Source organism: Xenopus laevis, chromosome 8L, assembly GCF_017654675.1.
Source record: "Xenopus laevis strain J_2021 chromosome 8L, Xenopus_laevis_v10.1, whole genome shotgun sequence".
Classification (NCBI taxonomy): domain Eukaryota; kingdom Metazoa; phylum Chordata; class Amphibia; order Anura; family Pipidae; genus Xenopus; species Xenopus laevis.
Window position 1 is genome coordinate 49,243,090 of NC_054385.1, and position 72,089 is coordinate 49,315,178.

The 72,089-nt window shown below is 38.0% G+C and overlaps 2 protein-coding genes across 5 annotated transcripts; one reads left to right on the forward strand and one right to left on the reverse strand.

Annotated features, from left to right (window-relative positions):
* Positions 1–10,574: 10,574 nt before the first annotated feature.
* ids.L (iduronate 2-sulfatase L homeolog) lies at positions 10,575–21,140 on the reverse strand. Its single transcript, XM_018229897.2, has 9 exons — positions 20,899–21,140; positions 18,515–18,651; positions 17,711–17,888; positions 14,211–14,299; positions 13,929–14,129; positions 13,284–13,454; positions 12,982–13,108; positions 12,012–12,176; positions 10,575–11,124 (listed from the first exon to the last, which is right to left on the reverse strand). The coding sequence occupies exons 1-9, from the start codon at positions 20,993–20,995 to the stop codon at positions 10,658–10,660; spliced, it is 1,632 nt and encodes a 543-aa protein (XP_018085386.1). The 5' UTR covers positions 20,996–21,140; the 3' UTR covers positions 10,575–10,657.
* tmem185a.L (transmembrane protein 185A L homeolog) lies at positions 20,958–32,880 on the forward strand. 4 transcript variants are annotated; one of them, XM_018229186.2, is made up of 7 exons: positions 20,958–20,977; positions 26,688–26,864; positions 27,825–28,035; positions 28,946–29,029; positions 29,165–29,341; positions 29,774–29,897; positions 31,553–32,880. In XM_018229186.2, exons 2-7 carry the CDS (start codon positions 26,806–26,808, stop codon positions 31,795–31,797), a joined length of 900 nt encoding a protein of 299 aa, XP_018084675.1. In that variant the 5' UTR covers positions 20,958–20,977; positions 26,688–26,805; the 3' UTR covers positions 31,798–32,880.
* Positions 32,881–72,089: the final 39,209 nt, after the last annotated feature.

Below are 72,089 nucleotides of genomic sequence, written 5' to 3' on the forward strand. Positions count from 1 at the left end.
ATCAGAATAGAAATGACCTGAAAACTCGATTTGAACTCGATTCAAGAAGGAATGCTGCAAACAACTCAGAATTGATCACTGGACCTCTCCCATTGACTTAAATAGCAATTTGGCACATTTTAGGTGGCAAATTGGAGTTCTTAAAGGGCCAGAGCATGATAAATCTCAAAAATCTAAATTTAATTTTTAAAAATCGAACTTGAATAACTGCCCAGTTTAATTTGATGGTTTTGACCATAAACAACTCAAAAATCCGAATTTTCAATTGGACCCTTGATAAATCTACACTAAAAGGTGTCAGTATAAGTACAGCTATAAAATCCATTATGTGGGAATCCGTTATCCAGAAAGCTCTGAATTATGGGTAGGTCATCTCCCATAGACTCCATTATAATCAAATATTAAACATTTTTAAAAATCCTATTGGGTTTATTTAATGTTTAAATGATTTTTTAGCAGATTTAAGGTATGGTGATCCAAATTATGGAAAGACCTCTAATCTGGAAACCCCCCAAAGTCCCAAGCATTCCAGACAACAGGTCCCATACCTGTATAATGCAAGCCAATATCCTTTTGTGTCAACTGTATCTCTAACAAACTGATGGAAATGTTCTGGGCCTGTTTATAGACACCCCCTACTCCTTTTATGTCCTCCAGATGCATAATTTAAAAAGTATTTACTTCTTCACAGGACTGAAGGCAGAACAGAAATTCAGCTGACAATCAATCATTTGCTGTGCTTCATAGAATGCAATCAGTACCACAGTGGGACTTAACCTCAGCATTTAAAGGAACATGTCCTGTTGCCCTGTGCTGGTAACACTGGTGAAATACAAATATAGCTTATATAAACAAGCGCCTGTGTAGCCGTGGGGGCAACCATTCAAGCATTACAAAGTAGATAACAGATACATTCTGAAGAATCCCATTGTATACTACAGAGCTTATCTGTTATCAGCTGTGTATCCTGTGCCTTTTCTCCTTTTTCAGCTTTGAATGGCTCCCCACATGGCTACAGAGCAACTGATTTATAGAAAAAATAGCAGAATTTCTGAAGCAAACGCACCAGTTGTACCAATGCAGTGCAACAGTACATTATATAATATTTTGATATGGCTCAAAATTAATTTCCTTTATAGTTGTCTCATTCTCAGAAACAGGAGAAATCAGTGGCTTTCTGGAACTTAAATGCGTTTAAATTTACAATATCAGATTGACTATAGCGTGAGAAGAATTACTAATACAATATCAAAATATAATCAAGAATATTCAGATAATTCTTCTGAATGCTCATAATATTGCTTCATGTTTATAACATAGAGTTCTATTTTTGTTTTTGTTTTTTTTTAACCACCAGTCATTAAAAGTTAACCAAGGTTGAAGACTGGCTGTTGAAATGCCCTCCAGCTATTCCGCTTTATCTAAAATTAGGGCCATTATATTAGTGCTCATTTGTTTTTCCATTTTAACAATGTGTAGGACCCTTAAGAAAAACAAAAAAAGATTACATTAAGAAAAGTAACTCCAATGCTTATTATTTTTTTGAAGAATATGAAGCAGTGCTAACAATAAAAATAATCATTGCTTCTATTCTTAACAATGGTATTTCAGCTCTGTTTAACTGAATATTATCCGCTAGCTTCTTTTCTACCAAACAGGCTGCACATACAATAAATATTTAATAAGCATTCCCTTGCAGGCTGAATCCAGGGCCCACATCATCTCATTACCTAGCCTTGGAAAAGCATCCTCATTGTCACTTGCTTAATTATGCTAAGAAAGAATTGAAATGTGTGGCTGTTGGGATCAAAAAGTAATTAAATTGGCTTGGCAAGAGTTGGGTACCTCATTATGTTTCTCGCTTAGCACTTTTAATGGATTTTGTTTTCAAGGAAAAAAACTGATTGCGAGCAAGATGCAGTATTCCTATAAGTAATCCTCAAAATGTCAGTATCAAGCAAACACAGATATGATAAAGGTAATGGAAAAAACATTCACAGCAATTTAAGGGCCTGTATTAAAGGCAAAATTTAGGATTTTGGAGTTTTTTTCCTCCTACAAATCTTCAGAAAACTATGGATTCCTCTTAATGTAGACATAGTCTTAATGAACCATATACAGTTACAGTATCTGTATTTACATCTACATATACATCTTGAAATATAGTAAGAAACATTTTTAACAAAACGACTCAGAAATGGAAGTATTGTTTAACAACTTAACTGTAATTGCAATGGAGAATATAAGAATCTAGGGAGGTCCATTTATTAAATTTTTGTATTTTAGTGGTTTTATGGGGGAAGGTAATATAGGTCGCTAACGGGAAAAATTGTTTGCAATGAAGAACAACAAATGTAACAAACATTTTGCAAACCCATTGCGCTTCACGCGACAGTAGTGATTTTGAATTTTATAGTTTGCAATGGTGCACAGTGTACAGATGTTACATTTGCTCCCAAAGGTTATGCCACCTTCAAGCATATCTTTAAAGTGTGCAATACTCAATTAAGCTTCGCAATGCAATAAAAGTCTCATGAAGAATATTACATTGCGACATGCAAATTTTTATTTATGTGCAAATTTGTTCTCTTTGCGAATTTTATTACATTTCCCATGGAGAGTTTTATAAAATTATGATTAATCTCTACTAGGGTAATGTAATAAAAGTCGGCAATGGAAAAACGAATCGCAATGTGAAAATGTAAGCCTTTGTGCAAACAAATTATCTTTTTTGCTCAAAATTAATTTAGCTTTTGCGGACCAGGAAACTGTTTAGCGACCACTTCCAACAGTGGAAGAAAGTGAATTTTATAGTTTGCTGCAGTGTGCGGTCTATGTAATAAAACACACCTTCAAGCACTTATTAAAAGTTCACAATGCGCAATTAAAATTAATTAACAGTGTAAGGAAGAATATTACATTGCAAAATATGAATTTGTGCAAATTGTTTTTCTCTTTGTGACTTTTATTACATTCTCCCCTATTTCTCTAAAATCAGGTATGCCTTGTAATTTATTAAAAGATCCGTATATAAAAAAGCACAAATGAAAAGAGCTGAAAATTCAAGTTTTTCTGACAATCACTAGAGAAAGAAAAATCAGAAAACCTCTAAAAGTCTGATGAATAAAAAAACATGACTATCTAGAGAAAAAAATTGATTTTTGGGAAAAAAATTTAAATTTAAATGTTAATAAACAGGATCCATAGCATAGGCTTGTAAGTGCTTTCCATTGCTTGCTATAGGAAATGTGTGGTGCCTGCCACAAACAGCAGTAATAAGGTTAAACCAGAAAGAATAAAAGCCCATGTTTTCAGCATTATTAGAGTTTCTCACACAAGCTCCACCCCAACAGTTTTCCTACCATGGGTATATTTGTGTCAGGATCAGCCCGGGATTCAAACTCCTTGAACTCTTGTTATGAGGTTCTGGACACTTGCGGCATTTACCTCGTGAGCCACTAGGGGCTCTTGGGGCTGATCCTGAACTCTTGTGTTTAATGTTTCTGTAAATCTGCCTGTTCACAGTATGTTTCCTCCCTGTTTTCTACCACCCTCGTTTACCCTCATGTGTCCCCCATTCCTAATCACCTTCCCTTTATAAACCCAGCCCTGAGATTTGCTCAGGGCTGAGTCATTGAATGTAATTTGTTTGTTCCTGACCTGCCGACCTGAAAACCTTGTTACCTGAAAACCTTGTTACCTGAAAACCTTGTTACCTGAATCTTGTTACCTGAAAACCTTGTTACCTTGATACCTGGAAACCTCGATACCTGGAAACCTTAATTCTTGAAAACCTTGTCTTTGAATACCTTGTTCCTGAAATCCTTGTACTTTGTTCCTGAGTGAGTACCTCAAGTTCCTGTGTTCCCCATTTTTTCCTCACCTTGTGGATACCCTGATTATCCTTTGTGCCTGTTCCTACCTTTTGTTTTCTGTGTTCTGGCTGCCATTAAATCTTCAATCTACTATCATCATGTCTTTGCCTTCAATCACCTATGGCTACACCCCTGGGCTTCCGTCATATCTACTCCCCATGGAGTGGCTATCCTCAGCTACAGCGGCTCCCCGTTGTAAACCTTACAATTTGCTATGCCTTGATACACAATTAGGGGGTTATTTATCCAATGTCAAGCTGTTTATTTTTCCATGAAAAATTCTTTTCGAATGGGAATTTTTAGTCAAATATCTATTTTTCAGGTTAAACAAAAATCACTTTTTTGAGATTTATTATACCCCAAACCAGGAAATAGCTGGAATCTGAAAATACACCATCTAAAACCTGTTGAGGTCATGTAGAACTCAATGGCAGAGATCCATTAAAGGGATACTGTCATGGGAAAAAAATTTTTTTTCAAAATGAATCAGTTAATAGTGCTGCTCCAGCAGAATTCTGCATTGAAATCCATTTCTCATAAGAGCAAACAGATTTTTTTTATATTCAATTTTGAAATCTGACATGGGGCTAGACATATTGTCAATTTCCCAGCTGCCCCAAGTCATGTGACTTGTGCTCTGAAACTTCAATCACTCTTTACTGCTGTACTGCAAGTTGGAGTGATATCACCCCCTCCCTCCCCCCCCCCAGCAGCCAAACAAAAGAACAATGAGAAGGTAACCAGATAGCAGCTCCCTAACACAAGATAACAGCTGCCTGGTAGATCTAAGAACAGCACTCGATAGTAAAAACCCATGTCCCACTGAGACACATTCAGTTACATTGAGAAGGAAAAACAGCAGCCTGACAGAAAGCATTTCTCTCCTAAAGTGCAGGCACAAGTCACATGACCAGGGGCAGCTGGGAAATTGACAAAATGTCAAGCCCCATGTCAGATTTCAAAATTGAATATAAAAAAATCTGTTTGCTCTTTTGAGAAATGGATTTCAGTGCAGAATTTTGCTGGAGTAGCACTATTAACTGGTGCGTTTTGAAAAAAAACATGTTTTCCGATGACAGGATCCCTTTAAACCATTTGAAGATGTTACATGGTCTTCATGATGTTCGAGTTTGAAAACTCAATGAATTTATGTGATTCAAGTTATTCCCGATGAATTCTCGATTCATTTGAGTTTTTCATCCCAACTACACTGATTAGAGTTTTTGTACATTAAATTACATATTTTTCTTAAATTAGAAAGCATTCGAGTTGTGAGTTAATTCCGGTTCTTTACTGATCTAAAAAAGCTCACAAAGCTCTAAAATTCGACTTTTGATAAATAACCCCCTTACTGTACTATATAGTATATCCCTGTTCTTGCTTAACACAGACTCTAAGAAACACTTGATCATGGAGTAGGCTCCAGGGAAACAGTGGTACATACCAGTTTCAGATTTGAACTCTGTTGCTTCATTCTCAACAAACTGGACACTGGTGATACACCGGAAAGTCATGACTATAAGCAAACTGCATGGTACACTAGAAACATGGCAGTATTCCTAATTTTATCACTGCTTTGACTGTTACATTGTACTGCTGTGCAGCATATTCACATTATTGAGAATGCCAGAGCGTTTTTGAGGGCATTGGCTTTGTTGCCAATTTGGTGCCAAAAGTGATGTTTTCTATCAGATTGTTATCACAGTGCTATGTGGCAGAATATTCTCTGAGAACAGGGTTAATATGCAATGCATATTGGGAGGACTGACAAAGTAGATCAATCCCATGGTGTTCTCTACCAGCTTTCAATTGTAAATAGTATATTCCTCATATAAGAAGTCCGTTGTGCCTCCTTATTATTATGATAATTGATTTTCAAAGCAATTAAATATAGGAAATTATGATTACAAAAAAAAGTTATAGTTATTGTGCATTAAACTCATCAGGTTTAAATAGCTTATAATTCATATAATATTGTTCGTGCCCCTGCAGAAAATGTGCAGTACGCATAATCTTTTAATTCAAATATCTCACATTTTGTATGTACAAATTATTGGGACAATATTCAGGCACACACTTTTGAATAAAGCAGATATTAAACAAATAGCTGCAAAGCCCTGGTAATCTTGTTTAAGCACATCATCAAACACTCTCATATTATACAACTTATGTTAATTTTAACACTTTTTATAAACAGTATAATGACTAAAAAAAATCTACAAAGATAAGTAGATCTGAAAAGTCTTTAGATTGTACAAGTATTATTCATGTTTGCTTAACTAGTCTGTTTTGTTTGTTATATATCTAAGTACAAAGTAATTTTCCAATTATTATCATTTAATAAAACTGATTGTTAAGGTTACTTTCCACAAATTTATATAATTCAGACAAGCACAAAACAAAAATATGCAGTATCTGCATAAATGAATGCATGAGTAAAAAATATAGCATGTTTATAGCCTACAGACAGTACTTAGATATCCCCTGAAATACACATTGTACATAAATCTAAGTGGGGATCAGGAGAATAAATTCAGTAAAAGGGATCATTACCGTTGCATTGTGCTTCCATTTTGAAGTGCAAAGACCTACACCTTTGGATGCTCAAAGAAAGGACAATTAGTAAGATTCAATACACTCATGGTTCATAAAAACACTTTCTAAAGTTCCTTGTTAGTGCTTTCCTCTTCCAGTCATGTGACCTGATATGAAAAATTTAAAGGGAAACTAAAGGTTCTCAAAAAACTAATCGCATATAGTACAGTATTTACAAGTATGGGACCTGTTATCCAGAATGCGCAGACCTGGAGTTGTCTGGGTAATGGATCTTTCCGTAATTTGGATCTTCATACCTTATGTCTACTAGAAAATCATGTAAACTTTAAATAATCTCAATAGGGTGGTTTTGCTTCCAATAAGGATTAATTATATCTTAGTTTGGATCAAGTACAAGGTACTGTTTTATTACTACAGAGAAAAGGGAAATCGTTTTTAAAAATCTGGATTATTTGATTATAATGAAGTCTATGGAGGCAGCCTTTCTGTAATTTGGAGCTTTCTGGATAACGGGTTTTCGGATAACGGATCCTATACCTGTAGTAAGTGCCTCCCGGGATTTCCTTGATATAACTTCAACTTAAATAAGCCATTAAAAAAAAAAAACTTTCAAAACATATTTTTCTATGTCAACTCCTGTAGGCGGAAAGCTAATCCAGTCAGAACCCCATGCACAGGATCCCCATAACGCCACCGCCCCCACACATTATGTAAATACATTGGGCTCCTGAGGGAAGGAGCAGTGAATCATTGCAAGAACTGGTACTGAGAAAGAAGCTTTCAACTCCTCTTTTCTTAAAAATTGGGCATTTACAAAAACAAAGTAATTTGCAAAAGCACTCAAGGTAACACCTTCAGCATATTTAATATTTTAGGATCTTTCGAAGGAGTTTCGAAGTAAGTTATAGCCTGTCTATTGGAGTCAGCCTTCAAGTGCATGCTCATTACTCCATTGGAAAACTACAACAATAATGGCATTTGCCTGTGCATTATTATAGGAAACAAACATTGCTAACACAGATAGAATATATATTGCTGCATAAGACAGATAACTATAACCTGGAGTGCAATTCCATTACAGTTCAGTTCTTCTTACCAGCTGCACAAATGTCAACCACCAATAAGAGCTGAGATCTTACGCTAAATGCCTGCTGAGCAGCCTTAGGACGTGTTCTACCACATAAATTATAAACAGCATGCCTTCTACCCTTCATGTGATGCCAGTTTCCAAATCACGCTGGAGAGCAGGATCCAAATAACCTCTGGTATTCTGTAAAGCTAGGTTATTATCAGAAGTTGAAAGTTTTACACTGTCCTCATCACACACATATTACTAAAACAAAGTTTTCAGGAAAATTAAACTGACTCTATACTGGTTGATTATTTCAGGCTCTGCCAAGTTTTTTTCGTAAATTATACTGGCCTAGCTATCTCCGTCTTCGCTATAAATAGAATTGACATGATTCACACTGTTATTCACACTGTTATCCGTGATGCTTGGAGTTTTCTGGATAAGGGATGTTTCCATAATCTGGATTACCATACCCTAAATCTGCTAAAAAACGTTAAATACGCCCAATAGAATTGCTATGCCACCAATATGGATTCATTCAGCCTAGTTACCATCAAGTACAATGTATTGTTTCATTATTACAGAGAAAAAGGAAGTCATTTAAAAAAAAAATGTAATTATTTGCTTAAAATGGAGTCTATGGGAAGTGGAACTCGGGTAATTCACAGCTTTCTTTAAAAGGGATCCTGTACTTGATTCTAACAAAGCTGTGTGAATCCATATTGGTGGTAAAACAATCCTTAGGAAAACTCACCGCTGTCTAACTCCATTGGGAGGACTAAAATCATGCATGCGCAGAAGGGATTGATATAAGCAAATGATACAAGCAAGATGGCACCCAGACAGTGGCGGAACTACCGGGGGAGCAGGGGGTGCGCAGGGGCCCGCACCCCCTCAGGGCCCCCCCCGGCAACTCACGCTCCACTGAAAATAACGGCCAAATGCGGCCGAAAGGAGGGGGCGAGGCCCGGCTGCGCGTCATGCACCAGGGCCCGCCCCCCTCAAGTGACGCTACTGCACCCAGAATAGTGATTGTTTTGGTATATTTTTAACATCTAAGGACTTGAAAATACAAATGCTTTTGAAAATATTCTGTCAGTTTGGAAGAACATAAGCAGCTGATCAGTGAGAAACTATGTATTTTATTACATTGCATTTTTTTTTTAAAAAAAAATCAATTAACCATTTAAAAAATATCAGTTTTGTAACAGTGGCCCCAGTTACACACACACACCTGGACCATGTTCTTATACACCAGAATATTGACTAAATCAGACCTATTTGATTAAACTAAGTAAAAATAAAAAATGGTAAAACAGGATTTAAAAAAAAAAAAAAAGATTCCTCAAAACTTAACAAACAGAATGAAATAACCTTTTGCTTTTGAAATTTTTCACATTATTGCGGACGTATGGATATAAATATACTGCTGGATATGAAGCATTATGTCATATAACTTACTGAAAATGTCATTTCTTACAGTGATATTGTCCAGATTTCTACATTGCCAAGAAACAAGCATTTCTTAATAAAATGTATATTCTTTTTGTATATTTTCCCCCTTTTAAAAGTAATCCCCTTTCAATCTCTCAGAATTTAAAAGTTATTATATAATGATCATTTTCAACATCTATCTAGGTTCATCATGGTTCATTCCTTGTTAGAAAATGATTCTTTGTTCTACAATTGGGACAGAATGAAGTGGCTTAGAATGAAGACTTTTTCTCACTTTCCATCTATTTATTCATCACTACCTTTTCCAAGCATTAAAACTTTATACAAGGTAAGGCTTTGCTTTTAAAGTTCAAATACTAGTTATGGTGTTTAATGATTTACAAAACATCTTTGTATAGTGAAACAGAAGGTTTTAATACACAGTAAATTTCTCTTCAAAAATATTAAAAAAATAAATAATTAAAAACATATATAAAATTACTATAACAGTGATCTGCATTCCATGACAGCCTGTTCCTGTGTTAATACAACAGTTTTTTGTGCGATCTCTAGATTCACTTCCGGGCGAAGGACATTATATTTCAATGCATGATTAGAAAGGAGCACATTATTAAATGCATTAAAATCATATTATTAAATTGCAAATTTCATTCTACACACGGGGGCAAATTGACTAAAGGGGCGAAGTGACTAACGCGGGCGAAAATTCGCCCAATGTGACATTATTTCAGTACTTTGCCGATTTACTAACAGTCGCCAGCTTAACTTTGCTAGTGAAGGATAGACTCTAGCGGTACTTCGCTCCCTAACGCCTGGCGAATTTGCTCTCTGGTGAATGGACGTAACTACGCAAATTCACTAAGATGCGGATTTTACTGAACGTTTCCTCTTGCACCAGACTTGCCTTCACCACCTCAGACCAGACGAAGTGCAATAGAGTAGATAGGACTTCCTCAAAAAATAGTTGAAAATTTTTTTAAGTCCCAAAAAACGCTAGCGTCTTTTCCTTTTTCGGGGTCATAGGCTGAAAAAGAGCGTAATATTTGTTTGGGGGTAACCGGCTTCCCAGCTACATTTCCTAGCATATGGCAACTATACACTGGGCACATGTCTAGGGCAATATAAAATCTATTTTATTTTATTAAAGTTTCCTGGGCTTGTGTAGTGTAATGTATTTGCTGCAACATATATGTTCATTCAACTTTAAACTTCCTGCTGTATGCAAATTAGGCAACGCTAGTATAAATTCGCCAGTGTTCAGCACCCTGAACACAACTTTGGATTTTAGTGAATTAGCGTTGTCCTGCCGAATTTACGCCTCGCAAAGTGTTACGCTGTGAGCGAAGCCGTCGCTGGCAAATTTTTGGAGGTTAGTAAATTTGCCTCATGGGTATTATCATAAACCCAGGTATTTTACTGGAATCCTTTTCCATTGGGTCATTCAAACCAGCCATAGTCGGGTACCATATAATGGTTGGAGAGAATGCAGTTGTGACCCAATAATTGTCCAAAAAGTTGACAGTTAAGTCAGCAGGCAATGTCAGCCCGTGTATAGCAAGCAGAAGGTAACTAGTCATAAATTATATGTAAGAAAAACAAAACCAGTAACACCAATAAGAAATTGTACTGTTTTAATAATAAAAAATCAATGTTTATATTCATTATTAATACTCTACAGATATATATACAAGTAATTTTTTTAATTATTTATGTATTCCAAATGCTTATCGAAATCAAGATGCAAAGACTGATTGTATAGGTTATTATCTTGGTTTGGGTCATTCTCGACAAGATACAGTTCCCGCCCATGAATCTCTTTGAAATTTGCTTGAAAAGTTGTAGAATTATAGCCAACCCACACAGTATATCTGTAGTCCATTGTGCGCATGGAATATCCCATGATTTTTATATCTTTTAAATCCGGAAGATCCGAATTCCACTGTGGAACATCAGAAGGTCGTGGATAACTGCTGTAAGCCACAGCTAATACTGCATCATCCTGTGTGTTATGAGGTGAAAGCAAGAGGGGCACAATGCTTCGGCCTTCGGTACACAGTTCCACATGGAATGAAGGTTGTGGACAAGCAGGGGGTGCAGGAAGTTTGGCCAGGTCAGCAATGGTTGAAAACAGTGAAACTAGTTCAACAGGATGTTCCACTGACTTGCCTGTGTAGATAACACATTACAATTTTATCCAAACATAATTCTGTAAGGACATCAACTACCACATGTACTGTTAAAACAGTTATCACAGTTAAAGGGAAACTATTGTGAAAATTAAAATGTACACGCTCTGTCTCTTTCTAAATATAACCAGTTAAAATTCTGTTGAATTTCTGAAATAATCAAGTCGCTCTTCCCTGTCCCTTTAATTAGCTAGATACACTGAAAATTGGCAACTGTCACTGAATATAACTCCCAAAATAGTAAATAAAGAAACAATATTTGTCATGAAGCATTTTCATATGCAGTAGACCTGACTCTGCAGCTTCCATTACTTAGAGGGTGTGCCCCAAGTTCAGAAAAAAAGTATAGACGGAAAAAGTACAGAAAAAATACACATTTTTCTAAAGATTCAAATTTTTGGGATATTTACTAAAGTCTTTACTTTAAGTCTTGCTCTTTCCCTTTTTATACAGGAATGAATGCATCCCCTCCTACTTACATTATTGTATTATTAGGGGTCTCCACAGACATAAAGCCTCAGACTAAATGGCTTTTTTGAGGGTAGTCTTCAGCCAAATCCTTGGATTTTCAGGTAAAAAAACTAAAAATTTTCAGGGTTTACAAAAAACCTCACATTTTTTTAGGTATACCCGAAGCTGGAAATAGCTCAAATCCACAAATATTCCAACTAAAACATGTCAAGGTCATGTAGAAGTCAATGGCAGAGGTCCCTTGAACCATTTGAAGATGTTAATAGCACAGAAAACTCAATTAACTTGGGTTTTTAACCCCGAATTCACTGATTCGAGTTTTTTCTTAAATTAGAAAACTAATTTAACTAAAGTAACATCCTTTTATGTATAGCACGAAAGAAAAACTTTGTTTACCTGGGAATTTTCTTTGAGGGTTAGCACTAAAAGGATCTATGTACTTAAAAATAGGTTGCTGCGGCATATTAGTCATTCCAGGAACATAAAACATCAAGGGGACACGGGTGGTCACATCAAAATTGCTGTACTTTGCCCATTCGCCATGTTCTCCTAATGACCATCCTATAGAAACCAAGAAATAAAAGTGTTTATTTTGAATTGCAGACATTGTTAAATGGCCATGCACATTGTTTTAAGATTCCTCCTACATATTGCTCTCTTATTGATTAGTAACAAAACAAATACTGGCCACATGCATCTTAAACTTTAATCAACTGCCTAGAAGCTATATACTCCCATGTGTGATTTGCCAAAGTAACCTCTGAGTCCTCTAGCTGCCCATTTCCACAATCCCCATGCAGTGCTAAATTATAGTTCTATCAGTCTCCAGCAACAGGTAAACCACCCTTAATTAATCCTCTACAACAGAGGTCCCCAACCTTTTTTACCCACAAGCCATATTTGAATGTAAAATGAGTTGAGGAGCAACACAATCATGACAAATGTTCCTGGGGGTACCAAATAAGGACTGTGATTGGCTATTTGATAACCTCATTGAAACTGGTAGTCTAGAGGAAGCTCTGTTTTGCAGAACACCTGTTTTTTATGCAACCAAAACTTGCCTCCAAGCCTGGAATTCAAAAAAAGCACCTGATTTGAGGACACTAGAACAACATCCAAGGGTTTGGTGAGCAACATGTTGCTCCTGAGCCACTGGCTGGGGACCACTGCTCTACAGGATAACTCCTTATTTGTCCCACCACTACCACAATTAACCAATATACCAATTACCTTGCAGCAGATCTCTTCTTTTATTCACAAAACCATCCCAGTTTGTTTCAGTAAAAAACTATTTCAATTCTTATGAGACATATACTGAATAACACATGGAGTAATTTTAATAAGAGTAAAAATGTTGACACAATACCGTGATCCGAAGAGAACATAATAATGGTATCATTAGACAATCCTAGACCTTCCACTGCACTTAGCAATTGTCCAATCTGATCATCGAGGTAGGAGACAGAAGCGTAGTAACTCTGACGAATCAGAAGCTGCAAGATGAACCAAATAAAACTTAACTATGGGAACAATAATAACAGTTTTGATCACAAATAAAGTTTTTGTTATATTGTATGCTGTTATAAAGTCAGTGTACCACTTTGGTGCACCCATGCACAATCATTCAGTAAAAAACAAAATGAGAGCCATTAAGCAAAGAAGACATACCTGGAAATGTTCTGGAATAGGACCATAAGGAAAACTGATATTTAATGCTTGCACATCCTCTCTTTTACGGATATCTGTCCATGGGTTGTAAGCCACAAGAGGAAGTTTCTTGGGTATGTCTGGGTCTGGTGCCAATGAAATGTTTTCAATAGGATATAACTTCAGGAATTCCTTTAAAAAAAGTAAATGTCAAAAAAAACAATGTTTAAAAAAAAAAAGTAAATGTCTACATTTACTGTGTGTCCCTTAAGTGAAATTCACTTAGGGTGGGTCAGGAAAGGCTTTCATCTGGACAAAAAGCAGAGCACTTGCCAGTCAGGCAATTGTTGTATGGACAGTCCAGGTACACTATTCAGTAGTAAGGGGGCAATATACACTTATTTTTAGAATGAACCAAATGGCTAGGCTTTAAAGATTCACACAGGTGGGATGAATTGTAAAATTACATTTAGTTTTATAGAGCTACACTTTTTAATGCAGGACTGGTTAAAATGTTTTCAGAAACCCTTCAGCCTAGCAAAGGAGCGTTTTTTATTGTCTTAAACCCTTAAATACCCAAGGTTAACAAACGGTTACTTAAACACGTAAAAGCCACAGATGTCATTTTCTTTTCGGGTTTAACAAGCAAACCTTTAAATGTCTTACTTTTGGAAACCTAAATGGGATATGTGGTTTATGATATCCAACAGCTAAGAAAAAGGATGAATTCTGTTCTTGTACGGCCTTTAAAAGTCGGATAGCTTCTTCTGTGCTCTGTATATCTGGTAATGTTCCCTCAGGGACTTCAGAAACATCAACTGGACACACCAAGTTGGCATGAAACTTGCCATCTTTACCCTTACAAGTCTGTACACAAACAAAACAAAAAATAAGATGGAGCTGGTAAAAGTTAAACAAGCACAGATAATGTAAATACTTCAAATGTACCTGTGAATTCTCATACTTTTCTGAAGAAGGGTGGTATGGATAAATTGACCAGCTATAAAGATAGTCATCACTGTGGTTAGAAGAAATACCTAGGAAAGGGAAAAAAGCAAAACCAGAACTTAATTGTAACCCACCTGCATACAACTTGTAAATAGACTGTTATATACCTGACTTTAAACTGATCTGAACATACCAGTGGAATTGCAGAAGCAGGTGCACATAGTGACCAGGACTCACCCAGCACAGTTAAGATTTATTTGCCACCCAAATTAGCGTGACCCAATTGCAATGCCAGCTCTCATATTAGTAACATAAAGCTATCACTATAAGGCAGATTTATTAAGGGTTGAATTTTCGAAAAAATTTTAGTGTCAAAATTCACGCATTCAAATTTTAATCCCCCTATTCGAATGTAAATTTGAGATGTGAGATTTATAACATCTTGACCATGGAAACATTCTTAATTCGAATATTCGCCACCTAAACTATTCATGGCAAGTGCATTTTTTTCTATAGCAAAGAAGAGCTGGACCGAGGTTAGCAATTAAAATCACTGGGGTGTCTAACAAACTGGTGTCCACTAGTTATTATGGATTTTGTTGTCGTAACAGTTAGTTCCAAAGACGTATACTTTCACACTATAAATCTACTTAAATGATAGGCCCATTTATACATTGTTATTATTTACAAAGCATCAATATATCCACAAATGGAGGAAACATGAGCAATAAAATGAATGAGCAACAAAATGAATAATACTTTTTATAATCGCCGTTAAGGTTGCACCAGTGTAAGGCCAACAGAGCAGACCAAGGAACATTCAAACAGTTATTGAAGCTGTGCCCATCCTATATTTAAGTCAGGCCCTTCACAGTAAGAGCAATAATTATTTGAAGCCGCTGAAAGTTCCACTTATATGCCCAGCAAAATAATGAAAACTAATTTAAGAGGGTATAAAGAGGGCGTGGATATCATTCATGATTCTCTGCACAACTATTATACAATACAGGCCCACTTCTTTACGATTTATTTGCAAATGCTGGACAGAAATATCTTTATTAAGGTTGTATAATGTTTTCATTGTTTGTTGTTGTAGGCCTTGCTGTGGGCATATGTTGACACCTTGTGGCCTCAACAGAACAATAGGCTTTCATTTTTTATACATACCATCTGCATGTACTGTGTGTACAAATGCTAAAACTGATGTCTGACGCATGAAGCACAAGAGCCCAGTTGCCCCCGCTCTGCATAAACCATTTATTACAAGCTGGGTATTAGGAAAACTTTTTTTTGAAAGCCTGGTGCTAAATTCTGTTGCAGTGGTGCAATAATTGTTTGTTCATTCTCAAGAGATACAGTCATGACAGATGAAGTATTTTACAACAAAAAAATATTTTGAATAGAATTGACTGTTTGCAAAATATGACCAATCTATAAGTGGAGCATCAATATAAATTGGCTAAGAGTAAACTCAACTGGTCAAAATCAGTACAACAATGCAAAAGAATGCATTGTGAAATCTGAAAACTATGATTAGACTGTAAAATCTAAAACTATGTTACTATAGAGTTTTCAGATAGCCAAAGCGCAGGCAACCTTTTCAGAATTTAAATTTCAACCACATGCCGATGTGTATAGATGTGAATACACACACTACACTTTCCATTTGTGCAAAACGAGTCCCATCAATCTCAGAAGAGAAAATAACAATAGAATCTGAACCATTGTTTACCTATAGCTCATAAGAAGTATATTTGCTCAGGAGGATGGTGCACACACTTTCTCATCTCAGTTTTACATATTTTGTGCAGTAAGCGTCCCTGGTTTCTCATGTAATGAAAGAATAAGCTGAGTTTGTGAAGTCACATTTATTACTTATTACCTGCTGCCCTCTAGAGGCTACAATAAGGTATAATAGTTACAATATAACAATAATAATACAGGATTAGGATCTATTTTCCAGAATACTTGGGACCTGAGACTCAAAGGATAAGGACAATTTCCAAAATTTGGATCACCATACTTTAAAGGATAAGGAAAGGCTAACAAAGAATTACATCACTGAAGAGGCATACCTCATGTGTGATGTACAGTGCTAATGATTCTCCTCTATTTCAATCTATTCACCAGTTTACATAGTACAATTTAGAAAAAAAAAAATTGAGTTAATGAGAAAAAAACATCCCAGAATACTGTATTCATGCACTCAGACCAAGACCACTAGCATTTGTATTAGGCAGAATTATTAAACAGTGCATTTGCATAAAGTAAGATTGCTAACTAGCTCGCTTAAACATTGAACCCTGCAATGTCCGTCCTGTCTACAGCTCGCACCAAAGGCAAATGAGTTGCGATGTGGCTATGGTGACGCGTACCAAAACAAGAAATACATACATCAATTAGCAAACATTTTGAATCTATTCTCCTTCAGCTCTGATTGGTGCGTATATCTATGGGGCAGATTCACAAGGGCAAAATAGCTAACGCTAGCGACATTTTGCCAGAAATCCCATCCGCAGGGACATTGCCAATTTACTAACAATTCACCATTGAACGGGACCATCACTAGCGTTCGTTCGCATTCTATCGCCAGGCGACTTTTCGGCAGTTTCCTTAGCCACCTTAGACCAGGCGAACTGCTAAAATGAAGCTACATCTTCCTCAATCTTATGTCAGTTACATCATATCCTGTCTGCCGGAAATGCACTGGCGACTTGTCCTTTTTTTAAGCGGGATTGCCTGTAAAAGTCCTAAATATTAAACCTTTTTGGCTCAACATTTTTTCCCAGACATTTGAGGGGCATGGAACATTAGTTTTAGGGTGGGCTCATGTTTAGGGATATATTTTGTCTTTATTCAGGTTCCTTGGACATTTGTAATAAAAAGTGGGCACTTCAAGCATTTGCACCAACATCTCTAATAAAGACGTCCATACAACTTTAATGTACCCGCCCTATTCAAATTGACCTAAGCGTAAGAGGACTAACAAAGTTTCGCGATTACACTTTGAAACGCTCGCACTGCCGCATTAACACTAGTGAAAAGTCACCAGCGTTCAGAGCCCACGACGCAACTTCACATTTTAGTGAATTAGAGTAGTGGTAACAAATTTTCGCCTGGCCAAGTGGCGCGAAATGTGGCCAAGCATTCGTTGGTGACAATTTGCCCGTTTAGTGAATTTGCCCCTTTGCATTTTTCCTGCCTCCTGTCCCTACTTGCCTGCGGTATATTGTACCCGACTCTGCACAAGAATTTTTGGTTTCAGAGGTATTTAACTTTGTATTAACTGCCAAAATAATACATTTTGAAACAGCACCACCTGTTGGTCAGTTTCTATAACTGTATGGTCAGAGACACGTTCGGAAGAAAACAGAGAATTGTTTTGATGTTGCTTTATTCAGGAAAGAAACTGGAAAGGTATTCTGATCTCCTTTCTGATGTTCTGGCTTCTCTGCTTTTGGAAGTTTCTAAATAAAGCACATACTGTATACCAGTCTCACCTGGGTGGAAGATTTTCCCAACTGACATTGTCACATAGCCATGTTCTTTAAAGTACTGGGGAAGGGTTGTGTAGTTTCCAGCATGTGTTCTCCAGTAGGAATTGAAGTCGAAAAGCCTGGTTGTGTCTGGGCGCCTTCCTGTTAAGAAGGACACCCTGCTTGGAGCACACACTGCTTGCTGCAATACAGAATGAAAGTCTCTTACTGAGCAAAAATCAGTAGTATACTAGCTTGTTTTACAAAATATCTAGATGAATACACCAATAACAATAGGGAACAGCTGCACCACTGGCTGAAAATTTAAGGGCAAGTCAACTCCAATATAAAAATCTGCATGATAAAAGAAAACTTACAAAATAATTGTAATCAACGTTCCAATGTACATTATTTCAAAATTGTCAATGCTTTTAAAGTTATTTGTACGAACAATTGTTATTGAACTAGTTGCTTAACTTCTAGTTGTTACTTTTTAAACAATGTTGCAAAAGTCTTAATTCCTCAGCAAAGAAAGGTCTGGATAATCAGCTTGCTTGTCTTACTTTGTTTAAAAACTTAAAAAGCCATCAAGGCAGAGAATAGAAAGGGACAGACAAACAACTGCTTATTAGCAATACATTTACAAATAACTTAAAAAACATAGAAAATGTGTAATGAATGTATATTGTAAAATTATTGTAGAATTATAGTTTATTTTATTAGGCAAAAAAAATATTTTTTGGGTTGACATTCCCTAATTGCTTTTATTCATATTACTAGAGGAAGCTCGTGCATATTATTCTATATCAGAAGCGTGTCAACACTCACCTGTGCATATGCATTTGTAAAAATTATACTTTGGGATGCCAGGTGATCGATGTTCGGGGATTTCACAGTACTATCACCATAACAGCCAAGACTTGTACGAAGATCATCAGCAATTATGAATAAAATATTCTTCCTTCCTGAATACAGAAATAATCAGAGATGATCATTAGATTACAGATGGCAACTGGTATACCATTGCAGCTTGCAGCATATTCTCTCCTTATGAAGGTATGGAATCTATTATTAAGAATCTCACTATCCAGAAAGCTCCAAAAAAGGGGAATGCCATTTTCTAAAAAGTTGAATCTAAGCTAAAATGTTTTATGTATTATTATTTTTAAATAGTATTGTTGTGTTTCCACCGCACACCCGGAACTTTACTCACTTTTGCTGCTCTAGTGGTGCTGGTTATCCGCCGACCCGACAAGGCCCCTCAGCAACAGCAATTCAACAATTATGGATCCGCACACACCAGTTTTTCTGCAGTGGGGAAACCCCCTTTCTTTTATTTTTATACACCACCAATATCAACGTTTCGGGGGGTACAACCTCCCTTCGTCAGGATATCCTGACGAAGGGAGGTTGTACCCCCCGAAACGTTGATATTGGTGGTGTATAAAAATAAAAGAAAGGGGGTTTCCCCACTGCAGAAAAACTGGTGTGTGCGGATCCATAATTGTTGAATTGTTATTATTTTTAAAGGCGTTTTTGTCTGTAATAAAACAATATTTGATGGTAACTAAGCTGCATAATTCCATGTTGGATGGCAAAACAATCCTGAAGGGTTTACATTTTGAAAAATCAGGAAAACACCTTGTCCAAAGCATTCAAGAAAACCGATCCATACCTGCATTACAGACCCCCAACGACCAAGCTTTAACATGTCATTGTGCTTCTGTGACATGTTCTGTGCTTCTGTAGCCTCACAATCATTACTCTCATACTCTCATTTGTCAACGTCTCCTTACATTTCCTGTATTTCACAGGTAAGACTAGGTAAGACTACAGATGTCCAATTCTAGGTAGGACAGAGAAGGGAGAAGTAAAGGGAAGGAGACAGCAAGAGCACAGATATGAGGGAAAGAGAGGAAATGAGGCACAGGGGACAAGGTATTCCAAATTTGGTAATCATGTGTAATGTGCCAGTTATCATAAAGGATAATGACACTTATACTGAAAATTTGCGGGATTTATACAATTTATTTAACCGGGCACAGTCACCTCAGACTTGGAAACAAGAACTCAGGGGCCGCTGACATTTATGCAAACTTTACCCAGAATCCATTTTTTAACCTCAGTCTGAGGTTATGTTGACAAATTGCTTTAAAGCAATTCTAAATACCTACCCTCACCTAGCAGTCTCCTATTACTGAACAGGTTTGCTCTTAATATGAAAAGCCCCTAGGATATTCATGCTCATTGGTTACGCCATACATGTTGATCTATGATCACGTTTATTGCAAGTATTGTGTCGTAATGGAAATCTGTAACTTTTGACAAATGAATCCCCAGAAGGGCTGCTGTAAGATCTATAGACGATCATTATGTTTGGGCCTCTATGTACCTGCAATAGCAGGGTCTGTTTAGAATCTCATGCTGGACCTGCAGCTTTTAAACAGTCAGAGATTTGTTATAAATGTATTTGAAACGACTAAACGCTTCCTGCTCATTAGGACAGGGGCACATGAAGCTACTGGGGGAGATTAGTCTCCAGCGACAAATCACTTCTTCCTCGGGCGACTAAGCTCTCCAAACTGCCTCCCCGCCAGCTAGAATCTAAATTGCTGGCAGGATGGCACTTGGAGCACTTCGTATTACAAGGCCTGAAATGGCCTCATGAGGAAACTTCGGGCAACTTCGGAAAATGAAGAGCTCCGAGTGCCATCCCGCACTGACTCCCCGTCGGCGATTTAGATTCTAGTCGGCGGGGGAGGCAGTTTGGGGAGATTAGCCGCCAGAAGAAGAAGCGGTTTGTCGCTGGGTGACTAATCTCCTTCAGTAACTTTGTGTGCCCCTACTACATTTTACGGCACAAAGGGCAAACACTGTCCCAACAACTAGGGTTGCCATCTGGCCGGTAAAAATGATGGTTAAGCCCAATGTTATTAATAGGCAAATAAAGATAAATATATAGGAAGGCCGGTATTATTTTCCGGAAAAGCTGGCTACCCTACCAACAACACAGCACAAAAATAGCAATGTTTATCCTATAGCAGCCAATAAGATGTTTGCTTTTAAACAGGTGACCAGATACCTGTTGATTGGCTGCTATGGAAGTTTATCAAACTTTGCACCTTTTACGGAAAACCCCCCAACCGATTTTCTTTTAATCTTGACCCCAACCACTCGCCGTCACAGAAAACACGTCACAACAAGTCCCTGACCTGTAGCAGTATCTCGCGGTAAACAATGCTTTCGGCAGACAGCCAATACGCCCGCCGTCGCGCATATCAGAAAACGGAGGTATCCAAACAAGTTCATTGCGTACAGTAGAACACTAATGTGAGGATACTGATAGAGTCATCGCTCAGCTGACGGGACACATCACTAAAACTCAGTTCTCCCATTAGTTCCTGAAAACATGTTTATCCTTGAGGGACTACAATTCCCTACATCCCTTTCGGCGTGGGCGTAGCAACACATGCAAGCTTTAATTTGATTGGTTTAAAGTAACGACGCTACATGGATTTGATTGGCGAGACTGCCATTGGATTTTTGATCGGTTTCCGTCCCAGTAATGGAGAGGAATTTTATAGTTGTGTAGCGAGGGTTCTGACAGCAAAACTGTGGGGGAATTAGTGTATCGAATATACGTACATGTTTTCATCAAACCGAAAAGACTGTAGCGTTAGTATGTATGGGTATTTATAGGGACGCAGTTTCTCAAATAGTTTTTCATCAAAACTACTAATATAATAAGAGTCCCAGCTATGAACTTGCGCCCGTAATTAAACCGGATGTTATCCGCTCATTTGCTTCCGAACTCTCCGCCTCTTTCGTTACCGTATTGACGTTTGTAGCTGCGCACAGGGAAGTCCCTAGTCTATGCAGTTACTGAGCGGGTGATGCGCTCTAGTGGAGGTGCGACGCTGTAGGTTGGAGTGGAAGCTCTGCTGGAGCAATGTCCGCCTAGTAAAGCTCGGAGAGGGTCTCGCACCATGAATCTTAGGGGCCTCTTCCAGGATTTTAACCCCAGGTGAGTCTAAAAGAAGGGCAGATCGGAAAGGCGAGAAGGAAGGGGCGGAAATGAGGCCTACATGGGAGAGGGGAAGTGGTGGGTCGGAACGATTGGATGTAGGGAGGCCTCTGTTGCGCCCGATCCTGTACAAGTATCTCTTCCTGGACTCGCGTTAGTGGATACCGAAGGCTTTCATTTAAGCAAAGTATGTGCCCCTGGGATTCAGTGTATAGCCCGGAATGGCCGCAGCCTTGTTCCCAGTAATGTAAAGCAATGGCTGATACAATGTTTGGCTTCAAGCGGACGTACTGAGGTTATACATGCCATATAGGTCTCGACTGGGATTCAAAATAGGCCCTGGCATTCCTAGTACGTAGAGGCGCAAACAGCCCCCACCAGCCCACTTAATAGTGACTGTCTATGGCATTTTACAGCAGCCCCTCTGGCAAGTGCACAGGTTGCCAGTCCGGGTCTTCATATAGCCACTCAACATGTTCTACTTCCTGGGGGGGCTCAAAAGCTAAGGGCAGATTTTTTACTTCCAAATGACCGATTCTAAAAAGTTCTGATAATATCGATAACCTATCCAGATGGTTGATGGTGTACAAACGATTGTCGGACGAACGATCGTCTCGACATTATCGTTCGCAAAAGTTTAAGAATTTTAGTCGTTCAGGGATAAAATCCCTCTTTGCGCATGTCAGGATTGTAGCACAAGCCAACGAACATATATGGAAGGACTCGAACGTTTTTTTTGCTGAAAGCTTTATTTGTAACTATATGAACTATGCAAAGAAATAAATTGGTGCTGACTGCAGGAATATCACCCTATCACAAATGTGAAAGAAGTTTATTATGCCATAGCAAGACATAAATCCATATGTCTGCATGGAGCAGGGAAGGAGAAACTGACTATATACTACAGACAGTGACACAATGCTAGCACCACTCCTCGATTGTTGAACAACGCTCGTCTGTACACGAAGCAAACGATACGGTTATATATATCTATTTATATAATCGTTCTCCGTGGATGGCATATCGTATGGTAAAATAATTGTCAGACGACCGTTTAACGATACAATAGTTTATCGCAGAACGATAAAAGTATGCCCATGTATGGCCACCTTTACACATAAGCACCCTCCCCAAATCACACCCTAACTGCTCTTTTTGCTGGGTTCCCTTTGCTCATAACAAGGTTACACATACACTAGGACTCAGGCGTTACGTTCGCTGGGGGACCACTGCAGAACGGTCCATTTTCTAGGAAAATGTAAAATCTGTGAATGAAAACAATTCAGTTTGCCTGTTTGGGACCACAAACTTAATCTGCATCAATCCTGGGAAAATGTAAGTTCAGGGTTCTACTGTGTATAGAAATGCTGGTGTAACAGGCACACTTCTATAGTAGTAGGGGGACAACTCTCACCCTGAATTACACCATTCTAGGGCTTCAGACTGGGCTCCCTTAACTCTTAAGGTTACAGATATATAAAAACAATGTAAGTCGCTGTACTGTTGTTCCAGGGCTACCCAGGACAACTGTCATCTGAATTTCACCCTAATTGGGCTTTAGGCTGGGACACCACACCTCATATTAACGTTACAGATATACAGAAACATCGGTGTAACAGTCACCCTGCTAGTTCCAGGGGAACTGTCGCCCTATATTTCTCTATAATAGCCTTTCTGGCAGGGGTTCCTTTGGTTCACACATAACAAGGTTAAAGATATATATACATTCATACAACTATTTGTGTTAAAGTCACTATTCTATAATCCTAAAGGTAACCAAGACGGCTTTAGGCTGGATTATTTTTGCTTGTAAGGTTACAGACTTGTAGGAACATTGGTTTAACAGTTACCTTGCTATAGTTTAAGGGGTAGCCAGCACAGCAAATAAGCACTCATGTATTTCCAGTATATAAGGCATCTTTCAGGATATATATGCAAAGAAAATAAATATAAGATGTTTTAAGATGATTAGTTCAAAGATGCAGTAGACCGTTAGTGTGACCGCTCTGTGTGCTACAGCTTTTACCTCTTAGCAATTATAATTTGATCCAGTTTTTGTACATTAATAATTTGGCAAACCAACATCTAGATTCTAAACAACACCTAAGTGTTCATATCCATAAGTGTTTGAAATCTTAGCTGGGACTGTTTTCAATGCAAGGATGAATGCAGAAAAGACCTAGCTTTCAGCATCTGTCTGTCTTTATATGTACAAGGCCTTAGGGATGATTGTACCAATTACTAAATGCACACATATGCCATCGGCATGAGCTTACGGCTAATAAAATAAACACAATATTTTCACTAGAAATGCTTTCAATCACTTCCTACAGCTCCCTTAAGGTGGTCATAAATGTAATAATTATGATTTTTTTTTCTGTGATCATTGGTTTCATGGACAAATAATCAAACAAATATACACAGTAGCTCACTTCAGACATTTATTAGTGCAAAATCACAACAGCAATTAATTACAAAATTGTAAAAAATAAACTCATAGCACATGGCATCGTCTTCCCCCTGTCTGCATACCTTATGTCAGCCACTCCCTCCTGACGCGTTTTGCAGCATTGGACTCTTCATGTATGGAGGAGGATATTTAGAGCTGAATTTTCATATATACAGGTAGAAATAACACTGGCCGATGTTGGGGCGCCTCTGACCTTGCCCGATCGATGAGCGCACTGATATCTAAGGTTAATAGGAACAAAGCAGAACTGCAAATGCAAGAACTTTTCTATCCAAAACCTATTACCAGCGCATTTCCAAATGGAAAAGTGCTTACCTTTGTATTGTAAGGTTCCATCAAATATCCCATTGAAGTTAGAAATGGGGGGGTCTTCACTGGAGAGTAGCTCCATAAAGTAAATGTTTTATATATTCAAGGTTTGTTTGTTCCGTTATATCAGAAACATGTTTTCATTCTGTAGAGAGCTATGAATGGCATTTGATTCCAGTTTATCTTCAGAGCTGCATATGAAATCATTTGCTTTATGCACTGCTTATCTGTTATCTGCTGTGGGAAATTGTGTCTTATAGCCTTGTTGAACTTGATTGCTTTTCCCCATGGCTACACAGCAGGCTGTGTATACTAACTTATATAAGTTTCTGAATAAAACACACAGGATAACAGTACATCAATTTAAAATGCATAGAAAACCCTTTTATTTAGGGCAGAGACACATGGTCAGATTTGGGAGATTAGTCGCCCAGTGACAAATCTCCTCTTCTTCAGGGCAACTAATCTCCCCAAACTGCCTTCCCGCTGGCTAAAATCTAAATTGCTCGAAGCTCTTTGTTTTCCAAAGTCGCCCGAAGTTTCCTCGTGAGGCAACTTCGGGTGACTTCAGAAGACAAAGCGCTCAGAGTGCCATCCTGCTGACGATTTTCATACTAGCCACGGGAAGGCAGTTCGGGGAGATTAGAAAATAACCTAGTTAAATCGTGACATTGTTTTATAAATTCCCTGCTTTCTGATTCTTTGACTGTTTTGGCAAATGTTTTCCCTCCATTTCTTTCTCTCCTCATATCTACTTTCCCCTTTGACCCCACCACAATCTGCAAATTCCCTCACAAATGTTATGTTCCTAGTGGGAACCCATCTCTGTCTGCTCGTTCAAACAACTTTATAACAGAGCTGTATAAGAGACCAGATTCCCATGTGCACATCACTATTTCAGGATTCACCCAGGTTTTGTCTCATGGGCACCACTCGGCTTCTTCTGTACCCAAAGTAGGGTGTGAGACAGCAGAGCCTGAGGTGCAGGCCCAGGCTAAAAAAGTATTTATATTCATCGGGGGATTTCAAAATTGCAATTGGTACCCCCTGTGAATGTCATTGTTGTGTCAATTGTTGGTAACTAAGCATGTGTATTGCATTGATCGGGTTTACTTAAACTACACTTCTGTGTTTACTATTTAAGGTAGGCACAGCTCAGTAGTGGTGAAAATTACCTTAAAGGAACAGAAACACTGGAAAATGAAGTAATTGAAATATTATATAATGTTGCTCTGGATTGGTACAGCTGGGGTATTTGCTTTAGAAACACTACTATACTTTATATAAATATGCTGTGTAGTCACCGGGGCAGCCATTTAAAGGACAAGTTACATAACCGTAGGGTTGCCAACATTTCCAGAAAAAAATACCGGCCTTCCTATATATTTATCTTTTTTCCCTATTAATAACATTGGGCTCAACCATCATTTTTACTGGTCAGGCCAGTAAAATACCGGCCAGGTGGCAACCCTACATAACGGATAATAGATGCAGTCTATAAAATCCCATTGGATTCTATTATAGGGCTTATCTGTTATCCATTAAATAGCCTGTGCCTTTTCTCCTTTTTCAGGTGGCAACCCTACATAACGGATAATAGATGCAGTCTATAAAATCCCATTGGATTCTATTATAGGGCTTATCTGTTATCCATTAAATAGCCTGTGCCTTTTCTCCTTTTTCAGGTGGCAACCCTACATAACGGATAACAGATGCAGTCTATAAAATCCCATTGGATTCTATTATAGGGCTTATCTGTTATCCATTAAATAGCCTGTGCCTTTTCTCCTTTTTCATCTTGAATGGCTGCCCCCATGTATTCATTGCAGCTTATTAATATAAACTAAAGTAGTCTTTATAAAGCAAACACCTCAGTTTTGCAAGTGCAGGGCAAAAGTACATTAATAAATGTACATATAATTAAATTACTTTAAATTGCTTTTATTTGTTTGATGTTACTGTTCCTTTAACACAGGGGGGCCTGCACAGATTGGAAGGGTGAGGCCTGTTTATGCTTTTAACCTTGTTCTCCAAGTCCATCCATTTGCTACAAGCCAGTTTGCTGCTTAGAAAAGAATATGGTTAGTGACTTTATAGTGTTCCTGATTACTTTTTTTGTTTTTTCCCTTTAATACATTTATTTTTTTTTTCTTTACAAAATGTATTTATAAATACTACAATTTTATTCTGTTTTTCAGTAAATTTCTCATCTACGCATGTTTGTTGCTCTTCTCTGTTCTCCTTTCCCTGCGACTGGATAATATTATTCAGTGGAGTTACTGGGCAGTGTTTGTACCAATATGGCTGTGGAAGCTAATGGTTATAGTGGGAGCCGCGGTTGGTACAGGTGTATGGGCACGTAACCCTCAATACAGGTAAATACTTGCTTGTGTGCACTACCCCTATACAAGACATTTGTATGTAATTTGCTGTTATTTTTGGGTCCTCTAAATAGTCTTTGTTTTTGCTGCATACAGTAGATCCTCTACTTTGATCTACTTTGATCTAATTTGCCCATATAGGCACCTCTTTCGTCGGTGACTATTTAGCTAATGATTGATACATCCTCAATCTTAAAGGAACAGTAACACCAAAAAAAAATGTTTTAAAGTAATGAAAATATCATGCAGTGTTGCCCTGAACTGGTAAAACTGATGTGTTTGCTTCAGAAACACTACTATAGTTCATATAAAGAAGCTGTTTGTGTAGCAATGGAAGAAATTAAAAAATGCTATATGGCACAGGTTAAATAGTGGATAACAGATAACACCATTAATTAACACCATGATAACACCATTAAGTAACCTGAGCCTTTTCTCTTTTCAATGGCTGCTCCCATTGCTACACAGCAGCTTGTTTATATGAACTATAGTAGTGTTTCTGAAGCAAACACAGCAGTTTTTCCAGTGCAGGGCACCACTGCATTATATTTTTATTACTTTAAAACACTTTCATTATTTCATGTTACTGTTCCTTTTACGACAAAAAGATTCATAGACACTTATGTGAGCAGCAGTAAGGTGTCCATGTAAAGTTTGGGGTCTCCCCATTTCAGTTCCCCTGTCCTTAGACTTTGTGTATGAAGTGAAGCCAGATGCTGCTGACAACTTGAGAACCTTTCGAGATCATTTTGAGCAATAATTTCCCAGAGGGTATAGCTGGTCTCGACAAGTTTTTGCCCACCACATTATGAATTCCAGGCAAAACTATATTATTTAATACTTTTTAATTAGTGGTTGTTTTTGCACAAACAACCCCCTATGTCCCTTGCAGGATTGGTGATTTCTGATTTAATCGATTAATTATGTTGTTATGATTTTTCTCTATTTCTACAGGGCAGAAGGTGAAACATGTGTGGAGTTTAAGGCCATGCTAATTGCAGTGGGAATTCATTTGCTGCTTCTTATGTTTGAAGTTCTTGTCTGCGATCGTATTGAAAGAGGAAACCACTACTTCTGGTTGCTTGTCTTTATGCCTTTATTCTTTGTGTCCCCAGTATCGGTAGCAGCTTGCGTTTGGGGCTTTCGGCACGATCGGTCTTTGGAAGTAAGTAAGCTAACCAGTGTTTTTTTTGGTTTATTCAACCATATTTGTCTATCAAATACTCAGATCCATGTTAGCAAGTTGGGGCTTTGACATGTGTGCTGGACTGGAAGGATGTCGTTCTTCCCTCTGGTTCTAGATTCTTAAGAAAGGAGGGCTCAATATGTATCACTGGAACAGCTACACATTAGACAACCATCTATTAGACCTCCAGCCCAGCAGCCATTTGTGTGGGTCCAAAGTACCAAATATAAAACTGCTAATATATTTTTTAAATAGAAAATGTAAGTATTCATAAGGGGTTGTAGTGGACTCATACAGTCTGACTGGCTTTAGCACTATGATGGTACCTACAGATGTCATGGAGTCGCCCCCTGCATTATCAAAATACAATGAATCCCGTAATAGGGTACATGAACGCAACATACTTCTGACCCAACAGAAGAGCTTCAGCGTATATCCAATTGAGCAAAATGCTTTGGGAGGCTTGGGGGAGGCTAATATGGAAGCTATGGAAGGATTACTGGGTCATAAAACTGGGTGACTTTATTTTTATATTAGGGCTGATTAGCTGCATGACCATTTATTTCTGGCCATACCAGCTGGATGGCTAGGCATTGCTTTCTTTTGGCTATATTACATTATAATAGGTTAAACAAGGCTAAATGTATTTGTTTATCATGTACTTATTTACATTAGATAAATGCAAGTATAAAAATTAAATGTTACAGATCACATACAGTATTCAGGCTAACTTAAAATTGGTTGTGTACATGTCTCATAGTCATGTATCTTACTGCATATTACAGCAGACATTTGAAGTGATTGGATATGGTTCCACAACGTATTTGCATGCATGCTTTAGTATTCTTTTGCAAAAATGACAAAACTATTTGTTTTCTCTGTTTTACAGTTGGAAATCTTGTGCTCCGTCAATATTCTTCAGTTTATATTCATTGCCCTAAAACTTGACGGCATCATCAATTGGCCTTGGCTTGTATGTTTTCCATTTGTATTCTCACAAGGTTTATTATCATTTATAGATTACTGGCATACCTTGCAGGTCTCAACTATTTCTGCATGCTATGATATACTACAGGAATGTGCTAAATCAAATGTGTTCATGCCTTAGGTGGTATGTGTCCCGCTGTGGATCCTGATGTCCTTCCTGTGCCTGGTAGTTCTATATTATATTGTGTGGTCGGTTCTGTTCCTGCGTTCAATGGATGTTATTGCAGAACAAAGGAGAACTCATATCACTATGGCAGTCAGCTGGATGGCTATAGTTGTACCGCTTTTGACGTTTGAGGTAAATCTGAAGTTGTATTGAAGTTTTTTATTATTAAAAGAAAATCCCTTGCAGGTGAATGTGAAATAGCCCTCTCCTACACTTCAACTGACAATGTTAAATAGTAAGAGGGTTATTTATTAAAGTCTGAATGCCAAAAACTCAAAAAAATAATTTTTTTAGTGGCAAAAAAACCCTAGAATTTTTATATTTATATTATACCCTGAGACTGCTAAAAGTCTGAATCTAATGGTTTTTGGGCGCTCCTCTGCCTGCTGAAATACACCACTTGGGAAGGTGCCCATGTGCCATCAGTCTGAAACTGAAATCGTTTTTAATTTCTCATTTATTTAAAGAAAAACCTAGCACAAACATGCCCAATTTATCTGAACTAAATCAAATGTGTATCAAATGTGTATTTTCGTTTATTTTGAAGTTTTTTTTTTCTCTTAGATATTACTTGTTCATCGACTTGATTTGCACAATGATTTATCGAATATTCCTATATTTGTTCCGCTTTGGCTTTCCTTAATAACGTTGATGGCAACAACCTTTGGACAGAAAGGAGGGAATCACTGTAAGTAATAGGTTTCTGACTTTATAGACTGCTGAAAAAAATGTATTTATACTGTTTGGTGTTAATCCATGAGGGAGGTCACATTTAGTGAGTGAAAGATTACATTTCTTTTGTGCAAATCCTTAAAATGCAGTGCTCACAGGAACCATGGGGTAAAACTCTTTCCCTTCATGTGACAGGACAGGACAATGCAAGTAGTGGCAAATTTACCCATTCCTTTCAAGCCTGTTATCTGTCTCCAAGATCTTCAGTTATAATCAGGGCTGTTTAGTTGGTACATAAACCCTTCAACTGCGACACCTCTGTTTAAAGGAACAGTAACACCAAAAACTGAAAGTGCATCAAAGTCATTAAAATATAATGTACTGTTGCACTGCACTGGTAAAAATGACATGTTTCAGAAAGACTACTATAGTTTATATAAATAAGCTGCTGTGTAGCCATGGGAGCAGCCATGGCCTTTTTTTCCTGGAAAAAAAGGATAAAAGGCACAGGTTACATAACAGATAAAACACCATTGTACTGGACAGAGCTTATCTGTTATGTGCCTTTTTTAAATCTGATTTGATTATTTTCAGTCCTTTAAAGTTATTACGATTCGGAGTTGGTACAGTTTGGGAGACTCCGACTTCAGATACCCAAATTGCTTCTGACTCCTCCAATTCCACAGCTCTGGATATAATTGTTCAGAGGGTTTGGCCTTTAGAGAAGAATTTCTTGGTCAATGGCACACCTTGGCACCCTGAGTTACATTTGAGTTTATCTTGGTGGGTCAACTCTGGGTTCTGTGACAGAGGGCTCTATGTTTGGATTTATTTATTGAAAAAGGATACCCCAGCATCTTGTTTAGTGTTGACCTCCCTCTCAACCTTGAAAGGAGCATTTGCTTTTGTCATTCTTTTACCAATGTAAGTACCTTTCTGCAAGTGCCAGCTGTCTCTCTGGCATTGTGCTACTTTTCCCAACTCCTCTATCTTGGCCTTGTCATTTGGGCCTTCATCCAGCATAATCTTTGAACCACGTAATTGTGGATGCATGACACTTCCTTGTCTCTCCTCCATCAATCATAATTTCTGAGTTGGTTCAGGAGGTTCCAAGCTTCACTAGTTCTGCATAAGCCTTACAGCTAAAGCTAAAAAGGATTATGTGGTCGCCAATAGAAGGAAACCGTTGTTTAAAGTCACTTTGTTTCATGCTTCAACCAAAAGCAAAAATACCCTGTGCTGTGCAGAGCACATTTTCTCCCATAGCTGATCTCTCCCTTGGGCTCACTCCATAAACTTCTTGCAGCAATGTCTATGTGGACCATCTTTGAGGTTCCCTCTTATGATCCAGCATCTTAAAAGGTCTAACAGGGAAATTGAAATTATTCTAAGTTTGCTTCTTGCAAGATGGATGATTTTAGATTCCTATCCACAGATAAGCAGCAGAGTCTTTCTTAAGTACAGCTGACTTTAGATTCTTGAATAACTTTTGTGCGATGTGACACAAGTGTTGCAGAATTATCAAAATCTGAGAAATGTTCCCGTTTTTTTTTCTAACCCAGTGAGAAATCTTGAGTACCCCACTAATAAGGGGATTGAGACAACATTTTGCTAAATGTGCTTCCAAGTATCTGCGGTATGTAATATCCGTATATGTTTAAACCAATGCAGGGTGGTTTGGAATCCGCAAAGACTTCTGCCAATTCCTGCTAGAGATTTTCCCTTTTCTTCGAGAATATGGCAATATCTCGTATGATATTCATCATGAAGACAGTGAAGATGCTGAAGAAACGCCTGTACCAGAGCCTGCCAAAATCGCACCGATGTTTCGGAAGAAGACTGGCGTTGTCATTACCCAGAGCCCAGGGAAATATGTTGTTCCTCCTCCTAAACTAAACATCGACGTGCCAGATTAAGGTGAAATCTGGTGGCATGAGGGCACTTTTTTTTTCTTTTTTTAACTAATCCTGTTAGAAGTATACTTTCAGGTGCCGTGGACTGAAGGGAAGAAAAGACTTTAAAAGCTACTGACCTCATTCCTTTTGTATTCCTTTGTAAATGACCTTGTTTTTGTTACTGCAATGGTCTCTTTGCTTTTATCCCTTTCCTGATCCATGTCATTTTCTTGAGATCAAGGATGCTGAAGCTTCCAAGTACAGTTCTTGTTGGCAAAGAATTCTGACATTTGTAGTTTATAATCTGCGGATGGCTTTCACATCTATGGTCTTGGTTAATGATTGCAGTCTTTGGATTCTAGTTAATGTTGTCTAGAGATAGACCAGCTCCGGTCCTCCAGATACTGAACTAACAATAAACTCTGGTAATCTTAATCCAGAAGCTCTTGGGTCGCAGGTTGGACATCTCTGTAGTAAAATTAAGTATAGTGTATCTTCAGGATATGTCTTGTGTGAGTTATTAAGCAATGCAGCTATTGGCTGTTTTTCTTTTACAACAGAACATGTGCAAAGACTTGGATCAAACTCAAGTTTTGTGTTGTTTTATACCACTATTATTATTTTTTTTAACAAAAAAATCATGTTTAAGGGTCATGCATTACCTTGCAGAAGTGATATTTGAGCAGAGGGCATATGGCCTATATCTAATATACAACTTCCCTTGTATAGTATTTATAAGAACATTTTATCAATGTAATATATTATGTTCAAAGTTATTCTTATGTACAGTATAAATGGATAAATACAAAGTATTTTTTTAAATAAAAGGTGTAAAATACATATACGTTGTCAAAATTTCATTTGTAATTTACATTTTAAAATGATCTATGTGAATTCTTCAAGGAAACCATACATCTATACCGTTTTCAAAAGCCAGTAAGTCATTTTGTTTTCTTACACTGATAATATAAAATGTGCATTTTACATGACACGAATGCTAAGTTATTAGACTATGAAGAAAACATTGGTATTATTATACATTGTAACTTGGATGGCCGTGAGATTATTATGTATGTTCAATAAATTCTTTTCATGCGTATGAAACTGTTGTTGCCTGTGACATTTTCATTTACTGATCACTCTGGAAAAACACATTTATCCCAACGTTTTCAGTAGAAGTATTAATCAGTCTATTGACAAGTCTTTTCTAGGACCTTTAATCCTTTAATAGATTTGATTGGCTCTAGAGCTCAAAAATTGGAAGATACCATACTCTAAGATCTAACTTGCCTTTTTTATGAAAAAAAAAAAAGCAGATGGGTTCTAGTTGAAAGCACTTAAGCTCAGCCGAGGGTTTGATGAACACAATCCAAAGCCAACTTTTTCAGAATAATACCACCAAAACCATGCACAATCCAGACTTAGTCCCAAAAATTTCTACATGATGACCCCCTGTTTCCACCTTGTTTTGCAAGTTGGTGAAAAGTCAATCACTTTACACTACACCTCCTGGGGTTATTTCGTTTCAACATGTGCAATCTACTCAAGACCCTAGAGAGTCAATATAAATGTGATCCCTCCTTTCCCACAACATGCTTTTGAGGCTGCACTGTGAAGGAAATTGACACAATGTCGGTCAAAGGGGACAGGTATACAGGCATGGGACCTGTTATCCAGAATGCTCGGGACCTGGAGTTTTCTGGATAATAGATCTTTCCATAATTTGGATCATAATACCTTGTCTACTGGAAAATCATGTTAACATTAAATAAACCCAATAGGCTGGTTTTGCCTCCAATACGGATTAATTATATCTGAATTTGGATCAAGTACAAGTATCATTTTTAAAAATTTGTATTATTTGGATGTAGTGGAGTCTATGGGAGAAATCTTTTTCGTAATTCAGAGCTTTCTGGATAACAGATTTCTGGTTAACGGATCCCATACCTGTATATTGTTTCATTTTTGAGCTTCTGGACTACAACCATGACCAGCGACCTAGCTGATGCAAGAAGATTCCTCATAAAACATTCTCCCTGTTCTCTAATACAGTCCTTGACCAAGTGACAGTAACATTATTACTTTTTTGGCATTTGGGTACATAAAATGCACTGTTCCTCCTTCACAAGTACAATTATGCAGCATAATAATGGCAAACAGAAATGGCACAGTGTTGAATAACAATATATTGATGATACTTATTGGAGAATCCCCTTATTTAAGTTACAGATGCCTACTTTGGATAGCTAGAAGACACAATATTTATGGAAGATATTCCCAAGCTCTTGATGGACACTTTTTTTTTTTTGTTACAATGTAATATTTATAAGCTAAAACTTTATTGAAGTTGCCATAGCAGGAGCTTTAGAGCAGCCCAGGCTTTGGATATGAGGATATTTATTCCATTGGTACGATACTACTGTTTCAATTGTATCTGTAAAATTATTGACCGGTAGTAGATTGAATAAATAACTCATTCTCCAAAAAGACTACTTATCAACATTGCAGGGGGAAAAAAGTTTACAGTGCTTGCCCACGTCATACCCTTGGCTACTGTAGGCCTTTGATTTACCACTAAATGGCTTTTGTACAAATGTATCTGCAGCTAGATCATTACCAGTCAATCTGAGCATGAGCACAGTCACTGAATAATGTGTGGCATGACCAAATAAATGACCAAATAAAACAAAATCCCTTTCGAGCTGCTCCAACAAAAAAATGCATATAACACACAGCTGAATAAGTTAATAACAGGTATTTATTTTTTTTATGAGCTTAAGTTAGCCGTTAAAGCGGCCCTGTGCCCACTAATCTCTCTATGATAATTTACAGATTGAAGGATAAACTCCTTACTGACAGTAGCGTATCTTTTATATTTGAGATACCTACTTTATACAATGCAGTGCGGATACTTTACTTCGGGGCATAGAGTATAATAATTACTTTACTCCACCCCCACCCTTTAATCAAATCACTTGAAATTGTTTACAAGCGCAAACAAAACATTTTTATTTTGATGACAAACGCAGTTTAAATTGTGCTGTGATACGAAAAGAGGGGCCGTTATTATCTGAGTAATTACTGTACATTACTGAATAAATTAGATAAATTGTTTTGTATACATGCTTAATTAACATGCATTTCACAGTGAATGAAGTTTGTGGCAATCTGATTATGAGTTATAGCTCCCTGAACTACCTTTTTTTTTTTTTTCTTCTTCCTGGAAGAGCAGAATGAACAGTGTTTATATCTGCCGTTCAGCTAATAGTTTTTTCACCTGCAAACAGAATTGTGCAGCCAAGATAAGCAATGTTGCAGTTTGTAGCCCGAAACTAAATGTGAGCAAGTTTCAGTATTGAATACTTATTTACAAATGGAAAAAAATGAGCAAAAGCTTTAATATAAAAACGGAGTGCTCATTGACACTGTTCACAAAGGTTCTTGTGCCCATATGTACTCGTAGTATCTTGCTGATGCTCTTGGACATGTTGGTATTATTAATTGCATGGATGAATGCAAAGGAATCCTGAAACTGCTGCCAGACTGGACCTGGTAGTAAATACATGTTTCCTCTAGCAGGTTTTGTCTATAGATACAATTGACTTTTAAATCAGTTGGACCCTAATGCCAGGTCAAAGTTGATGATATCCCAAATATGATACTGTAAGCAGGACAGTGGGCAATTCACAAAAAAGCAGGTGCTAATTTGCATCCATGTATGGTGGTTTATCTCATGCAAGTTACAATGGAGGCTACTTAGCAGGCATTAGCAATAACTCTTTCGACATGGAAATGTTGTCAATGATCTCTAAAGTCTTGAGAGCAAAAGAATCACCAGACACTCGACAGCAGGTGAAGGGGGGCAGACCCCTGCGTGTTTATTCAAGTCTTATGATGTACTCAAGTCTTGAGCCATCCCCAGTTCCAGGCATTGTGCTATGCTATAATCACAGATTATTGATAAAATGCCTTGTAATCTGTTATTAAATTGGGGCCAAATATTAGGCATGGGGCATAGGGGCAGATTTACTAAAGGGTGAAATGGCCGTCGCTAGCGAAAAATGTGCCAGAAATCTAATCCGCAGGGACATCACCAATCTAACAGGTGTAGATGACAATTCACTAGTGAAAGAGACCAGCGCTAATGCAGTTTCGTGTCCTATCGTCAGGCAAATTTTCGCTCAGGCGTACGGTCGTTACTCCACAAATTCACTAAAGTGCCAATTTTACTGAACTTTACCTCTTTCGCCAGAGTTTCCTTCGCCACCTTAGACCTGGTGAACTGATAATAAAGAAAGTCGTAAACGTTCTAAAAAACGCTGGTGTTTTTTCATATTTTAAAGCAGAATTGCCTTTAAAAGTTCTAACTATTAAAGATTTTTGTGTTAACATTTTTTTTTCCCAACTATTTGAGGTGCATGCCACGTTTGTTTTAGGGAGGGCTCATGTGTAGGGCATTATAGGATCTCTTCTGTCTTTATAATGTTTCCTCAGACATTTGTAAAAATACGTTTTTACAGAGACGCAACTTTGCATTTTAGTGAATTAGCGTAGTGGGAACAAATTTACACCTGGTGAAGTGGTGCGAATTGTCGCATAACTTTCGCTGGTAACAATTCGTCCTTTAGCAATTTGCCCCATAGTGTGACAGTTTTAATGAGGATTTATCTGTGCACATTTGGCTTCCTGATATATTGTAATAAAACAAGGAGAGGGAGGATATACTTTTTGGTGCTAGAAAAACAGTTTAATGCTTCTTGCTCCAGTTGCAGGAACAGAGGGGCAAATTCACTAAAGCGCGAAGCGCCGAATGCTAGCGTTAATTCGCTAGCGTTTGGCATTTTCGCTACTGCGCAAATTCACTAACGACGCTGGCGTAGTTTCGCTAGTGTTACTTCGCAACCTTACGCCAGGCGAATCTTCGCTAGCGACGATACTACGCAAATTCACTAACTTGCGCAGTGTACTGAACGCTACCTTTTACGCTAGACTTCCTTCGCCACCTCAGACCTGGCAAAGCGCAATAGAGTAGATAGGGATTGTTTAAAAAAAAGTCAATTTTTTTTCTAAGTCCCAAAAAACGCTGGCGTGTTTTCTACATGATGGGTGATAGGCTGAAAAAGATCGAAGATTTTTTGGGGCTCCCCTTCCTCCCCCCTACATTTCCTGACTCATGGCAACTTACCTAGACAGTGGGCACATGTGTAGGGCAAAATAAAAATTTTATTCGCTGATTTGAAGGTTTTCTAGGCATTTGTAGTGCAGATACATGTTCCTCCATTGAAATTTGAATTTCGCGCCGTATGCAAATTAGCCTTCGCTAGCGCAACTTCGCTTTATATAGCGAATCAACGCTAGCGCAACTTCGCAACCTTACGCTACCCCCGTGCGCAACGGATTTTAGTGAATTTGCGGAGCCCTGGCGAAACTACGCCTGGCGAAGTGTTGCGAAGTGCGGCGAAGTTGCGCCTGGCGCAACTTCGCATCTTAGTGAATTTGCCCCAAAGAGCTTGGAGTCCAATTTACATAGGTCAGGTGGGATCCTCATTGGAGGATTAGTTGGGTTGCTGATACTGGAGACCAAGAGGAAAGTTTTATTGAGCGATGATGGTGCTTTTCAGAATACAACCTGATGCCGATACTTCATGGTTGGCCATCAGCTCTTACACCCACTTATAGGAAACAGACAGAGATGGTGTTTTTTTTTTTTTTTTTTGCCCAGACAAGCAAAATTCAGCAATATTGCTTTAAGAGTGCAACTTTAATGTTAATGGACTAAAGCTGGTATTTGTAGTCCAGTAACAAGCGAGTTAAGTGTGGTTGAACAGATGTTTTAGCTACCTTTTAAACTCTAAAAGTATGCCGGAAGTTGTAGTCAAGGATGGGTAGAGCAAACTATGCTCAAGTCTCATTTTGAATGTGATCTAAACCCCCTTTAAATCTGTCCCACTGCTGCTGAGCTATCTAAAGTAGAAACGTAATTACAAGTTAAAGAATTTTCCCCAATGAGAATCTTGCTAACCAGCTCATTGTCAGTTGCTCTGCTGTTACCTTACAGAGTTAACTGTGCAACGTTTGACTTACAGATATTACACTACAATGAACCAAGAGCTGTTCATGTGCTCAGTTTTTGTGTTTAATGCTTCCAGGTCCAGTTGCAGGGACAAAGAACATTGAGTTACCCAAAGCAGGTGCAAGACTCATTTAAGGAGGGTCAGTGACCCTGGAGACCTGGGTAAAAGTTTGTTGAGTGATGTTGCTTAAAGCAACCCTGATCTATTACTTATAAGGTGTACCACAAACAAAATATAAGGACAAAGTAAAGCAGTGAGAATGTAACTATACAAAACTGAACTTGACACATGTAACTGATATCCTGCTTTTGCACTGGTCAGGGCAACGCTCCAAGAGAGAAGCCACTACTTCAAACAGATTCTTTTTCATACCATATATAGTCATTTCAATTGTCCCTAAACTCAGTAAACATTAATGCAAGTGCCTTAAATTTTCAGTTTCTTCTGCAAGAAGCATGCCATGACTGTGTCTTTAAAACCTGTATCTCCAAATTTAGCACTATCATCCTACATTTATGTCTTTACTGTAAAGGTTAACTACTAATATGGAAGCAAACTGTGTGTCACATTCCTGCACATCAGCTACGCAGCAGATTGTGTGGGTAACAGCCAGAGAACAGAGAAAGGAAATGCCTCTAATACTTTTTAAATACAGTAATCGTGTTTGGTTTGGCAGCATCCGCTGCAATCCAAAATAAACTGTCCCCTCTGTTTGAGAAGTGATTGTCTGATTACTCCGTGGGGGAGAATTGAGGGATCCTGCTCTCTAATATGATCATCAAAATAGCCTTTTAGTCATATGAAGTGGGATTTCTGGCAGACCGCGGTAGGATTACACTGTTCCCCGTGTATGCATGCACTTGGCAAGAGAGAGAAAAAAAAGGGCAACCTACCCAGTCCCATGACATTAATGCCTGGCATTTCTTATGAGAACCACTATTTAGAGATGTTCAAAGACATGTTAAATAAGGTTACTAGTCTAGGAATATGCAACCTCATTTTGAACTTGTCTGCTTTATAAGGAGCTTTACTAACATGGCACAGTGACTTAATGGTCAGCACTTCTGCCTTAGACTTTAGACCATAAGCTCCACTGGGGCAGGCGCTGATGTGAATATTTTATAATCTCTGTAAAGTGCTGTGGAATATGTCAGCAATATATATTGGATAACATGCCCCCTGTTGTAAAATATAGGGATATTATAAGTCACTGAGGAGCTCCATGACAATACAAAGGTACAATGTTGAGCACTTATATACAGGAAATGAAACTCCAAGGTGACTCTAATATCCCTGGGGTAATTTATTACAATACACGAGTCATGTGACAGAAATGACATCACTTAACACCGTTACAAGGGTATATATTACAGGATATCCATTGCGCTTGTGTGTTATATACATTTAAGTCATAATGAAAAAAAAAACATCAAGTTCAATCACTGTTTACACATTTTCACAGAATTCTTTCCAATCTGCAAAGCACTGTAGTGCACTCTTGGAATATCTTATATATTATCCTACTGTTGTTCTTACTGCCATCATCGAAGACATTGTATTAGCTGCGATCTGTAAAATGCTTTTATATTTGATCACATAATGAGCTGGCTATATTCTGTATAGCTATGTTCTTACCGCCTTTTACTTATCCCTCTACCATTTTTTTTTACCACCCACCCTTGCAACATTAAAAAATAAACATAGATTTGAAAAAGAAAAAGAAATTCCAGACTTTAATGCAACAGCCACACACTACTAAAAATAAGGCATCATTAACATAATTGGCTATCATTATCACCCTTTATAAACCAACAGCATATCACATAAGGCCTAGAACATCACCAAAGGGAAAATGTTTTTATGTTGCTAAATTATAAGCAAAATACTTCTTTCTTATGCCTCTGACTATTGCAATATTAAAGTATAAGTAAAGCTTACATCACTGAGGGATGCCAATTGGTTACCCCAGATGGGCATTCTGAACTGGGGTAGATTCTTTAGGGAAAATAGTCACAATTTCTCTCTTCCCAGGCTTGCCTTGTGCTAAATCAGCCTAAAAGTGGAAGTTAGGGAACTAAAAATGTAAAGAGCAGAAATGCTTTTGCTAATAAATATATAGATACAAACATTGCAGTAGAGTTAGACAGTAAAGTGATTTATGATTGATAGAATATTTTAGAGCAAAACGGCAGCAGTTGAGCAGCATTTTATCTCTGTCTTGCTGGCACTTTGGTCAATCAAAGTCATAAATCTGATAAAGCTCGAGTTCGCAGAGAGACTTTCTAAGGGCAGAACCTTGGCTTTTGCAGAAACGCTGACCCAAAAATTGAACCTGTGGTTTTTATATTGGAAATGCTATTTTTATGTGCTGGATAGAAAGCACTGTGTCATGTCTGGGTGATTAATGCCACGTGCATTTGCTCAAATGTTACAAATGCAGATCTCTTCCCCAGTATTTATAAAACCAAGCCTTTGCATTATTGACCTGCTTGTTCAGAGCATTGTTTCAAAAGGGTCAGTAGTGTAACGATATTGCCCCACGTAGAAAATTGCGTCCTCAGCTGACTGCCTACTTCTCCCCCTCCTTCACTCATGACATATAGCTAGAGAGGTAAAACCAAACAGCAGTCCAACCCCCCCTCCCCGTGTGAACCTTTTCTTATACTGAAAGAAAATTAATGGTTGCTTTGGGTTACTAGATGTGTCAAAATTAAAACTTTTTGTTACATTACCCTTTTAATATATTGAAGTGATTTTCTATTCTTAAGGTATATGATACATGGTTGGGATTATCTGTTATTGATTAATATAGTGAGGAGAACATATTTGGATCCGTGTACACCGCATTGTCTACTACAAAATCATTTAATCATTAATTAAACCCAATAGGATTGTTCTGCTCCCAATAAGGATTAATTATACCTTAGTTTGGATCAAGTACAAGGAACTGATTTATTATTACAGAGAAAATGGAAATCATTTTTAAAAATTAGAATTATTTGCTTAAAATGGAGTCTACGGGAGACGGCCTTCCTGTAATTCCTGATTTCTGGATAACGGAATCCCATACCCATACTATCCTGTAGGTGGGCACTGCAAATACTGTAATGTGTCCATGAACATATGGGTATCAAGTCAAGTGTTGAAAAAAACATTGTCAAGGAACTTTAGAATCTTAGTTTTCCTCTTGGGACAAGTCATTTTATGTTTTTCAAGTAAAGCGCTAAAGAAAATTGCACTTTAAAAGACAACGCAGGCTGTCATTTGACCCATGACCAGTAGGTGATGCTCTTTGGCAACCTGAAAATGCAAGTGGTAGACATGTAATCTACAGGAAACAAACAAAAAAGAATGAAAAGAAAACAGACTTTTAATTGCTTAATATAGTCTTCCTGTTCCTGGGCTGTTCCAGACAGCCCTTAGTCATTCTAGGACTGATTTTTCTTTTTTAAACGTGTTTTGTGAAAATTGCAACACTGAAAAATTTAGCAGAATGAACGGAAACACCGAACAGATATAGCACTTAGTTTTCACTGATGAATACACAGTGACATATTGTAATGTTCAGCGTGTTTGGAACTAAATATATATATATATACAGACTTTTTTTTTTTCAACAAAATATCGACTTTAGACAAAGGCATAATGCGCATCCTGCAGAAATCACATTGCCGCTATCCTTAATTTAGATTCACAATAGCAAGCAAGACCTTTTTTTACCCGCTAGAATCCATTCACAGTATAATTCTAATGATATATATGCGTGGAAGAGTTGTAAGGGAAGTAATTGTGCAATAAATCTCAGCCAGGGATGGTTATCAGTTGGAGAGAAGAGATAACCTGTACTAAGTGAACATCTTCTCCCTCTGTCCTTTCTGAACAGCCACAAGATGGAGTTTTCTGTTAAAATATGAATCTCACAGAAGGCTGCATATTCCCAAACATAGTGTTTAATCATCCTTTTTTTTTCCAGTGTATTGTCAGGTACAATGTCTATTAGCAAGATTTACTGGGATTTTTTTCCAGCCTGGTCCTTTGAACATGAGGAGGAAGTGAGTGTGAGCATGAAAGTGTAGTCATAATTGCAAGCTGTATCACAAATATCTTCCTTTAAAGTGAATTCATGCAGGGGTTACACTAACATGGATCTAGAGATGCAACGCTTTGACCAAGGCTAAAGTCATCACAATTCACATGGACAGTATTATGACCCTTAAGGCAAAATTGCTCAAAACACAAAAAAGTTAATATCACTTTGCCTTAATTACATGAAAGGAAGAGGCCGTTATTCTTCTCTCAGTATTCGGAAAGAAAGAATTCATTACAACTAATGTTCTTCGCCAGATTATTTCTAATTGTATTACATTTTCATTGTAAAGCAGAGGCATTCAAGTTTTAACTCCGTTTTCTATACCTTGTGCAAACTGTGCCTCACCGTCCGTCCATTAGCATTTGCATAGCATTGTGTGACCAGCTGCTGTAAAGCATCCATGTTAACCCATTAAATGCATGTGGGCTGTGGAATATTCAGAATGCAGTTCAGGTATCCAGAAAGCTCTGAATTACGGGAAGGCCATTTCCCATAGAGATATAGATATAATTCATTCTTATTGGATCCTATATGGTTTAATTAATGTTAAAAAAGATTTTTTAGTAGACTTAAGGTATGAAGATCCAAATTACAGAAGTACCCTTATCTAGAAAACCCAAGGTCCCGAGCATTCTAGATAATAGGTCCCATACATGTACTAGCTTTCATCCCCTGCCCTGCTACAATCTGCTGCTATCTAGATGTCCTGCCAGCCTGCTTACATGTAATCTGCACCCACTGTGTCCTTCCAATCTATATTGTCAGCTTATCTTGTGCCATCTTCTTGCTTATCTATGGCAGCATTATACTGCATAACATTGGTTTCAGTTCTCACATTTGTTCCAGGTGATGGTTGGATCTATGGTCATTAGTTTGCTTGCTGGCCCTGGAGAGCTGTCTAAAAATGTTGTTGTGCAACGTTGCTATGAGAATCCATCTACTCTACTTCTCTACTAACCTTCATTTCCCATCTTGCTTTATAAAACTGCACCACCAGATAGAGTCCTGCGGCAGGACGGGTACCCGCGGGTTCCCCGCAAAAAAGCAGGTAGAATGAGGGTAGAATTTTCAGGTGCGGGTATAGATGTGGGTTGCAGGTCTGCAGGTTGCGGGTCGGGTTGCGGTTCTCATCTGAATTTCTTATTTTATGTTATATTGTCTATATTTTACTCCTTTTAAAGTTTCTGTCCCTGCCCAATTTTGATGATGTCACTTATGCAGCAACATCACTTCCTGTTTGATGGTGGTCAGCGGGTTGCGGGTCCGGGTCGTGTAGCGGATGAAAGTGGGTAAATATGCGGGTTGCTGTTCGGGTCGTGGGCTGCGTGTTTGGGTTGGGTCCGGGTCGTAGAAATTGTTTCCGCACAGGACTCTACCACCAGGTACAGTAAAGAAGTTGCATATATTTGAACATGATTGCATAAATAAAGAATTCACCAATGAGAATGCTGCATAGATATATATATATAGGGCTGCATAGATAGATTATCGATGACAACAGGTGCACACTGGGAGCCTTTAAAAGTTAAAAACGTATTTTATTTATTAATACATATTTAAAAGGAACAGGCCAATGTTTCGGTCTCCGTTTAAGACCTTTATCAAGACCAAGTCCTTGATAAAGGTCTTAAACGGAAACCGAAACGTTGGCCTGTTCCTTTTAAATCTGTATTAATAAATAAAATATGTTTTTAACTTTTAAAGGCTCCCAGTGTGCACCTGTTGTCATTGATTATCTATCTATGCATCTAGCCGGTAAAACACCCACAGAGGCTGGGGCCAGTATTGCAAGCAAAGTAGTTGCCAGTAAATTTGTAATATCCTTAAATGTAGCCCCAGGCCTGCCTACCTCAACCCGCCCAGATCTTGCCTTTTCCCTTTCCTCAATCTCCTCCTGATCCACCTTCTAGTTCTCTGTTGTGTTATTGCTCCGCCCCTTTGACATCAGCTGCCCCCTTATCATTCCTCCATTTATGTCATGGCCCACCCCCTTTCATCACCATCCCCGCCAGCCGGTAAAAAGGAATTGCAAATGGTGGCAACCCTGGGCAGGACCCACTGCTGTTTAGTTGTTCTGTAACAGAAATGCTTCCAACTGCAGAAGCAAAGAACATGCAGCCATATTTACACAGATCAGGTGCGAATCCTCATTTTCTTGCATTTATTCAGTCACTGACCCAATGGAGAAATGCTTTATGACATTTGACCTCCTCTTGTTGGTTTCATAGGATTAATAACAAAGGTATGAAACAGGTCTTCTAGCTTTAAACACATAAACATCCCTATATCCCCCTTGTGACGTTGATTACTGTGCAATATTGACGAAGATGACAACAATAAACTACTTGAATCTGTATTTGAGTTTGGATACCTAGATCTAGGGAGCACAGAAGAAATAGGTTATGTAACCTTTCAAGGACCTGTTAATTTAATTCTACTTTTGTCTGGTTATTGGGGTCCCATTTACCCCAGCAACTAGGCTCCTGAAAAAGAGAGGGTCTGAACAGAGAAAGATAAGAGATGATGAATAATAACAAGTAGACCTTAGACCCAATTGTAAGCAACATATTTCACTATTCATATTCCCAGTGTAGTCATTGTCTAATTGTATGAAGACATTTTACATTTCTTTGTTCTTATTTATGCACAATTATTTCTACGTGACATTTATTACATTACTCTATGGAGTCTATTTTTCTGTTCTGTGTTTTTTTTTAATTATTGAACATCGTTGCTGTCCACTTTGGAATTGTATCTGTTATCTGGTTGTCAGGGACTGAAAGATATTTAATACACATTAATAATAATACATACAATCTAGCCTTTATTGGTTGCTGGACAGCAACTAGATACCTTTTTTTCATGTTTAGGCAGAGTACAAAGGCAAAAAGTATAATCCATAATCTTAAAATATTGATATCTACATAATTCAGATATGGCATCCGTTATCCGGAAACCCGTTATCCAGCAAGTTCCAAACTACAGAAATGTTGTCTCCCTTAGACTCCATTTATCCAAATAATCGAAATTTTAAATATTATTCCTTTTTCTCTGTAATAATAAAACATTACCTTCTACTTGATTCAAACAAAGATTTAATTAATCCTTAGCGGAGGCAAAACCAGCCTATTGGGTTTTTTAATGTTTATATGATTTTCTAGTAGACTTAATGAAGATCCTAATTACTGAAAAAAATCAGTTTTTTGGAAAACCCCAGTTCTCGAGCGCTCTGGATAACAGGTCCCATACCTGTACTTAAAAGTTCATTCTAAGATGTACTTCTCCTTTAAGGAAAGCCAAGATTAAAAAAAATACCTATGTACAAGATATTTTTTTCCATTTCAGTTGCCATTTCCAAAATGTAAATAATGGAAAAAAAAGAAAAGTATAGATATGAGTCACAAAAATACGTCAGTAATTTCCACTGGTAGACACTGTGATTCACTTTGCATTACACAAATCCTAGCAAAGCCTTCTGCATCAACAAGTGTAAACCTTTGTTGTTTTCCAGCGATTTCCAGAGGTGGTTGATCCATTGGAAAGTTACGTCCGTGCAAATCCTAGCTGCAGGTGCTTTACTAACAGTTTATGACATCTGCCAAGTCAAATGATGTTGTCTCAATTCTTGTACTGTTCTAGGAAAATAAAACCAGGAAAAGGTAGTCAGACAGCAGGCAAACAATGCTTTGCTTCGAGTTCTATTAGTTATTTTTTTTTATGGAACACCTCAACAATTGTTTCAGTGGCCATGTAAAGAGTATTGTGGTAGGGTAAGACATTTAAGACTGATACTACATGAAATGACTGTGCCTCACAAAAAAAAATCAGGTCTGTCCATGCATCCTATCAGTGGGTGTCGGATGGCCACTGGAATTATTTTGATGAACATGGAATTTTCTGTCCATAACATGTTTTTGGCAAGTTGTGATTTGTGCCACCTATAATTAGACTTCACATAGATTGAGCTCACCCTCCTGCTATGAAGCTGTAGGTTGAAAGTTCTCCTGCAAGCACATCCAATGCTTTATTGCTCATTACTGCTAAACGGCTGCACAAACAGTAAATAGTTGAATGGAACAGTAGCAGCTGTGAAAGGACCCAAAAGGTTTGTTCTGTAAATTGTTAAAGCTGTGTATTGTACAGCACTTGATGCTTGTCTAGCACCCAGAGTCACAATATATATAGAATTGTCCCCTGGTCTAAGAAGAGAGAGATAGAGGGGACCTTAAGTGGTACCTTGGTGCAACACATTGTAACAACACTTACACTATATAGTAATAAAATAAAACACACAAGTCTAAGCATCAAAAAACGAGTTATTTTTTGGTTTTTTTTTAAATCTGATATTTTGGTCAAAAAAAGTAACCTCAACACAAACTGAAGGACGAGGTAAATAATATTTACATTTGAGAATGTGCTTCAGATTCAAATTAAAGAAGCACTGGAGAGAGAGAAGAGATTTTTTTGGAAGAAATTGGCAGTTCCATATAAAATACAATCCAGTATTTGGAATTGTATCAATGTATTTGTGGCTTTTCTAGATGCAGAGGAGTGAAAAACAAGCTGGAACACTTTCAAAAGAAGAAAAGAGGAAAAGCCTGATGAAGAGGAAAAGCACAGCAGTCTTTCTGTTGGTGGTCCACTGGAAAAGAGTAATATAAACCATATTACATTACAGGACCATTTACATCATTATAACATCTATCCCTTCCAGAGGATTGCGTCGGTGTTTGAAAGCAAATGAGCATTTAACTCATTTTCAGATCATGATTAAATAAAGTGAGGTAATAGTTATTATTTCCTGCATTCTACATGTTTGCAGAGCTGCTGACTTCTTTGGCATGTATTTTCCAATCTGCTCTTTAAAAAAACACCATCATCAAAATTTTCAGTCTTGTATTTGGGCCAAAAAAACATATTATTGGCAGGAAAGAGTAAAGGAAATTTTGGTGAAGTGATACACTTACATTACCTTTGAAAAAAATGTGTGTGTGTGCACACAAAACCTGCAGCCCACTATTTATTCATTAAATCATGCATTTTTCACAACAGACTAATAAAACATTTTTAAAAATTCTCCTGTTTATGCCAAAGCAGCCCAGACTTCCTTTAAGTTTAATTCAACAACTGTCGAGATCTAATACCTTGCTTACCTCCCGGCACGCCTCTCTTCCTGCTCGAGTGTGCAGGCGCGCATGTCCAGTTTAGCATTTTGACCCTGGCGTTTGCCGCCAGGTGTCTTGACGCTGGCGTTGTCGTCGGGCGTCTTGACGCTGGCGTTGTGACGCTGAGCGTCATGACGTCACTATTCACACCAGTTTTGAAGCTTTTGGCACCAAATCCTTTTTAAAAGCCGGATTCACCATTTTGTCAGTGCCCAACCTAGGCTTCAGTTTACTGTTCCTGCTAAAGCATATTTTTGACTTTTGATATCCTGTTTTTTTTACTTCTGCCTGACCCTTGACTTCAATTCCTGCCACCAGCCTTGAACCCTTCACCTGATTCTTGACCACATCTTCTCGAAATCCTTGCTGGTACCTCGCTTACGGACTTGTTTCTAGCTACGTACATCCTTGTTGGTTTCCGCAGCAGAAAGCCACAAAAACGTTCTTAAAACAAAAGTTCTACATGTACCTCATGCTGTACACCAGGGGTCCCCAACCACAGGGCCACGGCCCAGAACTGGGCCGCGGACAGTCCTGAACTGGGCCGCCGAACAATGAATGTGGTGCAGCGAATTTGACGCCGGCACGGCCAAATTGGACGTCGACCCCCTCCCGACCCCTCCTGATCCCCCCTCCCGAATTAAGTTTAGTTTAGAATTCATGTGAATATTTTTAAAATAAATATTCCAATCTACAGAAGAACTATGTTACTGTATCCATTCTAGCCAGCAAGAAAGAGCAAATTGTGCCCACTTCTTTTTCTTCTTCACCCAAGTCTATAGAATGTGATATTTGCTGCGGCACCAATTACTTTTATAATCTGCTTTGAGATAACGGCCCCATTAACTTGGTTATGCTGGAGGGAAATTCAGCAAAATTGTTCTGCGTTGTAGGTGCCCGTAGCACTGGAAGGATAACATTGCAATAATTGTCTGTCTGAGACAATAAAAGCAGTGCTATGCTTTAAACCTCTATCTGCAGTTCTACTATCAGTATTCCAAGTACTTCCCACTTACAGATAAATGATAAAACAACAATATCAACAAACAATTTAAACAAGTAATAAACCATATCAGTACAATGCTGTCTTCTTTCTAAGCGCAAACTATATATCACATGTTCTTAAGGAAATATTTGAGCATGCTTTTAATTTCCTAGAGAAACAAATGGACAGTAGATCAAAGAATCGTAAATTCACTTTTTGTGTTTTCAAATATAGTTTATAATAATGGTAAATTATAAGAAACATAAATCATACAGTGAAAGAATGTTCCACTCAGGGATAAATGTTTTTTTACAAACCCAAATATTTAAGTAGAGAGAGCTTTAAAGGAGAACTAAAGCTTAACCAAAGAAGTAGCTAGACATGTTATATATTATGATTTGGTCTTCTATACCAGCCCAAGGCAACCACAGCCCTTTAGCAGTAAAGATCTGTGTCTCCAAAGATGCCCCAGTAGTTTCCCATCCTCTTTTCTGCTGATTCACTGCACATGCTCTGTGCTGCTGTCACTTACTGAGCTTAGGGATCCACTCACAATATACAGTGCACATAGGATATAAATATCACAATATAAGGTTGATTAATAATTTATACAGATAATTATTACATGGCAGCTCAGAAACCAGTATAACTAGCATCAACATTTAATAATCAGCCCGTAGCATCACCTTATATTACATACAAAGCTCATTTTCTGCTTGATAATTTGTGATGACCCATAAGCTTAGCTTCTCAACAGCTGCTCAGAGCCCATGTGGGTGTGTCACTTTCAAAGATGGTGACACCCTGTGACAAGTTTGAAGTCCTGGATCATTGCTGTTATTGAGAAGCTGCAACTTTAGGCTGGTAAAATAAGTTCACTATATAGAATATGGCATTTTTGTCCATATTAATTTTTAGGGTTTACTTCTCCTTTAAAAGAAAATAGATGCTTTTCAAAAATCAGTCAATAAGCACATGTCATATATTAAATCATTGGGAATGTAGAGTCTTACAATCTTGGGATACCCAATCCCAAGATTCTCTCTGTCTGCTTCCTAAGGAGCAACAAACTTGCTCTGTAGCCTTGGCTCTTTGTTCTTGGCCCCTTTCTGAAATACGCAGTGTGGAGCATTAAGTGAACTGTGAGACTTTCGGCCTTGTAATGTAATAAGTGCTAAATTGTTTTCATTTCCACACATTATCATTATTGCAGATGTAGAATAAATAAGTACAAAGAAGGAAAACTCACATGAATAGTTTGGAAAGTTTGTATATAACAGTAATAATAATAGTACTGAGCATTGCTTTATTGTACAGTGGGACTTTTTCTTCAAGTATTTTTATGTTAATAAAATATATGCATATATGTTGTTACCCTGGGTTTACAGCACCATCATGTTAGACACATCTTTACATCATTTACATCAATTCCTGCCACAGTAGAGTTTACAGTATAAGTATCATATCATATAGGTCACACCCTGGGGTCACTTTAAGCAGGAGCCAATTAGTCTGCCCATACATTTTATGAATGTGGGAAGGAACCTGGAATACATGGATGCAGATGTGACGAGAACACAGAACTTCCTTGTAGAAAATGCCTTGTTTGGAATCAAATGCAGGACCCCCAAAAACTGCTAATGATTGAGCCACTAGAAGAAAAATGCCCTTGAACGGTAAAGAGATGCCCAATATTAGGATGTAGAAAAATAGCAAGGACACTGGACACGCCCATGGCAAGTCAACATTCCCTCTTTTGGTGGACCAAAAAAGGTCCCACTTATACATACATTCATACATACATACATATAGTTCAATAACAGGGGAGCTTGAATAGTAGAATAGATATCATTAGTACTAATATCCTAGTACTGCCTAGATATAATGATAACTCCAGCAGCACTCTGGTTAGTGAATCAAATTTTTATTCGTGCCACTAGAAAAGCGACGTTTCGGGCTATATCAGCCCTTTATATCCTAGTACTGCTTAGAGTTATGCAGTTTGTTATCCACAAAAAATCCAAATCCTTCTCAATTAAGCAGATCCCCAATACCATTTAGGGTATAGCTAACATTTATGTTATTTCTACCTTGTATTTATCAACATTGAACTTCATTAGCCAGTTTGCTGCCATGTTCTTTAATTTAATCAAATCGCTCTGCAAAGTGACAGCATTCTGGTCTTGAGGACAGTGGCATGGCATTGCATAGTGGATAACTTTGAGTTGATCTATTGAAAGATCTCTTCCATGCCACACACTGAATAGTGGTTTGCAGTTAAGATAACTTAAAACAGCATAAGATTCTGTAACATTTGCAAGAAAAAAGATGGTATTAGCTACACATGACTCAGATCAAATGAGATAGTATGCTGTCCTTATGCAGACAAAAATGTACTGCCTTCTATATAACCTGTACTGTATGAGCTAAAACATCAGCTTTTCTTTACTGTAAGAATACAAATTGTTTATTAGTCAACTGATTCATAATGTAAAATCAGTTTACTGCTGTACATGTACTGTCTGTACTGTTCACCAATAAAAAAAAAAAAGAATATGATTCTATAATATTATGTGTGCATTCCTCATCTAAAAAAATTACAAAAAATAAACATTTGATTTGCCTAAGACACACAGCCAGGAGACAGATTATATATTGTAGTTGTTCATGGAGCCAGAATCTGATCTACAACTCCCAGAGGAGGATCCAGCATGAAGCTCAGCACTGGCTCTGATGCCCACAGAAGATTTAAATTCATTATTACTGACAATTGCAAGCAACACTATGATACGGAAAAAAAAAACTTGTGAATTAGTCTGTAAAATATGCTTGATGTCATCTGTAAAAGTGTTTTAAGTTTTCTGTAATCTTCTTCCAATGTTTTGCTTGTGAAAACTTCTTTTTATTTGATTTTTTCATAAAAAAATCCAATAATAAAAAAATAATAAAAAATCCAAATACTGCAATAAGGGCAAAAGTATCTTTTACCACACATACCAAGAAAAAAAGAAAGCTAACTTTTAATCTTATATACATATTTATGTATTTATTTAAGCCAAATCAAATTTCTGCAATTTTCTGCTACTCCAGTCTTTATAGATTACATTTTTGGCTAACTATGTTTTTACAGCCTATTGTATCTATCTACCCAGTTTTATTTTTGCGCTGAACTGTTCCTTTGAATGTAGATTGTCTGTGTATCACATCTGTGACTGATTTAGTTTCCATCCTGAGTGAAATCTTCAAACCCTTTTGACGTTTTTTTAAGTTAAATTTTGTGTCAGAACAATTCTCTGGTTCTTTAAGATCACATGTACCCCATTTATTGTATAGTCATTTTACAATTTTATTTTATCATCCTAAAATAGATTTTTGGTACCAAACTGAAACAACTTTAAAGGAGAACCAAACCCTTTTTATTAAAATCCCCTGACCCCCTACCCTATATAGACGACCTACCCTACATAGACCCCCTCCCTGCTCCCCCCAGCCTAGGTGTTACCCTGGGTAAATGCCCCTAACTCTTTACTTGCCCCTCGTTGCAGATTCAGGGCATCTGAGTTCATGGGCGCCATATTCTTCTCTTCGGTAATCTTCGGGTCTTCTTCCGGTGCTTCGGCAATTTCCATGGCTTTCGGCACATGCGCAGTTATTCAGGAATGGAAGATTACTGTGCATGGGCCGATATGCCACTCTCTTCCCGAAGATTACCGAAGAGAAGAAGATGGTGCCCGTGAACTCTGTTTACCTGAATCTGCAACAAGGGATAAGTGAAGAGTTAGGGGCATTTACCCAGGGTAACACCTAGGCTGGGGGGGGAGCAGGAAGGGGGTCTATGTAGGGTAGGGGATTTTAATAAAAAGGGTTTGTCTCTCCTTACAGAACTTATGAAATAGACCAGAGATCCTCTTGACATTCAGCAGTAGCATTAATTGAAGTTACAAGTAAGGCAAAATCATGGTTATAATCCTGTAATATTCTCAGGGTCATCTTTTAACAAGTTCTTATATTTTGACGGTATGTTATCTTTCTATGGCAAAGAAATAAATTGACAAAGAATTTAGTTCTATTGGTTAATAAAAATAATCATCTGTTTATTAATGGTTAACCACCAATAATATAGCAAAGGATCTACAGTATAATCTCAGCAAAACCACTGTGGAATGTGTTGGTTCTATATAAAAAACAACAAATAAATATTCTATTGGTCTGGACCATGTAAGAGTTGCATGTCCTCTTATGCAGATAGGAACAGCAAACTTTTTTCTTTAAACCCCAGCTATAAGTTCAGTTTCTTGACCCTATGCTATTTTAATGATTTTTTTCAAGATGTGGAATCTCAGAAGTTGTAGCTATCTTGTCTCTGCCAAAAAAACACTTTTTTTTAAAAAAATCTTTAGTGCTTTTTTTCTTCGTAAAATTGTCAATTCACAATAGAGGTAGAACATATTTTCTGTAAGAAAAAGAGCTTACAGAGAAATAATGTTCCATGCACACTTGTCATAGCAGTTTATCTTCCAAATTGCTTAAAAAAACGGGTACTAAACACCATTCTTAAACCATAGCCCCAAATTTGGATTTGGGCTGACTTTTACGTTTGGATAAAAGTTTTCATATATATTGTTTTCAGCTTTCTAACACTAATCAGTCCAAACATCTGACAGCCACCATTTACCTTAATGACAATAGACAAGGTTTTTTTTTTCTCCTTTTTTTTATTATGGGCTGAAGAACATGAGGGTGTTTTGCACTAAGTTCACAGCTGTCTCATCCTATCCCATGCTTAAAATTCTCAACACAGTGTTGAAAGCGTTAACCATTATTCTGTTGCTATCTTGGTCTTGATTAAAATCTTCCCTGTTGTCTCCTTTCTTTGCTTCTGGCATGCTACCAAAGAGATCCTGCAGACCAAGCGGAGACAAGCAAGGTTAGATTCTGAAAATTAATCATTACACAAGTGAACATCCCTTTGGTGAAGAAGCAGTATTTGTGTGTGCTGTATGTACAATGCACTGTGCAGGCATATTGTAAATCAATAGAGTTATACAGCATGTTAGGGTCAACAACACTATTGAGATGCATGTTTTCAGCCTAGCAAATTACACAATACATAATGTCTGCAAGCTCAAAACACTACTAGGCCTGTTCCGACTAAAATATTCATTTACACTGAAGATAACTACATCACATTCGGGTGGACCTTTGTTTCCAACACAATTGATCAGTAACCCAATGGGTTACTGTTTTTAAACAACCATATAGTTGTAGTACTCACAAGTAGAAACCAAAATACATTTATAAAGTGGCCCTAAATATAATTTACCTAGCATACTTAGTCATTGAACCAAATGTCTATATACGAGGTAAAAGATAATATGAAAGATGGATGAAAAGCAATGTGTAGGTGAAGATCAATTATATAGAAAGCTGGATACAGCAAATTATTCTTTGTGCCAACCAAGAAAATTCAAACTTACTATAAGACTCCTTAAGACCAATACTGTTGCCCAATACTAATAAATGTATCTCCATTTCCTTTGCATTCTCCTAATGCAAAAGGGATCCTTAGTCAACTCCCTCCCAACCGGCGGGAGTACAAGGTGTTGTGGTTGGTTGCACAAGGCCAAAGTCCATGAAGACTGCAAGGTTTGCCATAAGATGTCCGGACATGGGTGATGTCACGGCAGCCATCTTGAGGGCAGTGGCGAGCACACTGGAGAGAGTCAAGTGTAAGCAAAGGATTGCAGAATTATATGCCGAGATAGAGGCATTGGAGGGACAGGTGGCGGAGCCTTACCGTACGCCAACACTTAGAGAACCTGAAGGGCACTATATCTGACAAGGGACCTTGACACCACAAGAGGATGGGTAGATGATTCCTTCTGCTGGCTATGTGAGAATGAAGTGCCTGACACCCTGGAGGATGCCAGTGGCACATGTCCCCATTGTGAGGTAAGGCTAGGGAGGTGCGACGAGGATGAGGTGAGAGGCAACCGTCCTATAGTATACTAGGAAATAGAGGATGCCCTGGAGGCATCAGCGGCTGCAGCCTCCCCACCAGCCAGAGCAGGAGTGTCAACTGCTAAAAATGAAGTGAATGGCCACATCGATATTACAGCAGACGCAGTTACTAAGACTTTGCCACCCAGGTGGCACCTATACCAGAGCACAGCCAAGAAGGGTTATTAGAGTGTATCCCCGTAGTGGAACTAGGGGCCTACCCAGTCATGGCCAGAGACTTTACTAAGCCAGACAAACTCCTGGTGGCCCCTGGGGTTGCCAAAATAAAGTCAAGAGAGGCAGTGGCCCCTGACATATCAGGAGAGGCATCTCTGCCTGAGCTGAAGCTAGCAGAGCCACTCAACAGGCCGGATTTCCCTCTCAGAAAGGGAGGTATCGGCCAGGATAGAGACTTGATTGCACTCATAGGTGTCAAAGAGTTACAGAAGGCTTATGCCCCTACCCACTCAAAGTTGAGTTCGGTTAGTTTAATGAAATTTCTATTTCATAATTGTAGAGCGTACTTGATTCTGGGATCCCTAGTTCCAGACTACCATGCCGGCCCCAAGCAGGAATTGCAAACCCGTATCGCAGTTAACCTGAAGAACACCGCAACAGCATCTCGTGATTAATTTCCAGGACGAAAACACCAACTGAGAGCGGCTTTAATTCATTTCGGCTTTTCCTATCTTTGCGATCCGTTAAGTGCTATTATCGGCAGGGCCAGCCAGCAAGTCTTGGCAATATTACACTATTACAGCTTCTTTTTCAGGTGCAGGTGGAACCGGTCCCATTTTTACATGCGGCATTAAGCCAGTTAAAGGCAAATAACCAAGAGATCTTTTGTGAGTAGATCTGGTTACTTTTGATATTTTCCCTAAAAGACGTACTACGTGCTAAACATCAGCGCACCAACTCCTTATAGCTAACCTTATTCTTACCTTGTGGACGAGTGGATCCACACCTGTCTTTGGTGCTGCTAACGAAAAACCTTAATTGGACTTTGCGCAGAGCTTACACCAGATTGTCTTCCCTATGAGAGGTTACACCCATGAATAAAATCCATTTCTCAAAAGAGCAAACAGATTTTTTATATTCAATTTTGAAATCTGACATGGGGCTAGACATATTGTCAATTTCCCAGCTGCCCCAAGTCATGCGACTTGTGCTCTGATAAACTTCAATCACTCTTTACTGCTGTACTGCAAGTTGGAGTGATACCACCCCCCTCCCTTTTCCCCCCCCAGAAGCCAAACAACAGAACAATGGGAAAGTAACCAGATAGCAGCTCCCTAACACAAGATAACAGCTGCCTGGTAGATCTAAGAACAGCACTTACTAGTAAAAACCCATGTCCCACTGAGACACATTCAGTTACATTGAGAAGAAAAAACAGCAGCCTGCCAGAAAGCATTTCTCTCCTAAAGTGCAGGCACCAGTCACATGACTGGGGGCAGCTGGGAAATTGACAAAATGTCTAGCCCCATGTCAGATTTCAAAATTGAATATAAAAAAATCTGTTTGCTCTTTTGAGAAATGGATTTCAGTGCAGAATTCTGCTGGAGTAGCACTATTAACTGATGTGTTTTTAAAAAACATGTGTTTCCGATGACAGGATCCCTTTAAGGTGCTTACATTATAAACAGTGGGTTTTGCCGTATAATGATGCCTTGCATTTAAATTGTCATAATAATTTCTAGGAATCAAAAGGCACCATTGCCTTAAAGACCTACAGCTCCATCCTGTTCTTTTTGCCATATTCAATTTTACATTTTTTCTCAGGCTTTATAACTCAGGTCTATGTGTTTGTGCAAGTGAATATTTTGAGCAGAAGGTCAAGCATTTTTCTGCTGAGAGTACTTCTATCAGTTATGTTTAAAGATAGTGAAATATACTCTAGATTCACATTAGATTTAGTCAGTTCAGTTGTCAAAAATATTTTCATGGTCACCTTTTCCCTTCAAAGATAAAATGTATCCTGCAAATGAATTCAATTCATACTTGGATTCTCAACAGAAATTTCCTCAGTTATTGTAACTAGTAAGAGGATTGGCAACACGGACATTCCAGTAAAAGTTCAGCCAAAAACAACTGTCCTTGTGCTGTGCTTATGTTTATTCACATCCCCAAAGATACATTGGAAGATTTTGCAAAACATTTTCTTATGAAATTGAGGTGAAAGTATTAAATAAAATCCATGTGTACAACAGACCTGTTTAAACCATATAAAATGGGAGATGGAAACATTTAAAAAGTGAATTAATCTCATGATGAAAAGACTCTACTGAAGTCTACAGGGAAATCTGGAACTGAATTAGGAGATAAGCTTTTTTCATTTAAAAGAATTAGGCCCTGTATCTGCATAGGGAGCTGATAATATAACATGCAGTAATACTTATTGTTATACTGAATAAAACTTTCACTAAGCATACATTTGCAGAGAAGATTGAAAGGAGACATGGTGAGCATGTGGAGGGGGGGGAGAAAAAGCAACGCATGTTATTTTGCAGAGGATTACTGCTCTTCAAACCTCAGAACTGTTCAATCATTATCCATATGGAAATTGTTCAAGATGAGGCTTAATCAAATTTTTTTTCTGTTTTTGTGATTCCCTAAATAAAATACAAGAAGAAAATATTTATGGTGTTTCTGTCTTTTAACTCTGTTTTGAGTTTTTCATGGTTTTTCAAGAATTTAAGCAAATTGCAGCAAAAATGCAATGCAATCTTACATTTTTTATATTCTAATTTTTCGAACCTGAATTTTCCATATTTATCAGTCAAAACAAATTTACAAGTTAAAATAAAAAAAATGACAGCTAAAACCTGGTGAGACAAGTCATCGGGTGGTATATTTTCAATATTCAAGCTATTTTATTTTTAAGTTTATTATTACATTTTTTAAAACCTTTTGAATTATGTAAAAATAAATGGAAAGGTGAGATTTTTGTCACAATTGAGCTTTTTTTCCAGTTCAAGACTTTTAGCAAATATTCTAGTACCTGAGAAGCAAATTCTGTAAAACTTGATTGAGTTTAAAATGACATTTTTCTTGAATTTCGAAAACACTCAAATTAATATATTAGTCTCTAAATTACTGTGATCATCATAAATGATTAATTCATTGTGAGATCTTCAGTACATGGATAGTTGGGATGTATTGTTTGTGCTACTTATTTTAAAGAGCTAGGGAACCCTGTGAACAAATTAGTTTAAATCAGTTGAAATCACTTGGGAGAGCGTTGCCAATTTTTATCCACCACCCCACCCACTCCCATTGATTATAATCACTTTCCTATTACCCCAGGCCAGTGCTCCTTGTTACTGAAAACTGCACAAGGCCAGAGTACTTCTGTACGAGCATCATCTTCCTTGACTTCTTCATTTTTCAATAGCCCGCTCATGTGCAGTAGAGTGAAAAAGCTGGCTTTTTCCTTAAAGTTTGACATTTCAGTCTACTGCATCTACAGCCCAGAAGCGAGAAAGTAGAAGTGCAATGCACTGCTCCTACAGAAGTACCCCAGACCGGCGCGTTCTCAAACTGAAACACTGGCCCCAGGTATCAGGTAAGTGATTAGTATCACTGGGGGGGGTGCCTAATATTTGGCACCCCCCAATGATTTCACCTTTCCTTTTAATTTAAAATCTGAACAGCCAAGGTGAATTCAGTATGAAAAGAAGTTGTGGCAGATGTTCATTTAAAAAATTGTCGGATACATTACTTGTATTACTTGTATTGGTTGATTTTGTGCAGAAAGGAATATCTGAAGTGTAACAATCAAATCAAAGTAATTTTAGGGGAAAATTTATAAAGTGAGATAGATAGATGATTAGGGATGCACCCAATACACTATTTGGGATTCGGCCGAATCCCCGAATCCTTGATGAAAGATTCGGCCGAATCCAAATCCTAATTTGCATAAGCAAATTAGGGGCAGGGAAGGAAAAAGTGGAAACAAATCTTCTTTTTTGACAAAAAGTCACATGATTTCCCTCCCTTTTACATATGCAAATTAGGATTCAGATTTGGTTCTGCCAGGCACAAGGATTCGGCCCAATGCGAATCCTGCTGAAAAAGGCCGAATCATGGCCGAATCCCGAACCGAATCCTGTATTCAGTGCATCCCTATAAATGATAGATAGACAGACAGACAGACAGATAGATCCTGCACTGTGTTTTATACGACTGATCAGCAGGTGAAAAGCAGCATATTTATAATTCTGATAAGTGTGCAGCCCAGAAAGAGTCAATTGCAAGCAGGAGTCAATTTTACGCTCACTAAACTAATAGTTTCTATTCCGTTCACTTCAGTGGAATATTTGCATGCAGAATTTACTCTGAAAAAGAGTTTCAGATTTATTTTATATCAAGTTCTGTCTGTCTTTATTTGGCGTAAAACTGCACATCTTTGTACTGTAATTTTCCATAAACAAAAATTTCATGGATCTCATATTTAACAAAAAAAATAGCAATATTACTTGCATTACAGATTACAAAGGAAAGTGTGTATTGGCCCAAGTACCTTTCTGGAAAGCGTCTCAGTTTTATACTCCATTTGTGCTCTTGGAAATTTGTACTTGAGTTTACTAAATTAGCTTTTTATTTTTAACAACTGGAATGAAAACTATTTTATGAATGTATATTTTTAAGTTAAGGTATATCTATTCTGTTGTCGATGAATTAAGAAGAACAAGTAGGAAAACAGCAACGGTGAGATTTAGGAAGACTTCAAAAAATAATCTTACATTTTCCCAATGGAGTGATGCTTAAAGCAAAATTCTCAATGTGGCATTATCAAAGGCTAAGACTTGCTGTACTTTGTGGTGAGTGTTAGCTGCTTAATAGGATTGCAGTTCTTGAAAAAAAAATATTTATAGACCTCACGAAGGGAGATTCAATTCAGTGAGAAAAGGGTTTATCACATGAAATTAAATGAATTAAATCTGGTGCAGAGAAGAAAAAATGTCCCCTCTGATCAGGAGTACAACAGGATCTCATGGCAATTGATTTAGGCAATATATCATTTATATTATCCTTTAGGATACCTTCTGGGTAAAAAGCATACTGCATCAAGGATAATATACAAATGTAAAGGATTTTATAAAAGGGCAGCTGGTATCCTCCAGCACGTTACTGGTATTTTTATAGAGCAGGTTTATTTACAGTCATAATTGCCAGTGAATTATATCAGCTAGGTTACTTTTTTTTAGCTTCATTTTTAATTTACTGCACTTCTTGAATTTAAGGTGTCTTCAAGGGCAGGCATACATGATAAATCTTAGAATAGGACCACTCATTGCGACAGTTTCCCTGTTATATAGAGCAGAGACCTGTAGAACATAAGAAGCTGCTGGGAAATGTGAAAAGTAGATCTACCTGCCATTTAGCTATATAGATTCAGTAACTATCTATCTATCTTTCAATTTTTATATATATTTATCTAATCTTTTGTTTCATGTGTTAAAACGCCAGTACACAAAATTCTGACTTTTTTTTTTTTTCATTTTTGCCATTGTTATGCAAATATAACCATTTAACTGCCTGCTTTGCTTTTGTTCCATAAGTGAAACCCCTCAAATGACCTTTTAGATGATGTACTACACTCAGCTGAAAATAAGAGATCAGTGTCATGTTAACTGAAAAAAATAGGCCTCACCTGTAATTGAAAAGAGAAAATATATTTTTGTTCACACTTTTATTAGGTACTTTTCAAGAGCTATCTCTGCCTCGCTGTCTTAATAGATAAAATGAAAGAGAAAAGAATCCTTCCAGAACAAATTCCTTGCCTCATCTTTTCCTTTCCATTCCTACACATAGGGGCACATTTAGTAAGCTTGAGTGAAGGATTTGAAGTAAAAAAACCTTCGAATTTCGAAGGTTTTTTTTTGGGTACTTCGACCATCGAATAGGCTACTTCGACCTACAACTTCAACTTTGATTCAAACAAGTTGAACTAAAAATTGTTCGACTATTCGACCATTCGATAGTCAAAGTACTGTCTCTTTAAAAAAAACTTTAAACTTCGCCACTTTAAACCTACCGAGCTTCAATGTTAGCCTATGGGGACCTTTCCCATAAGTTTGCTAAGCTTTTTCTGATCGAAGGAAAATCCTTCGATCGATGGATTAAAATCCTTCAAAACTTTTGATTTTTCCTTCGATTGATTGATCGAAGTATTTGCGGTATTCGAAGTCGAAGGATTTTACTTTGATGGTCGAATATCGAGGGTTAATTAACCCTCGATATTTGACCCTTAGTAAATGTGCCCTATAGAGTACAAGGGACACCGTGCTATAAGACTGAATATGATCACTGTTCCATATTGATGGACTAGTTGCAGTAAGTTATTCCACTTTAAAGCACTTAATCAAATAAAAACAAACTGATGCTGATATCTATCAAAGTCTAATATACTAGGGACTGGGGTACTGAGCCATAAACTGCGACTGAAACCTCAACTTCCAAAGTTCTGCTACATAATGAATGATTTATTGCATTAGCATGAAGGACTATATACATGAAAATAATTTTAAAGATATCTTTAAATCCAGTTTTGTGACGTCTGCCACATTTTTCTATATTCAAGGTATAATCTATATATATTTTATGTGAAAAATGGTATGTAAGTAGCTACTACTTTTTTTCCAGGTTTCTTTATTGTCGTGCAGGTTGCCGACCACTAACTGAATTGCTGCCTTGTGCAGTTCTCAGTCAGATAATTACCCAAAGTATGGACTGCATCATTCTTTAGTCAGACCAGTTTTCATCTATGTAGGGATTGGGGTTGATCCTTACTGCAAAAACCCTTGAATGGATGCAAATCTGAGCATACATAGATTTTAATTACAAAAGAACTTGTGTCCATGGATGCCCTTTAGCACCTGTCTTGATATTGTGCACGTGTGCAGCCTGGGCCTGCTGGTGATTCCAGGGTTCCCTTTGTTTCTTTCATCTATACTTGAATACATGAATGACGTCAATGCTAATTGATGCCTCACACACTGGAATACTGAAAGTAGTTCCATACCACTACAATAAACTTATGCTGCAACTTGCATGCAACTTGCCAAAATGGACAGTAATTTGTGACTGTATTGTTGCATTTCGTGCAAGCTGAGGTGAAGGCTTCATGGGGGGGGGCACACTATTACACTGGATATTGAAATTTGCATCCAAAAGCTGTACTTACACAATGCACTTTGTCTACATTTGTCCTTGTCCTAAATGTGTGTTGCCACTGACCTATGACTAAGGGATAACTCCCGAAACACGTAAGGTTTTCCAGCAGGAACCCCAATTAATCCCATTCTCAGAAGTGTCGTCTTTTTTCCTGAGTCTTTGTCGAATTCACAGTGGGGACACTGTTGGACTGTGCACCTGAATTGTGAGGGGGCGAATGGTGAGCATGTGCGGTCCTTATTTCTTTTTCTACTATGTGTTGCCACACAGACCAACATGAGACAGACAAACATTTTCTTTGCCAGCTACAAAAAGTAACTTGTGATCTTTCTGTGGCATAGGCACAAGTATTTGTATTTACCTTGTCTATAATGATGGCAGGAGGGCAAAACCATGAAGAGAAGATTTGGGTAGTTGGGTAGCGAAATCATGGACTTATGAATTATGTTTATATAAGATAAAGTATGGCATGAGTGGCCACTCTACTGAGTAACCCTGTAGTGTTATAGAAATGTTTATCAGTTCCAGGAGACCCAATCAAATTTAACCATAGCCACAATTGTGGATTCAACTCTGAAGGTGATACCATACACACAAACATAATCATAATCAGAAACTGCATATTGTAATTGCTTAATGAAAAAAGGAACGTGGACCAATGCCAGCCACACAGTATCAAATCTACTCAAACGTTCAAAATTACATTTTTTTAAGATTATATCCAAGAGACACACTTACAAAGGAATGTAGCCAAGGGTCATTTTGAAATCTCTGATTATACTTGAGTATGTGAGTTCAAAATCCGCTAAGTTTCATTTAAAAAAAAAAAGGAATAGTAATGAAAAGTACACATGTACAGCGCAGAACTGCCGTCTCCCTTTCACATTCCGTCTTTCAAGGCAGCCAAGGATTTTGCATTTTAATGAAGTAGGTTGTTACCATATGCAGCTGCAAATAAATTTACTTCACAGAAAAAAAATGTGTCTTATTCCAACAATGAATTACAGAACAAAACGAATATATTATTTAAAAAGTCATACAAATTAGGGATCTTTTTTTTCTGTTTGTATGTAAAAAAAAAGGCAATAAATTTGCTTAGTGAAAATTCAAAGCAGCAGATTGGAAATAGTTTTGAGCATAATATATAGTACAGAGCTGAAATGAATGGTGGAAATGTGTGCAGCTAACATGCTTTATCTCATTATACCCAGCAAAATAAAAATGCTATTGTATTTGGTTGCTTTAGCCAGTGGGTTTGTCTCAAGGAGCAATTTGTATATAAAATGCTAAATAATAAGAATAATAGTATAATGTATAATCACTGATATTATAACTAGGGATGCACCGAATCCAGGATTCGGTTCGGAATTCGGCCAGGATTCAGCGTTTTTCAGCAGGATTCCGATTCAGCCGAATCCTTCTGCCCGTCTGAACCGAATTTTAATCCTAATTTGCATATGCAAATTAGATGTGGGGAGGGAAATCACATAGTAGGCCTCAGTTATTTTGTCACAAAGCAATGAAGTAAAAAATGTTTTTCCTTCCCACACCCTAATTTGCATATGCACATTAGGATTCGTCCGAATCCAAAATGGTGGATTCGGTATATCCCTGATTATAATTGATACACAATATACACACCCCTGTTGGTTTACAGGGGTAGATATAATTTAGTAACTTACTGTTCTGCACTTAGGGCCAGATTTACTAAGGTTCGAATGGTAAATTAAAATTTTTTAGTTTTTTCCCAATTTTAAAACCACCAACTCGAATTTGAATCCAAGATTTATCATCCCCCTACCCTGGAAGAAACGTGAAGTAACGCTTTCATGTAGAAGTCAATGGCAGAGGTTCACTGACCTATTTGAAGAAATGAATTCTCTTCCTGACATTCAAGTTTTTTTCAGAGGAAAACTTGATTCAATTGTGTTCAAATTCGATTTGAGTTAAAGGGTTGGTAACATTCGTTCGAATTTTAGACAATCTAGTTTTTTACCATTCGAGTTGTGAGTACATTTGAGTTCATTAAAGTAAAAAAGTATACTCACATAAAATTCAACCTTTGATAAATAACCCACTTAATGTCATAGTTACAATTGGAAGGGTGCAAAGTGCAAAAACAGACCAAGGCCTCAGTGTTTTCCTTACTTTTGCCCTGCCCCATATCAAGGGTTTGCGGCCGCAGGTCTTTACACTTGTTTGCTTTGCTTTCCCCATGAACATGATGCTGGCTTCCTTTTGTAGCACTATATTCAAGAGGCAGACTAGGGAGGAGCCTAGGCATCCCATCCTGTCCCCTACAGGGGCGGGACAACCATAATTAGGTATGGCTGTCTTCTTGCACCCTCCAGTTCTGCATTTGTTTGGCACCTTGCATGTATCTTTGCCCCAAACAATAGTGTTGGGTAAATAAGCATTAAGGAGGGTCTAGTCTGTTTCCTTAGTGCTCTTGTGCTTTCAATCATTCATACTGTAAATGACCTCTATTGTAATTTAATATATCGAGGGGCAGATTTATCAGATTTCAAGGTGAATTTTTCAATAGAAAAAATTTGAATCTTTAGTTATTTTTATGCACGATGTACGTCGACTAGGGAATAGGCCAAATTCGGGTTGAATTAGCAAAAAATGTGAAAATTCGAATATCAAAATTCATCATGTACTGTCTCTTTAAAAATTCAACTTTAGCCATTCACCATCTAAAACCTCCCGGATTGCTGTTTTAACCTATGGGGGACCTCCTAGAATTTATTTGGAGTCAATTGGTGGACTTTGAAAAATCAAAGGTTTTTTTGGGAAAAGCTTTGAATCAAATTTGATCGAATGCGATATTCCTTCGATTCTAACGATTCTAATTCAGCCAAATACAGACCTATCCGATCGAAAATGGACCTATTTGAGCCAAAAAAAACTTCGACTTGATTTCGGTTGGTCTTTTTGAATTAGAATTTTGAAGTTTTTTTCAATTCGAAATTTGACCCTTGATAAATTTGAGTGTAAAGGATATATGTTTTTGCCTCTATGAAGTATGAGCTCGCAATGCTCCCATATAATTTAAAAATGTGATTTAGTGAAAATAACTTTCCTTTATCTTGTTTATATGGGAGCAGTGACCAGCTCCTTTGTGCTGAGTAGCTCCCAACTTTCCTTTATTTTCTTTTTTTACGTGATTGATTTGGGTTGCACTAAAAAGGTCAACCATTTGTAAGCTTCATGTACAATATACAACTTCTCCAGCACTGATTTTTAGGCATACGGTGCATTGATAGCAGCTAATTTTTCAGGCAGCTCAGCCCCTCAAGGGCACAAGGAACCCCAGATACAAAATGTATTCATATAAAATTGACTCACAAAAGCCATACTATATTTTACACTATTTATTTCCCTTACATTGTGTGTGTTTGTGTATTGTATTTGTATGCATTATTTATTGTTTTATGATATTTCTTTTTTACTGAGAATTGCCAAAATGCCAAAAGGAGGCATGTAAAATATTGGGCAGAGTTTTAGAAGTTTGCCTGTGTGTTTGTTATCAAATAACTCGCTGTACTGTGAGGCCTGCCACGTAATCATGGCACTTGCAATGTAGATTCACATCTGAGTGAGCCAGCAATGCAATTTGTAACTTGTAAGATGAGTTATCTTTGACATTCTCTGCCACTTAATTTTATATTCCCCATTAGATTTGGCAATCACCTTATGTGAGTAAACTTGTCTTGATTCAAACTTAAATATGTATTATAAATGAAAATCTCAGTTATAAAAGCAACTGCAGTGTTGCCTTGTGCCTTTATATGGTTATGGGATTTCTTTGTGATTTCTAATGTGACTGACAGCTAAAGTCGTTACTGTAGCTTTGTTGTATGGCTCTATGAGATATTCTGTGTGCTTTTTTGTATGCAGCCGGAAGTTAACTTTTCAAGTTTTATATTAAAGCCACATGAACAACCCACAACATTTTTCAGATTTTTTTATATAAAAAAATCCAACCAAACCTTATTTATCAATTAAAAAAACTGGATCGGGAAAAACAGAGACTTTTTTGGATTGCAGTGCAAAAAATTTTTTTCCGCGTTTGATGCCCGAAAACCACGAAAAGTTTTAATTGTCACAGAAAAACCAGTGTCAAACCCTGAAAAACTCTGAACATTTTGTGAGCATTAAAACACCTTCAAACGGTTAAGGGGACATCTGCCATTGACTTTTACATGAATTCGGGTATTTTTGGAACAGCTTCGGGGGCCTAATAAATCGCAAAAAAATGCGTCTTGTTTTACTGCTACTTTTTCAGGTTTTCTGCATCAAAGTGGAAATTACAGGCCATCTGCAAATGACAGCACAAACTCTAGCATGTACGTAGACAGGGTCGGACTGGCCCAGCATGACACCGGGAAAGAACCCGTTGGGCCCGACCAGGGCCGGGCCAAGGGGTAGGCAGAGTAGGCACGTGCCTAGGGCTCAAAGCTGGGAGGGCGCCAGGCACATACCTCCTCTGTCGCCTACACCCAGTCCGGTGCCCGACTCTTTGTGTGTTTCACGTCTTCCTGTGCATGCGTGCAAGAACGCATGTTCTCGGCAATTCGTGCATGTGCACGTTCGCACCAATTCGCGCATGCGCAGAGACGCAAAAGAAGTAAGAATCACTGCGTTTCTTACGCATGCGCATGCAAGCACCACCTTGCGCATGCGCAATTGGGCTAAGCTGGCGCCGCGTCCGCCGGCTTGGCTTGGCCGCCTGTGCGGTGCGGCCCGGCTCTGGCCCGACCCTCATGGGCCCCGCCAGTCCAGACCCCCTCTCCCGATATTTGGGTTGAAAACTTTTTTTTTCAGTGCCATTAAGCGCATGTGCGCCGAGTGGCACCGTTTGCTCATGCGCGTGGCTCCGTTCATGCCCAGTCCGACCCTGTATGTAGACAAAGTTTTCTATACACGAATATGTGACCATCCATATAAGAATCACTCATATCTCTTTCATTAGGTGCAGCGCCGATTCCGGGGCTGACGCCGCCTCAGGCAGCAGCCCAGATGCCGCCCCCTCCTCTCCTGCTCCGCGCTTAAAAATTAGCGTCGGATCGGGTTTAAGGGGGCAGTATCGCTAGTGCAATGAGCGCAATAGGGCTCTTTGCACTAGCGGAGCCGAATTTCCGGGTTAAAACCCAGAAATTCGGCTCTTAAAGTTACAAGAGGCGGCTTTTTGCCGCCCCTTGTAACTGGCCGCCTGAGGCAAGGGTTTCACCTTGTCTCATGGCAGAAGCAGCCCTGATTAGGTGATCAAATTTCCCAACAACTCATGAAATCAAAATGATAATTATTTAAAATATATTTGTTTACCTTTGTGGGGATACATGTTCCAACAAAATTCAATATCATTTTAAGGTGTGAAGCATACTGGGAGCAGTCTTTTCGTGACATCGGGGTTGTTTTCGTAAAGCAACATTGCTCTACAAAAGGTTCAGAGACCCGATGAATGCAAGAGAATCCTATTTGTAAATCTGGCTCCATGCCCTTGCTGTACCTGCAAGTTACATCCTGCACTAAAGTGGGTTGAATTTGCAAAAATGCTACAGTTCCTATTTAAATACAATGCAGAAAAAAAAAAGAAAAGCAGATCATTAGACATGATTATGAATTGGTTTACTTACACTGTGTGTAATAAATCTCTTGCAGCACTGCTGGTTCTATGTGCTGACAGATATATGATCTATTTTGCTGTTGTTGATTTTAAACTGTCATTATAAGTAGTAGTTAGGTAAAATGGTGGGGAGTAATTACGCCCTGCAGGATTGTAACATAGAGTTCTGGGAAGCTTGCATGTGGGAATTTGCTTGCATACAATCCATAAATCCATAAATATGTTTCATTTATAGTAATAGGAGTGGATTTGTAATAAGGAAAGCTGTCATAACATGATTTCATTTACTGTGGGGTTATAATAAATAAACTAAATTTGAGACAGACTTGTAAATTTCTTATTTTATTTATTGGTAATTATACATCATTCACATCAGTCCCTGCCCCAGAGGAGCTGAAAATCTAAGGTCCCTATCACATTCACATACACTATGGTTAGTTTAGTCAAAAAAAAATGGTTTTGGTCCTTGCACACCCGGTGTAAGGAGCACTCACCGGAGCTCTCACCAGCACCTCCGTCCATGGCAGCATCCTTTCCAAGATGGTGGCGCCCAGGGGGAACCACGTGGAGTTTGGACACCAGCGCGTCAATCTGGACACCAGCATTAAACGTCAGCGTCGATGCGCAACGGATGACGTCATCACGCACGTTTTGGCGAGAAAATTCACCTATAAAAGGACACCAAAGGATTTCAGCCATTGCCCGATTATAGGTTCAACTCTGTTGTGTTCCTGGGTGTGAACTTCTGATCTTGCCTGTATCCCAAAACTTGTTGCCTGAACCAACCTTTTGCCTGGATTGAAGACTTCTCTTCTTGACCCTTTCTGCACCACAAACTTTGTTTATATCTGCAAAGCTTCCTCCTTGGTCCGCAGCTGCAAACTGCGCCTTCGGGCCCTGACACCCTGCCCTCTAGGCTAAACAGAGATGCTTGGTACACACAGGTGGTGGTCTGGCCACCTCCCAATGGTAACTCGAAGGAAACCTATGCAGACATGAGGAGAATATACAAAATTATTGTACAGGTGCTTCAGTGCTGTACCTGGAGAGGACATGGAAACTTTGCACACAGAAGGGAGAGTTGCAGACCGGAAAAAGGTAAAAGTTTGGGACAGAACTGCAGCCAGTAAAGATAGTAAGGCATCTATAGCTAAAGACTAAAAAAAATACAGAATAAATAATCACAAACTTAGATGGAAGGGTTTTAGAGAAGGTTTATTGCAGAACTTGAATTTTGTTTGCTTTAACAATGACCCTAGATTAGCTTGTTGCAGAGGAGAAAACATCCATTATACCTTGCTTTGGCTGTTATGAGTCACATCTTTTGTCCAGTATCTATCCTTTGAACTAGGCTACTGAAAATCTACATGTACAGTGCTTTTCTAACTTGACCTTACTTAATGCTTATGAGTCTATGAGCCTATGAGTAAGTACCCCAATAGGCACGAAACACGTCAGGCCTTCACCTGAATGTCCTGGTTTGAACTTTTAATTATATTTTTGGTTATTATTTTGGAAGAAAAACTCACAACTTTTTTGGTTTTGTTTCATGTTTATGCACCCATGGACTGGGTGAACTGTGAGTATATTTCTTCTCTTTAACTTCATTGCCCTTAATATTGGACATTTACTTAGTGGTGCTGCTATGGGTAATTTGCATCAGTTTTGTATTTTCGCTTACTAAATGCTGCCAACTGCATTTTCACAATGCACACAGCTGATTTAAGGCATCTGTGGGATACTTTTCTTTGTATGTATTACCATATTCTGTAGTATATTAAAATATATCAGACAATGGACCAGATTCAATTCAGTGAGAAAAGGGTATACTGTATTACATGAAAAATCATGGACGAGATTCAATTTGAGATGCAATTTAATTGAGAAAAATGTATCTCATGGTTTATCATGTGAAAACTCTGTTGAAGCCTATGGGAAAAAACTGGAACTGGAACTGAATTTCTTCCATGACTTTTCACGTGACAAACCATGAGATAACTTTTTCTCACTGAACTGAATCTGGCCCAATGCTTCTCAGCAAACTGCATTTTTGTAAATATTTTGCTCAAGTAACTACTCCCTGCCTTTTAGTTAATCCAGAGGAAGGTTCAATATGTGTTCTGTCTCCAAAAAAATGTTCCTTTCTGATTTCAAAAAAATAAGTGGGACAAATCTCTGGATCATAATACTAAGGGTTTATTTACTAATCGCTGAATTTATCTGCTTGGGCTTTTTTGAAGCAAAACTCGAATTTTTTTTTTTTTAAACTCAAATTTTTCGAGAGTAATTAAAGCCCAATGCACCAAAAAAAACAGAATCCAAGGTTGTGCATAAGTCAATGTCAGAGGTCCATATCCTAATTGGAAGTTATCATGGTTTGTGCTGGGTATCCCTATGATTCAGGTGAAAAAGCCCGAAAAAAATCATACAACATGATTTTTCGTACAATTTTTTTGGGTTTTCCCTGAACCAATTAATTCAAGCTTTTTAAATAATAAATAAGGTCAAATCAGGTATGGGAGTTTGGTTGTGGCTCATCCACTTCAGGGAGAAAATTCTCTCACCTAAATAATAGGTATCTGGGGAAATGATTGTGTGCTCTGGAAATATGCATTTGGTGTGAGATAAAACACTCAGTGGGGCTCATTTATCAACACTGGGCAAATTTGCCCATGGGCAGTTACCTATAGCAACCAATCAGTGATTAGCTTTTTGAAGCTAGCTGCAAGTAGAACAATGAATGCAGCAATTTGATTGGTTGCCATGGGTTACTGCCCATGAGCCAATTTGCCCAATTTTGATAAATGACCTCCAGTGACTCCAGTGCATTTGGAGCAACAAAAAAAAACACCCCATTGACTCCAGTGCATTTGGCACAAGAAAAAAACGCCCATTGACTCCAATGCACTTGGCACAGGAAAAAACAACCATTGATTCCAATGCATTTGGCACAAGATAAAATGCACATTGACTCCAATGCATTTGGAGAAAATTTGTTACAATTCCAAAGAGTAACAGGATAGTTCCGCTAATCACTATTCATCAGCAAACACCGACACATATGAGGCTCATTTATAAACACTGGGAAATGTTCTCGTGCCCAGTAACCGATTGGCAACCATTAGATGTTTACTTTTATTGTTCTACGTCAGTGGTCCCCAACCTTTTTTACCTGCGAGCCACATTCAAATGTAAAAAGAGTTGGGGAGCAACACAAACATGAAAAAGTCCCTTGGGGTGCCAAATAAGTGCTGTGATTAGCTATTTGGTAGCCCCTATGTTGACAGGCAGCCAACAAGGGGCTCTACTTGGCACTATACTTAGTTTTTATGCAATTAAAACTTGCTTTCAAGCTTGAAATTCAAAAATAAGCTCCTGCTTTTAGGACCCTGAGAGCAACATCCAAGGGGTTGGAGAGCAACATGTTGCTCGCGAGCTACTGGTTGGGGACCACTGTTCTACGTGCAGCAGGCTGACAAATGCTAATTGGTAATAGTGATGAGCGAATTTGTCCAGTTCCATTTCGCAAAAACATTTTGAATTTCCCGCGAAATTCGCAAAACTGTGAAAATTCGCAAAATGCATTGAAGTCAATGGGCGTCAAAATTATTTTGATACACATCAATTTTGCCCAAATGCATTAAAGTCAATGGGCGTCTGAATAATTCTGACGCGCTTCAAAAAATTTTTCATCGCAGAGAATTTATTCGCCCATTACTAATTGGTGATTAACATTGTTCTCCTCCAACACCTCAATTATCAAACATTTGTGATCACTACCCATAATGCAGTTAATTGTAACTGGATAACCAGTCTCAGTTAATATAATACCGTCCTCCAACCAGAATGAAGTATGAGCAAAAGCGTTCCTCTTAATGGATCTGAGATTGAGCTCGCTTTTGCTGGTATAACTATAACTGCATAAGTGGTATTAAGTTCTATTCCCGCAACATTGATATCCCCCTACAATCGCTCAGTTAACCGAACCATATATATAATGGAGGACGGAATTATATTAACTAGAGACTAGTCATCCAGTTACAATTTAACCCTCCATATCCCGTCTACAAGCTGATGACCTCTGAGTCGGGCCAGTTTTTCTCTCCTATTTTTTTTTTCTTTTTGATTCAAGTTTTTTTGGGCATAATATTTTAAACTATTATGATTAAAGGTTAAGTTTTAGCATAATCATATGGTGGGAATTCCTACTGATGACTGTCAGTCATGCTTTTTTTCTTGGAATTTCTCTATACATTATCTGACACCACTATTCTGTTCTCATATCTTAATCAATGGAAGGTGCTACCAACTACTCTTTTTGTCCATAATGCAGTTATCCAGGACATATCAGTGGTGTAACTATAGAGGAAGCAGAGGAGCCCAGACCACAGGGTCAGCTTCCTTTATAGCCATGCACATTTGAGTGAGGGGGAGGCCAGTTCAGTTGCAGAGCGACAGGACCCAATTTTTAGCAGGGGGGGTAGGATGAAGTTGTTACGCCACTGAATATGATCTCTTAGCAAACATTTAAATATGATTCAGCCATTAGTATTGCTTCCTTGCAGAACTGGCATCCTACTTTCAATTCCAGCAAAGGTACCATCTTGTAAGGACTTCCTCCAGGAGCCCCAGATTCCTAGGCTAGTTAATAAGAAATGATGAAATTGACTGTCATGTGTGAGAATGTAAGACTCACTATAGCAGGGACTGATGGGAATAATGTACAATCTCTGAGAAAGCACTGGAAATTATAGTAAGCTGACGCTTTATAAATTAAAATACAGAACTCGTCTCTTTGTGTCATATGTGAAGTCAATCATGGTCCATTGAAGTCTGTACTCTTTATTAAGCACAAAACACATGTAAGTGTTTATATAAATGCATGTGTGTCTTTATTGCTAACTACTTTCAAATTGCTTCCTAATATAGGAATACTATATGTGTGCAAATGTTTCTTCAGCCAAGTGTTAGATGTATTTGCTGAAGCTGTAATTTTTTTAGAACAGAAATTGATATATTGTGCTTACAAATTGCAAAAGCTATATTTGCATTTTTTTGTATCCTACAGGGCTACATTTATCTACAATGTCCCCACTTTGTCACTTTGTACCTTATCACAATGGAGAACTTTATCTTGGATTTTAGAAGAACGACACCTAAATGGGTCAAGATTTTAAAAATCCATGAG

Excerpts from the sequence above, each read along its gene's own strand:
- ids.L (XM_018229897.2), bottom strand. The coding sequence starts at position 20,995 with ATGAACTTGTTTGGATACCTCCGTTTTCTGATATGCGCGACGGCGGGC. Across the intron at positions 18,652-20,898 it reads ACCGCGAGATACTGCTACAG|GAAGGAAGAATATTTTATTC; the intron begins GTCAGGGACTTG and ends TTCTGTATTCAG. Across the intron at positions 17,889-18,514 it reads TTACAAATGCATATGCACAG|CAAGCAGTGTGTGCTCCAAG; the intron begins GTGAGTGTTGAC and ends TCTGTATTGCAG.
- tmem185a.L (XM_018229185.2), top strand. The coding sequence starts at position 21,673 with ATGAATCTTAGGGGCCTCTTCCAGGATTTTAACCCCAG. Across the intron at positions 21,711-26,687 it reads TTCCAGGATTTTAACCCCAG|TAAATTTCTCATCTACGCAT; the intron begins GTGAGTCTAAAA and ends TCTGTTTTTCAG. Across the intron at positions 26,865-27,824 it reads GCACGTAACCCTCAATACAG|GGCAGAAGGTGAAACATGTG; the intron begins GTAAATACTTGC and ends CTATTTCTACAG.